Source organism: Mesocricetus auratus, unplaced genomic scaffold (genome assembly GCF_017639785.1).
Source record: "Mesocricetus auratus isolate SY011 unplaced genomic scaffold, BCM_Maur_2.0 Super-Scaffold_100033, whole genome shotgun sequence".
Taxonomy (NCBI): Eukaryota; Metazoa; Chordata; class Mammalia; order Rodentia; family Cricetidae; genus Mesocricetus; species Mesocricetus auratus.
Genome location: NW_024429213.1, coordinates 4518028 through 4590116, shown reverse-complemented (window position 1 = coordinate 4590116; position 72089 = coordinate 4518028). Strand labels below are relative to the sequence as shown.

At 41.4% G+C, this 72089-nt stretch overlaps 1 protein-coding gene across 3 annotated transcripts; it reads left to right on the top strand.

Annotated features, from left to right (window-relative positions):
- Positions 1–39903: 39903 nt before the first annotated feature.
- Positions 39904–67479, top strand: LOC121135245. 3 transcript variants are annotated; one of them, XM_040733762.1, is made up of 3 exons: positions 39904–40086; positions 63402–63442; positions 64433–67479. In XM_040733762.1, exon 3 carries the CDS (start codon positions 65053–65055, stop codon positions 67207–67209), a length of 2157 nt encoding a protein of 718 aa, XP_040589696.1. In that variant the 5' UTR covers positions 39904–40086; positions 63402–63442; positions 64433–65052; the 3' UTR covers positions 67210–67479. The 3 variants fall into 3 exon arrangements, with proteins under 3 accessions (XP_040589696.1, XP_040589697.1, XP_040589698.1); XM_040733763.1 differs by lacking the exon at positions 63402–63442; XM_040733764.1 differs by lacking the exons at positions 39904–40086; positions 63402–63442 and adding an exon at positions 63606–63667.
- The last annotated feature ends 4610 nt before the right edge of the window (positions 67480–72089 follow it).

Genomic DNA, 72089 nt, shown 5'->3' with positions numbered 1-72089 from the left:
CAAAGGATAAGGATGGAAGAGCAGTAGAGGAAGGTTCTTGACATCAGCCTCAGACTTCCAACCTGAAGTTGGTTTGATTTGAATTCACTAGCATGAACTACTATCATAATCTTCATATCTTGTTTTGAGGGCCTTAAGATAGCCCAGCTGAAGAGAATACTATCACCTGTTATTATTTGTTGAAACCAGACTTGCTCCTAAGTTTCTCCATATTGTGAAAAACAGTGGATCTTCAGACTGTGGCTTGCCCTAAAGATTCCATTATACAATCAGTTTTTCTTGGTTTTGTTTTACTTCATTTTGAGGGTGGAGAGCAACAGCTCACCTGGGTCAATACATAAACAACACCATCTATCAATGTGGCCCCACCTATTCAGCACGACTGATTATTTTGAGGATCAAAGAGAGCATCACCCTATAAATGTATTGGGGTGAGTAGAGACTCTTGGGGCACATTGGCATGTCAAAATCCTATCAGGGAAATAAGCCTAGTAACTTATTGGACACACTCAGCTGAGGAAAAAGTGCATCCCAGTTCCTGTGACTTCATGAACAAGTAATCAGTCAGTACTTTGATGGCAATGGTCTCAACTAACCTGTAATCTGACACCTGATTTGTGCAGTGTTAGAGTTCTTATCGCTGTGATAAAATAGCATGGCCAAAAGCAACTTGGAGAGGTCTGGTGGTTCAGATGAGAACGGCTCCCATAGGCTCATTGAAAACTTGGTCCCCATTTAGTGGAACTGTTAGGAAAAGATTAGGTATGGCATTGTTGGAGGACCTGTGTCATTTGGGGCTGGCTTTGAGGTTTCAAAAGACTGGCACCATTCCTAGTGTGTCCTTGCTACCTTCTGTTGTGGTTTGAGATGTGAGCTCTCAATGTTATTGCTGTTATGCCTTCACTCCTCTGTCACGTACTCTAACCCTCTGAAACTATAAGCCCAAATAAACACTTTCTTTCATAAACTGCCATGGTCATGGTGTTTTATTGCAGAAATAGAAAGGATATAAAACAATGGGGAAAGGTTTACTTAAGCTTAGAGCTCCAATCACAGTTGCTCATGCAAAGCAGTCACAGTAGGAACTCAAAGCAGGAACCTAGAGTCAAGAACCAAACCAAAATCCACGAAAAACACTTTTTACTGGCTTCCTCATTTCACCATAGTTTATTTAGTATTCTTTCTTATGCCATCTGGGAAACCCGCCCAGGGGTGGCCCCACACACAGTGATCTGGGTCCTCTCACCATCAATCATTAGTCAAGAAAATGCTCTACAGACTTGCCTACAGTAACCTGGAGGGAGGTTTATTTCTCAATTGAGATTTCTCTTCCCAGATAATTCTATCGTATATCAAACTGACAAAAAAAATTAACCTGGACATGCATCAAGGACTAAGAGGTGGAGAACTCCCTATTATCCCTGGGGCTTCAGCTCAACTTGGCCCTTAGTGTTGATACAGCATATTCAACTGCCCCCATCTGTCTTTCTGTTCACCTTCTGGACCTCCTGTTCCCATACCTGTACCCAATCCTACCCTTTCACCTCTGCAGATGGACTCAACTCTGTAGTTTTTCTCTCACCTCTGCAGATGGACTCAACTCTAGTTTTTCCCTCAGCCTTGTGATCCACTGTGTCCTGACCCTACAACAGCAACTTATCCCCTCTAAACGGTTTGAATTTCTTACCCATATAGACTCTATGTACATTTCTTTTTTCCATTTTGTACATTATATTTCATTTAACATTCCACCACAGTTCTCCCCCCCGCTCCCCCTCTTCCCACCCTATCAGGTTACTTCTGTGACTACTTGAAATTCTGCTGTAGCCTCTTCAAGGATTTATAACCATTCTGTTACTCCTTTCCAAATATTTAGAAGGATGTATTTTGTGTGGTGTATACTACAAAAGTTGATAAGACTGACATCATCAAAGAGGCTTCATCAAGCAACTCATGGAAACAGATGCAGAGACCCACAGCCAAACATTAGATGAAGCTGGGGGAATCCTGCAGAAGAGGGAAAGGACACCACAAGAAAGCCCACAGACTCAACTAACCTGGGCTTATAGGGTGCACAAAGACTGAACTGACAATCATGGAGTCTGCATACAAGAGATAGCACCTCGTCTGTTTTTTAAGTTTAAATTTAGATTAGAAACAAGGTTGCTTCACAAGTCAGTTCCAGGTCCCTCTCCCTTTCCCTCCCCTCCTCCCGTGCCCTCCCCCCCAACCCCCCAATATCCCCTAATTTCCCCAGGGAGGGTGAGGTCCTCCATGGGGGTGTCCATAGTCTGTCATTTCATCCAGGGCAGGGCCTAGACCCTCCCCCCAAGAATTCAGGGTGAGAGTGCATCTCACATTAGCACCTCGTCTTTAACCATCACCTGGTTAAAGAAAAAAGGAATAGAGACAGATGGGGGTTGGCTAGGACCAGGAGGCGAGAGAGAGGAGAAACTGCAGTTTGGATGTAATATGTGAGAGAAAAATAAATTAAAAATTAATTAAGATTGGAATAAAAGATTCAGGTGGCTGTGGCGTACATCTGTAATTCCAGCACTTGGGAGGTAGAAGCAGGTAGATTTCTGTGAGTTAGAGGGCAGACTGGCCTACAGAGCGAGTTGCATGATAGCCAGGGATGTTACACAGAGTAACACTGTCTCAAAAAATAAACAAAAAATGGAATAAAAGAACCCATGCCTACCTCGACCTTGTTACCAAGGAAAGAGGGATTATTTGACAAATTTAAACCACCCAACCTTGTGATTTCATTGTTATTGTGTATTTTCTGACATTGTAAAAAGTACATTCATCTGCATTTCAGTCACAGTGCATTTGTGACTCTATTAGACAGTCTCTTCTGGAACAAACCTTGTCTAACATATGTACACAACTGTGTTGTTATACCTATAATATATAAAAAAGAGATCCATACAGAATTAGTGATACGGCTCTAGATGATGAGTTAGAATCCTTGACATGAATGAAGAAAGCTATAAACATGAAATAAGATGTGTCACAGAAGAGACACTATGAATTTGTTCCCTGTTCTTCCTCTAGCTCCTTTAAAATACATGAGAGTATATGAAATAATCTTGCAGCAGTGAAAAAAATCCTTTGGGGGTTATACTTGGCAAAGTTCTTTTTTTTTCTTTCTTCAGTGGCATTTTCCCTTCTAAAAAGTTATTTGTACCTTTTGAAATGGCCATACCCTTCTCGCCAACAATTCTGAATTCTGGTGGATCTGCACCTAATTGATTAAGATGGTAACTGTTTAATTCTGTAGCCCACTTTTTAATTGGATCTTTTGGTGTTTTGTAGACATGCTTCTTATACTCTTTGTAAATTTAGGACATCAGTATTCTGTCATAGGTGGGGTTAGTGAATATCTTTTCCCATTCTGTGGGCTGCCTTTTGCCTTGTTGATTGTGTTCTTTGCCTCACAGAAGCTTCTCAGTTTCAGGAGGTCTCATTTATTAATTCTCAATCTCAGTGTCTGTGCTACTGGTGTTATGTTCAGGAAGCTATCTCCTGTACCAATTCGTTCAAGGGTACTTCCCACTTTCTCTTCTAAGAGGTTCAGTGTGGCTGGATTTATGTTGAGGTCTTTGATCTAATTGGACTTAAGTTTTGTGCACAGTGATAGACATGGATCTATCTGCAGTCTTCTACATGCCAGCATCCATTTATGCCAGCACCATTTGTTGAAGATGCTTTCTTTTTCCATTGTATACTTTTAGCTTCTTTGTCAAAAAATCAAGGGTCAATAGGTGTGTGGCTTAATATAAGGGTTTTCAATTCAATTCCATTGGTCTACATGTATATTTTTGTGCCAATACCAAGTTGTTTTCAGGACTATAGTTCGATAATAGAGCTTAAAGGCAGGAATGGTGATAGCATCAGAAGTTCCTTTATTGTACAGGGTTATTTTGGTTATCCTGGGTCCTTAGTTTTTCCATATAAAGTTGATTATTGTTCTTTCTAGGTCTGCGAATAATTGTGTCAGTATTTTGGTGGGGATTGCATTGAATCTGTAGATTGCTTTTGGCAAGATTCCCATTTTAACTATGTTGGTCCTACCTATCCAAGAGCATAGGAGATCTTTCAATTTTCTGGTATCTTCTTTACTTTCTTGCTTTAAAGACTCAAAATTCTTGCTATACATGTCCTCCACTTGTTTGTTTAGCATTGCCCCAAGATGTTTTATGCTGTTTGTGGCTATTGTAAATGGTGATGTTTCTCTGATTTCTTTCTTAGCCAATTTATCATCTGTATATAGTAAGGCTACTGATTATTTTTTTGTGTTAATCTTGTATCCTGACACTTTGCTGAAGGTGTTTATCAGCTGTATGAGTTTCCTGGTAGAGTTTTTCAGGTCACTCATGCAAACTATCTTGTCATATGCAAATAGTGAAAGTTTGACTTCTTCCTTTCCAATTTGTATCCCCTTGATCTCCTGTTGTTGTCTTATTGCTCTAGCTAGACTTTCAAGTTCAATATTGAATAGATAGGGAGAGAGTGGACAGCATTGTCTTTTCCTGAATTTAGAGGAAATGAATTGAGTTTCTCTCCTTTTAGTTTGATGTTGTCTGTTGGTTTACTGTATATTGCTTTTATATTTTTTCGGGTATGTTCCTGTTATCCCTGAATTCTCCAGGACCTTTATCATGAAGGGGTATTGGATTTTGTCAAAAAATTTTCAGAATTCTCAATAGAGGAGTCTAAAATGACTGAAAGACACTTAAGAAAGTGCTCAACACCCTTAGCCATCAGGGAAATGCAAATCAAAACAACTCTGAGATACCATCTTACTACTGTAAGAATGGCGAAAATCAAAAGCACCAATGACAGTTTATGCTGGGGAGGATGTGGAGAAAAGGAAACACTCCTCCACAGCTGGTAGGAATGCACTCTTACAACCACTTTGGAAATCAGTATGGCGATTCCTCAGGAAAATGGAAATCAGTCTACTACAAGACCCAGCAATTCCACTCTTAGGCATATATCCAAAAGAGGCACATTCATACAACAAAGACATCAGTTCCACTGTGTTCATAATAGCATTATTTGTAATAGCCAGAACCTGGAAGCAACCTAGATAACCCTCAACTGAAGAGTTGATAGAGATAATGTGGTACATTTACAAAATGGATCAGAAAAAAAACAACATTGGAATCTTGAAATTCGCAGGCAAATGGATAACACTAGAAGAAACAATCCTCAGTGAGGTAACCCAGTCACAAAATGCCAAACATGATATGTACTCACTCATATATAGATTTTAGACATGAAGCAGAGGAGTACCAGCTTACAAACCCACCACCAGAGATTCTGGGAAACAAGTAGAGATATGCATGGTACCCCAGAGAAGGGAAATGGGACAGATTCTCCTGAATGAACTAGGAGAGTGGCAGGAAGGGAGAGGGAGCTGGGGAAAAGTGAGGGGGAGAAGAGAAGGACATAGGGGAGCAGGAAGGTTGAGTCTGGGGAAGAATAGAGGAGAGCAGGATTAGAGATACCATAATAGAGGGAGTCATTATAGGTTTGAGGGGAGATCTGCCACTAGGGAAATGTCCAGCAATCTACAAGGATGACATCAAGTAACAAACTAAGCAATAATGGAGAGGGTACCTTAAAAGCTCTTCCCCAATAATGAGATTGACGACTACCTTATGCCATCCTAGAACCTTCATCCAGTGGCTGATGAAGCAGAGGCAGACACCCTCGGCTAAACACTGAACTGAGCATCTGGAACCCAGTGACAGAGAGGGAGGAGTGATAAACAAAGGGTCAATACTGGGCTGATGAAACCCACAGGAACAGCTGACCTGAACAAGAGGGAGCTCATGGACCCCAGACTGATGACTGAGAGGCCCGTATGGGACTTATACAGACAGTGTCAGTGAGGAGGCCTAAGCAATCTGTGGGGCCTCAGGTAGTAGATCATATTTATCCCTGGCATCCAAGTTGAATTTGGGAGGGATGCTCTTTCAGCCTGGACACATGGGGGAGGGCCTAGGCCCTGCTCCCTGGTGATGATTTGACAGACTTTGGATATCCCCCCATGGAATGCCTCACCCTCCCTGGGGAGCAGAGTGGGGTGTTGGGGTGTTGATTGGTGGCAAGGGAGGAGGGGAGGGAGAGGGAGCTGGGATTGACATGTGAAGCAAGCTTGTTTCTAATTTAAATTAAAAAGTTGATAACTGTTAAATAAACTTTTTATGTATTTACAAAGCATCTGATGATGTTTATATAATACCAGCATGTGTAATGCCACTCCTCATTCATTAATCACCTGTATTTCAAAGCATGGAAATTTTTTTTAGTTTGCATTTGTATCAGTGTAATGCATCCCTAAAAAAGAACTATACAGTATCTCCCAGAAGCTGAGTTCCATTCTATGATCTGAGTAGAGAAGAAAGAAACACCCCATGTGTCAAAGTCATGTTCTCTACCTGTCTTTCTCTTCGTTTCCATCCCCATGACAGCTCTTTGTGCTTGTGTGTCCCAGAATCTACCAAAATGGAGATTAGGGGACAGCTGACTTCTCTACATTTTCCAAGTAGCCTGTACTTGAATACACCTGATTTCTTCTTGTTACCATCTCTGTATTCTTGAATATTGATTTTCCAGCTGCAAACAGCCTAGAATTTAGTCTGATAACAATATTTGTGCCTACTTGGGGATTACAATACATGTTTGTATGTAATATGCATAAAAATAATAATACCAAAATGGGAACGGACAATAAATTTTCTGTAGCTTTCTGGAATTATGTTACTATAAATCTCAAATTAAGTTTGATAAGATACAAATGGTCTCTCTTGGTTACCAGATTACCTACCAGAACTCGATGGTAAGATCCTATTACTGAAGATACCATACACTTAGCTTACAGAGCACAGAGAAATCATGCTAGAACTTAGCTAGAATCTGCCTCTCTTCTGGCTAGCTTTGCTGTATAGGCATCTGGAGGAGAAAAGTCAGCTGTGAATGCTGTAATATCAGCCTGCCAAGTAAGATATGAGCACTGGTGCAATAGTAGCATGATTGTTATGGGAGTGACCAACTGCTTTCAGATTGGTTTTAAGGTCTGGTCTGCATATCTGGTCAAAGTCACATGGTTGGGGAGGTCCTAGGCCCTAAGGATGAACCTACATTTTACTAAATAGACTCACAAGTGTTTACATCCATAGACTAGTGTTTCTCAATGCCTTGATCAGAAAGCCTTATTTTTGTAGTGAACAGTGGTAATACAAAGACTGATAAATAATAAAGAGGTCGATAAAAATGCTAAGAATTAAGTGACTGCTAAATATTCCCTCTAAATTCAATATCCCTATCACTCTCTTCAAGACTCAGGGAAGATCCTGGATGAGAGGGCAGGAAGATAAGAGCTGAATGATGGGGAAAAGGACTGAAATGCTGCTTGTGGACAGAACATGGTCCAATGCACTCACAAACTTGCAGCTTGCACTTATAAACTCACAGAAGCTGCAGCTACATGAGACTTGCATAAGACAGGCCTTGTCAGCATTCAGTCATGGATGGGAGCAGTGGCTCAAGGAGCCCAGCTCAGCCCTAAATAGTTACTACCAGTTGATGGCTATTGGAGAATTTGGATCATTGTCTTCAGTGTAGCCACTGGGGAAATAACCATGGTCCAGTGGATAGTTCCATACCTATGCCCATATAGGTGAACCTGATTGAACTCTGTGGGTAACGAAACAAAACAAAAACAAAAAACATGGCAGTGAGAGGGGAGACTTCTTAGGAGGAGGCAAGGTTGACCCAGGTGGGAGAGGGATATGAGACGGCAGGGTGATGAGTGTGGTAAGGATGGATTATATGCATATATGAAAGTATCAAGGAAGAAATGGAATTTTTCCTAGTGTGCAAATTGGAGTCCTGATATAACTCAGGAAGTTGAGACACTTGCTGCCAAATTTAATCATCTAAGTTCAGTTCCCCAGAACCCATATAATAGAAGGAGAAAACCAATTCTAGCAAGTTGTCCTCAGACCCCCACACCTACAATTTAAAATGCTATAAGAATATATAAAATAGTAAGCCATAAAGTAAATACTAGGGACATAAAAATCATATAGTGAGAAACTATTAAATAAATTAAAATATAACATTAGAAGATAGTCGTTGAAGGCAAGGAAAAAATAGCCAAATTAAAACAAAAAAGACAAGTATGGATAACAAAATTCAAATGGAAGAAAAATCTAGTTACTATCAGTAATAACATTTATGACTAGATGCAATAATCTAAAACTGGAATTTTCAGACTAAAGTTTTATAATTATCAGACCCAAATATCTGCTTCCTGCAGGAAATTTGAGGGTGCGAGTTGAGGTCTATGCTACAGAACTGCTGACCCACAATCTTTCACAGCTGGAGTGCCACCAGTTTTGACTGCCAGCTCGGTGACTACCATGCCTCCCTGATGTGCTGCTTTGTCTCCTTGCATGCATTTGAATCTACCATCTTCAAGGAACAGTTCCAGCAGGAGAGAGGTGGATATACTGCCTGGTTTTGCATTATTGTGACACAGGCAAGAGTCATCAGAGAGGAAGGAGCTTCAGCTGAGGAAATGCCTCTGCGAGATCAGCTGCAAGGCAGTTTCCCAAACAGTGATCAATGGGGAGGGCCCAGGCCATGGTGGGTAATGCCATCCCTGGGCTGAAAGTCCTAAGTTCTATAGGAAAACAGGCTGAGCAGCTCAGAGGAAGCAAGCCAGTAAGCAGCTCCTCTCCATTGCCTCTGCATCAGCTGCTGCCTCCAGGTTCCTGCCCTGTTTGAGTTCCTGCCCTGCTTCCTTTGATGATGAACAGCAATGTGAAAGTGTAAGCCAAATAAACCCTTTCCTCCCCAGCTTGCTTTGTGGTCATGTTGTTTCATGACAGCAATAGAAACTGTAAGACAATAGACTTACAGCTCAATAGAATCTAAGCAAACATTACTTTATCCAACTCATACTTGCTTCTTGCAAGTTCCACAACAATCAAGAGAAAGATAATCGACTTCAAACAATCTGGGAGCAGATATATGAAGCTATTTCCCAAATCTGGCCTAGGTGCAGATGTACAGAGACTCAGAACACATCATTATATTTGGCCTGGCGTCCGTGGCCACAACACCAATAAGGCACACATCCCCATCACCTACAATGGCAACAGCATGTTGCTCACCATGGCTATGTAAATGGTATATAGATTATGACCACTTACAAATTAACTGTGTAGCTAGACAATACCTATGAGGTCAAAGCTCTCAATGCCAAATGATGTCAAGAATGATTGGGAAAGACTTCCTGAGCAACCTTCCAAACAGAAAGCATTCAGAAGCTACCAAGCCGAAAGACTAGGAACACTGGCTAAGACTGTTAATCCCACAGACTTGAGGTTAGGACAAATCATGCACACAGCCTGAGGACTGGGGTGGTAAATTGTATAAAGAGTGGGAATTATCTGTGATTCATAACTCTGAATATAAGAGCAAGTGGAAGCTACAACAGATGGACAATTCTGATTAAAGGACTTGTTTGATATACCTAGAAATGTACAGTCCAAATACTGCCTCAATGCCAATATCTAAAAGCAGGGTATAGTACCATCTCTGACAGATTTATCACCAAAATTTATAAAAGAGTTTGATAACAAGACACAGGACATCACAAAAGCCACTGACAAGATCAGGAGGAAAATGAGCAGAGGACATAGAAGATTAGGAGGATGAAGAGGAGGAGGACAAGGAAGAAAGCACCCTTGATCGAGCTAAGAACCAGCTAGAGAGACCATGCTGGCTACTTCCACAGCTTAGTCTTCAATGCTCCCACTACAAACCAGCTATGACAAGTAATGTCTCTTGTGAGACTCACGAAATTTCAAGGTATTTATCCAGGGGAGTTCAGATTTGGGGTAAATTGTGATTCCCCCCACACCTGCACAGTCTTTCAAACTGGTGTGTCGCCTTTGATTTTCTATTAGTCCTTACTGCTTAGATCCGGCTCTGTCCTACCCTTTCTCAATATTGTCTGAAGCAGATTTTTTTCCAGGAGATTCCATTTTACAAGCAGCTGACTCCGTTTTGTGGGAGGTGGACAAGAAGTCCCTGGGTAGATGCAGAAGCTGTACCATCTTTGAGGTACTACCCATCCAGCATAGACTAATAAATGGCTTATTCCTGGGACTAGAAGAGGATCCACTCAATTTATTGGATAAATTGAAATTGTGTAGCACATGAGCGCATTAACGTCTTATAAGTGAAATGAGGCCCAAGAACTTACCAGATACACCAAGCCAAGAAATGGGTGGAACTTCATTACCTGATCCCATAAAGTGATGACACCCAACACAGTGTTGGCATGGCTCCCAGATCTTAATGATCAAGGTCTCCCTGACTGGCCTTCTCATCTACCTAATCTCGTGTCTGGACCTGGACCTGGACCTGAATCCACTGTTTTTTGCTCTCAGACCTCGATTTAGCCTTTAATCTTGTTGTGCCCAGACTCTGAATCCCCAAAACCACAAAGAGATCATATGCAATGCAAAAGCAAAGAGTCCTTTTAACTTTTGAGTTAACTTGTGTCCTCTGTCCATCTGACACAATAGGAGGAGTAGGACGGACCCCAAACAGCAGTGGGCAGGGCATATATTGGAGTAGAGCAAGGGGAGAATGTCTGGGGCTCCATTAGTTGTATACCAATAGTCTCAGGACTGGTGCACCCCCGGGATGGGATAATCTGTCCTCAGTTGATTGGTCAGCTGCAGCTGCAGAAAGGTTGCTGTACACAGAGGCCCTCCCAGGGCAGTTTTTCTATGCCCTGCATTCCACTATTATCAGTAAAGCACATCCAGAGCCCACCAGCTAACTTGTGGTTGCTTCCTTGCCACATGAACGGTATCTGGAGGTTGCATCCTAGTGATTAGGGCAACATCAGGAACTCAGCACATGTTGCTGAGTCAGGGCCTTACATCTTTCTGGGTCTTTCCTGCAGCCTGTCATGGCTGCCAAAGCAGGGGCCTGGGTGAGGTTCTGGGCCTCCAACCTCACAGATGGAACAGATTTACTTTCAAACCTTGCCTCCAGCAGCCCCAACAGCAGCTCCCTCCAGATAATGACCTGGCCCATTGTCTTTACAGACTCCTGAGCCCACATTGAAACTTCTTGAGCTTTGCTTAGCCTCTTTAACTCATGTCTTCTGTATTCTTATGCATGCAAATACATATAGTGCTATGCGATGTATTAATATTGATGATTAAGACTGGAATAATTAACCTGCATTTGCCTCGGCCTAGCTACAAAGGTAGGTGGATTATGTGATGAATTGTTGTCATTGAAATGTAACTTTAATGAATTTCATCTCATTCAATAAATTCTGACAATGTAGAAAGACACAAACCTGTTTACATACGGATCAGATATTGCAGGTTTACAGAATTCACCTATGGTTCTCTCTCTCTCTCTCTCTCTCTCTCTCTCTCTCTCTCTCTCTCTCTCTCTCTCTCTCTCACACACACACACACACACACACACATTTCTCCTCCCCTCCCCATCATTCAACCTTTTCATCTTTCCATCTACTCCTCCTCCCCCATTCCTTCCCCTCCCCTCTTCCGCTCTCTCCTCTTTCTTCCCGTACCCTCTCCTCCTTCACCTCCTCTTTTCTTCCACCTCCTTCTCCTTCCCCTCTTCCTCTTCTCTTCCCCATCCTCCTCCTTTCCCTCCTCTTCCTCATCCCTCCTCCCACTCCTCTCCTGTCTTCCTCATCTCCCTGCTCATTTCCTTCTTTCTCCTTCATTCCGTTTTCCTCCTCCCCTTCTTTACCTTCTCTTCTCTTTCCTTCTCCCTTGCCTTCTTGTCCTTTCTTCCTCCTCACCCTCCCTCCTTATTGCCCTCCTTCATCTTCCCCTTCTTTTCCCATCCTCTCCATCAGAGCTAGCCTGAAGCTAAGAGGTCGAAGCATGCCTCAAACCCTGGATTTTCTCATCCTGAGAGCAGCAGTTGTTTGCTCCACCCCCTTGTCCATATGCCAGCAGACCACAAGCAGTTAGGCTTCCTGTGATGTGCCCCAATGCGCATGGCAGCTGATAAGCTCATAGTCTCCAAGGTCACAGGGACTGGTTGCTGCTTATCTGAACTCTGAAACAGCCCGTGCTGGACATCCTATGACTGTAAGTTATCTTCCTCTGGACCCTGTTGCCTCTGAGTGTACAAGTGAAGTCCCTCTATGTTCTTGCCCCAACCAAGAACCACCACATGGACCCAACAGCTTGCTCTTCCTTGGGTAGAAATGTCCCTTGGCCCCTCCTAATAAATGAGGTGTCCACTGACACAGCCTCCAGGTGTCCTTTTTCCTGTTGTACTCATGTCCGCTCAGGATCTACCTTTGGCCCTGCCAATGCTCAACCTATTCCCCTCCTAACCATGCCTGGACAAAGTCAGGGCTGGAACCCAGCACTCTCCCTCCTCTCAGTCCTCCTCTTCCTCACTTCTCTCCTCCCTTTCTCCCCTCCTTCTTCTCCCACCCCTTCTTCCAACCCTGCTACTCCTCCTCTTCTTCCATGTCTTCCTTCCCCTGCCTTCCTTTTCTCTGCCCTGCCCCCTTCTCCTCATCCTCTTCCTCCTATTGCTTTCTCCCCTCTCTCTCCCCCATTCCACCCCACTTCTTGTTCTCCTTTTACCCTTCTCCCCTTTCCTTCTCCCCTTCCTTTCTCTATTCGCCTCTTTTCTGTCCTCCTTCCCCTCCTTTTGTTCCTTCTCCTCTCTTCTTCCTATTCCTATCCTCCTCCCTTCCTTCTTGTTCTCCCCATATCTTCCTCTTCTCCCTCTGCTCCTCCACCTTCTCCTCCCCTTCTTCCTTCCAATCTTTCTACTACTACTCCTTTCCTTTTCCTTCTCCTAACTCTTCTCGTTTTCGACCTTCTATCTTTTTCCTCTTCTACCACTCCTCAGTCTCCATTATCCTTCTTCCCCCACTTTTCTTCCTCCTCTTTTCTCCCAATTTCCTCCCCCTCTACCCCTTTCTACATCCTTCTTTATGTTTCTCTCCTTCCATTTCTTCTCTCCTCCTCTCTTTCATCTTCTGTTCCTCCTCCTTTTCTTCTCACCTCCCCTCCTCTCTTCCTTCTCCTCCCTCGCCTTCTCTTCTACCTCTCGCCTCTTCTCCCTACTATTTCTCCTCTTCCCTTTTCCTTCTCCACCTCTCCTTTCCCTATCCTTCAGCATTTCCTCCATTTCTTCCTTCTCTCCTCCCCCTCTTCTTATCTTCCTATGCCTCTTCTCCTTTTTCTCCTCCTCCCCTTCATCTCATCTTGCCCCCTTCCTCCTCTTCCTCCATTCTTCTCTTCCCCTTCCTTTCTCTTCATTCCCCTCCTCTTCCTTCTCCCCTCCTCTACTTTTCCTGTTCCTTCTCCTGCCCTATCTTGTCTTCCTCCTCCCATTCTCCTTCCCCTCCTCTATCTCCTCTCCTTTTCTTCCTACCCTCTTCTTCTCCACATATCTCTCCCTTCCCCCTCTCTAACTCTCCTTCTTCCCTCTTCTCCTTTCCTCTCTAGGCCCCCTTCCCTTTCTCTTTGCACACTTCCTTCCTTTTCCTTCTCTTCAATCCCTCCTCTTCTTCTTCTTTCGTTCATGGTTGAAAGTAAGAAGTGAACCAGGGCCTGCTTAGCGATTATCTTCAATCATTTTTACATGTAAAAAGATTTTACTTTTTGGCTATGTGCATGCATGTGTTTCAGGTATATCCATCATGCTGATCCTTTGGCACTAGGAATGTGGGCATTATATCATGTATATGAACAGCTAGTAGACACTTGTCATGTGGAGGGGATAGAAGCACCAACATTCAAGCAATCTTATCAGATAAGCAACACACAATATTTAGTGAACATTATTTTTATTGAAACGCTGGTTAAAAAGGCATTCAATATTTTTATTTCTGTTCACAACAATATGCACACTGAAATACTAAGCCCTGTTGTACTTGATAGTTTTCAAGAACATAAAATACACAATAAAAACCACAAACATACATAGTAGTCAGCAGATCTTCACAGGGCTTTGAAACAATATAAGGCTGAAGCCCCTTTGTAATTGTTGACACTAAACAGAGAAGTAGAATTCTCTGATAAGTAATTAAGGAAATCATGCATGTACCCAGACGCTAACATTATCATCCTTTCCCTGTGATTTCAAGAAGGTGACACAATTTACGAGAATAAGATCTACATTCTTGTCAGCAGGGAGTGAGGCAACTTCAATTTGACTCCCATTCTCATATTCACTGCCTGCATACGTTGACCGGTGGTGACAGCCCCAGCCACATTCTGGTGAGTGGCCTGGGGTACTTGGCTGGTAGCACTGCCAATGCTGCTTTCTGGAGCATCCTGTGTGCTCTTTGGCTTGGGCACCGCAGGCATGGATCCTGAAGAGGGTGTTTCTACACGAAAGCCTTTCTCCATGAAGTGATGACCTTCCTCCACAGAGCACCCATTCTTGCCTGTGTCACTTTCCTCATGAGTGTAGCTGTCCTGAATCTCAACACTCTCACCAGAACCAAATTTCTCTTCCACGCTCCCTTTCTTGGCAGAGAGCAGTCTGTTTTTCTTAGCAAGGTGGACTCTCTCTAAAGAATGAACTTTCTCTGTGGAGTGAATTCCCTTAGAAGGTAGGTTTTTCTCTGCAGGACGACTCTTTTTGGGAGGGCAACTGCTCTTGGCAGATAGATGTTTCTCTGCACAGAGGCTTTTCCAGTGTGGCGATTTTCCCCTGCATATAGTCCATTAGCTGCTGACTGACCCTCTTCTGCAGGGCTGTTTTTCCTCAGAGGGTGACTTCTCTCTGTGGGGTGATCTTTCCCGGTGGAAGGTCTTTTCTCCACAGTGTCACTTCTTTCCACTGAGTGACCCTGCTCTGCAGGGGAGCTTTTCTTCTGAGGTGGACTTCTCCCTGTGTGATGATCTTTCCCTGTGGAAGGTCTTTTCTCCACAGTGTCAACTCTTTGCACTGAGCGACCCTCCACTGAAGGACACCTTTGGATGCGGCGACCTCTCTGTGTAGGGGTATCTTCACCTACAAAGAGTCTGCTCCCTGCCAAGTTAATGCATTCCACTGAGCAACCCTCCTTTGAAGGGTGACTTTTGATGCAACGACCTCTCCCTGCAGATCCACTCTTGTTTGCTGACCAAACCTTCTCTGCCAGGTGACTTTTGTTGGCAGGCCGACCTCATACTACAGGGTGATCTTCCTCAGTGGAGAGTCCTCTCTTCACACAATGTTTTCCAAATATCCAGCTAAATTTCTTGGCTGAGTGGTCCTTCTCTTCGGGGTGATGGTTTTCCATAGAGGGTCCTCTCCCATCCAAGTAACCTTTCTTAGGAGATGGACTCTTCTTAGTAGAAAAACCTTCCTTTGCAGGTTGACCTCTCTCAGTAGGGTGGCCTCTCTCGTCATAGGGACCTCTCTCAACCAAGCCACCTTCCTCTGTAGAATGATCTTTTTCTGTAAGACGTCTTTTCTTAGCAAGACAACCTCTCAGTGTAGGGAGATCTTTCTCAGTTGAGAGATGCTCCTCGAACGAGCGATGTTTCTCAGAAAAGCGATGCCTCTTCCCAGAGAGCTTCTTGAACTGGTGATTTCTATCACAGTATCCTTTCTCTGTACAATCACAAACATGTAATCATCTAAAAACAGAAAACAAAATACACGAAGCAAAAAGTTACAGAAATACAATAAACCATTCAAAACTACTAATTGGACATTTCAATAAGTACTTTCGGCAATAGAGCACTAGAGAGATGTTAACAACATGATTAAGGAGTTGCAAAACACTAAGAATCAAATAGTCTTAGGAATACATCTACACAACAATCCACCCAAGAGCAGCAGAATAGACATTCTTCTCCAGTGCGTGTAGAAAAGTCTCTGTTAGATCATACACTGGCAAGAAGAAAAAGAAAAGTATAGAATTAAGTATGCTCTTTAACCACAGAGGAATGAAGTTAGAAGTCAGTAACAAGGAAATTTATGAAAATAAATATCAGTGGAAATTAAATGGTGTAACAATGTGTAAGAGAAGAAATGAAAAAGGGAAGTTAGAAAATCCATATAAACCCCAACACATGGTAGAGAAAGCCTACAATCCCAGCCACTTGGACAGCCAAAGCAGGAGAACTGAAATTTCAACTACAGAGAAAAAACATTGGAAATAAAAAACTCAAATAAAAACAAAACATATGAATATCTATAAAACATTACTAAATTAGTCCTTATGGAAAGTTTTAAACTTTGAATGCCTGTTTAAAATATACAAGACAAGGTGGCTGGAGAGATGGCACAACAGTTACAGGTCCTTGTTGTCACAAAGGATCCTAGTTTGGTTCTCCCAAGCCACATCCAGTAGTCACAGCCATCTGCAACTCTAGCTTCAGGGTATATTGTAACATGACAAACAAAAGAGCCAGAGACTGACATCGTGTTCAAGTATATTTATGGTTTAAGGTTTTTTGATACCAAAGGATCTTAATTTAAGAATTATATTTTTTAAGTTCAGACTTAAAAAGCAAAATTATAAAATCCTAATCCTATATTAGAGTTACTAATTTATTATAACATGCTAAAGATAATTAAGGTAACAAATTATTGGTCAGTCTTGCTCAACACAAATGTAATTCACTTACAAACTTGGAGAGAGAGACTAATTTTTGTATCCCATCACTCTGTATTCTGTAGATGTTGTCAATACTAAGCCTAAAGCTAGTAAAACAAAACAAATGTGTTTAATGTAAAATAATATTCAAAATCATATGTATTGGTCATAAAAGACTGAATTGTTGAATAAAATGTGCTAAATTTCAGTACACTTGCATTGAAGGAAACCCCCAACTCAAGCAGTTCCCTTGGAAGGAACACCATCCCACCAGAGTAAGCTGCATGCTAGCTAATTAAAAGATAATGATGCATCATAAGTAAGACCAGCCAGAAGTCTGCTATTTCTGCCTCTGGCTGCATAGGTCTGACCAGCTCTGGCCATGTAGGTCAAACCAGAATAAAAAGAACTCCTTTTTATCTTAAAGTAAATTACTCCTCATGTCTCACATTACAGGGGATAGCTTCTCTTACCCAGTGAAGGATCTGAGAGTCTACACCCACATCCTAAATCTCTCAAATAACAGAAAGGCAGATAGCAGATGTCTCAATGAATCCTGAATGTCTCTTGAACCAACATAAGAGGATCCTGTGAACACGGGAACCTTGTACCCTCATGCTACTTCAGTGGTCCAGCCTGTTGTACAACTGTATTTAAATTATGTTATTCTTGATGTGAGAGTTTTCTCATGTAATGTTCCCGACAAAGCTGTTCAGTTACTACCTCCTCAATTATGTTCTGCATCTTTGCCAACTGTCAAGTTCTATCATGGCCCCTTGGATGGATCCTCTCCAGAGGCACTCCAACTGTTGCTCCCCTTATCGCCCTTCTGTCAGCCTTGAAGCAGTTACCAAGAGATCAATGCCTCTAAACCTTTAAAAGCAGTTGAGCTGTCCATAAAGAGGGACTAATGCACCATGGGCTATCCAACCCATTGCTCTTCTTGACACTGTTTTGGGGACTCAAAACTGAAACATATGGACTGAAGTCTTCTTTGTATCAATTAAGCTCTCTGTCTCACCAGGTCACATCAGCTTAACAGTCTCCAGGATCAGCTTGACTCTGTGACTGCTGCAGTCCTCCAAGATTAAAAATGACTACATCTGACCACTGCAATCAGATTTGTGCCGTCTTCACAAAAGATGCTGCTTCTGTCCACAACAGTTTTGAGATGGAGCCCAGAGACAGAGACCAGACAAAAATTCCTTCTAGCTCTACTACTCTGGTTCCTCCGCCTTAGATCACTCTTTCCTCTTTATTTTCTTCATACCTATGTTGTTTCTATATTTTTAAATGTTTTACTTACTGAACGTCATCCTAAACCAAACAAAATGTTCCACATAAGCTGTCCCAATAGCTCTCAAGCTACAGTAGCTCCATTTGCTCTGCAAAAAAGTGAGGAATTTTTTAATGCTATGGGAAAAGTCTGGCTAAGCGGGACCTTCATCCCTTTCACCTCATACATTTCTTTACATTAGTTCTCTAATTTCCTTTCCATGGATGCTCTGTAGGTCTCTGCTATTTCTGCTGCCTCATGTTGATTCAACAGTCCTGGAAATGGGACCAGTTACTGTCACTCTGAAAATTTTCTGTGTTTTCTTTCACCAGTGCACTCTGTCTCTCCCACCTCTATTCTTTCCTATCCCCAACGTTCCCAGGAAACTGTTTGACTTTGTAACCAAGTCACCTGCAGCCCATTCCCCACAGAGGGATACTCTCTCAGCGTAGATACACACAGTAGAGCCTAGGCCCTGCCCCAACTGATATAACAGACTTTGATGATCCCCTATGGAAGGCCTCACCCTCTCTGGGGAGTGGATGAGGGGTGGTTTGGAGGGTGGGTGGGGGGTCATGTGAGGGAGAGGGAACTGGGATTGATTCTAATTTAAATAAATTTTATATTAAAAAACAACCCTCTAACAGTTATTTTCCAAGTCTCTCCAGGAATACAGGACAGCAATCACCTGGTCCATCACAGGTAATTAGTTAAGACTTTCCCACAGCTACATGAGACACTGCCCCCTCTTCAATGGACCCAGATCTATCCTCTGCAACAAAGACTCTCCTCAGCAGAAAGCAGCTAGAACTCCTCTGCCCTCCATTTTTTATATCCTCTCAGAGTTAGAAATGATAGCTTTCTGCTGAAGGACTACATTTCCCAGCTTCCCTTGTGGACTACAGAAGTCATTTCCATTCTTACAAAGGAGACATCCTACCTTCCCCTGTAGGCATTTTGACCATTTACACACACACACACACACACACACACACACACACACACACACACACACTCACACACACGTGACAAAAAGCTCCCTCATCATGATTAAACACGGTCCTGCCTACTGTCAGAACAATCACTTCTTTCTTTCCACCTTCCCTCCCTCTATAGCTGCCTTTCAGCAATCTAAATAATGGAGGAGGAATGTGGGGGGAACTTTCACATTTAAATGCCAACAGCTAAGCTCAGTCTCACCCTCTTCCTGCCTGCAACTTTCAGATCAGATATGAGTTATCAGCTACTACCCCAGTGCCATGACTTCCTGCCCTCTGACATTCTTCCTGCCATGATGATCATGGACTAACTCTATGAAACTGTAAGCAAGTCCCAGGTAAATGCTTTCTTTTATAAGCTGTCTTGGTTATGTTGTCTTTTCACAGCAACAGCACAGTAGTAACTTAAGTTGGTAACAAGGAGTGAGGTTTTGCTGTGATAGGCCCGACCATGCTATTCTTTTTAACTTTACAAGTTTGAATTAAGAAAGAGGTTGGATGCTGTAAGCAGGGCTTAATAGGCCATCATAGAAGTACCTTGGAAGACAGTATACTACGGAGAACAATGTGGACTGTGGAGGCCCGCCTCAAAGGCATCAGGAGTAACTAAATCTAGAGATAATTCTGGTGATATTTTAGCAAAGAATGTGACTGCTTTCTGTAACGTGAGCTTTCTGGCCTGGCTGCCTGCTCCTGTCGCCCTTCTCAGACCCAAAGAAACACATGGACACTCTATTAATGATGAAACTGTCATCTGGCTGCTAGGGCTTCCTATTGGCTAGCTCGGTCTTAATTATTAACTCATTCCTATTAATCTAAGTATTTCCCCACGGCCTTATCTTACTGGAGAAGGGTCCAGACCTCTAACTCCTATGGCATCTCACATGGACATTGCTAAGTGTCTCCACAGAGTAGAGAGCAATTTCCTGTTTGTCCTGATTCTGGCCAGCCATGTCACTTCCTGTTTGTCTGTAAAGACCTCCAGACCTCTATGGTCAGCTAGTGGCAAGTTTCTGCCCAGGTACATCACTTCCTGTCTGACCAATCAGTCAGTGTTTTATTCATTGACCAATAAGAGAATCACATATACAGAAGAGCATTCCCCATCAGTTTCTGTAACATGCTTTCTTGGACTGAAAGCCCCAAAATGAGGACATGGAGACTTATTATGAATTATGAATGCCCAGCCTTACCTTATTCTTGTCCCACTAGCTCTTATAACCTATTTTAACAAGTTTCTCTTCTATGTTTTGCCTTGGGGCTTTTAACCTGTCTTTCTTTCTGAGTGCCATACTTTTCCTTCTTCCCCCATGTCTCAGTGACTGGTGGCTACCTGGCAGGCTGGGCCCTGGTGTCTCCCCATTTCGGATTAATGATTAATGTGAGACGGTCTTGCCCACTGTAGTTAGTACCTTTGGTTGTAAACTGAGCAAGGTATGGGGAGCAAGCCAGGAAACAGCATCCCGCCAAGCTTCCTGCTTCTGCTTCTGCTTGAAGTCCTGCTCTGACTTCCCTCAATAATAGACTGTGATTGGGATGTGTAAAAGAAATAAACCCTCCCACCACCACTCCAACTTGTTTATCATCAGTGACTTATCAGTGACAGAAAATAACTAGGATAGACCATACCTAGTAAGGGGGTTGATTCTATAATCAAAAGTCTCCCAACAAAGAAAAGCCCATGATCAGATGGCTCCACTGCTGAATTCTACCAGTCATTTTTAGAATAACTAACACCAATATTTCTCAAACTCTTCTGACAAAGCAAAAGATGAAGAATCAATTCCTCAATTATTACTCCAACATCAAAACCAGAAAAAGGCACTACAAGGAAAAAAATAGTGGAAAACCAACTGTTATGAATATCAATGCTGAAAATCTCAACAAAAGACTAACAAACCAATCCAATAACATATGAAAAGAACTGTACACTATAACTGAATAAGAGTAATCCCAAAAATGTAAGGTTTATTTGGTATATAAAAAACAGGAGAGAATGCTGCCATAACATTCCTATGCCTCCTAAACCCACCTGGATAGATGAGTGTGGGCTCTGCTCAAGTCCATCTTCCCCATGCCCTCCTTGGAGTTTCCTGGGTCAATAAATTAGAAACAAAGAAAGCAATACAAAGAATCAATGAAACAAAAAGATGCTTCTTAGAGAAAATAAGCAAGATAAGAAAATGCTTATTCAAACTAACCAAAAGGCAGAGAGAGAATATGGAAATTAACAAAAATCAAATGAAAATGGGGACATAACAACAGACTCTGAGGATATCCGGGGAATCATCGGATCATACTTTGAAAACCTGTACTCCACAAAATTGGAAAGTTTAAAGGAAATCAACAATTTTCAGGATAAATATCACCTACCAAAATTAAGTCAAGAACAGATAAGCAATTTAAACAGACCTATAAAACAAAAATCACATCATCTCACTGGATGTTGAAAAAGTCTTTGACAAAATCCAACACCCCTTCATGATAAAGGTCTTGGAGAGATCCAGGATAACAGGAACATACCTAAACATAATAAAAGCTATATACAGCACACTAACAGCCAACATCAAACTAAATGGAAAGAAATTCAACGTGACTCCTCTAAAATCATTTACAAGACAAGGCTGTCCACTCTCCATACTTCTTCAATATTGTACTTTGTCGCACCTGCTGTGCGGCCTGCATCCGAGAATGTAGCGAGGTGGTCGGGATAGATGACACAGAGACCGGTCGGTTGCTTTAAGAAAACTTTATGCTTCCCAAGTCAGCTTAGGAGGAGACCCCAGTCCGCTTAGGAGAGAGCTCTCAGGAGAAGTCTCCCCAAGAAAAAAGAGCTTCCCTTTTTAAGGACTTCTGCCATCCATCTACATACAATTCTTTCCAGACTTCTCACCCTCCTGGCTGGTGGTTTAATCTCCGGCCCCAGAATCGGGGAGACACCGCAGGGGGGACAGGAAGAGGCATCTAGCCATAGGGGGTGTGAAAGTCATGGTATTTCAGTGAGCTAGCCCTTATCTGAGCCCTATCAAGAGCTTTAAAGCACTGAATTGTTTTCAGTAAACATTACACAGCTGCCTGCTCCCAGGCCGAAGGGGAAGTGGGTTTCTGCTCAAGGTCTGGTGTCCCCACAGTACTTGAAGTTCTAGCTACAGCAATAAGACAACAAAAGGAAATCAAAGGGATATAAATTGGAAAGGAAGAGGTCAAACTTTCACTATTTGCAGATGATATTACAGTTTATAATGTGACCCAAAAAACTCTACCAGGGAACTCCTACAGCTGATAAATATCTTCAGCAAAGTGGCAGGATACAAGGTAAACTCAAGAAAATCAGTAGCCCTAATATATACAGATGATAAAATGGCTGAGAAAGAAATCAGAGAAACACCACCCTTTACAATAGCCACAAACAACATAAAATATATTGGGGAAATGCTAACCAAACAAGTGAAAGGCCTGTATAGCAAGAACTTTGAGTCTTTAAAGAAAGAAACCAAAGAAGATACCAGAAAATGGAAATATCTCCCATTCTCTTGGATAGGTAAGATCAACATAGTAAACAGGGCCATCTTACCAAAAGAAATCTACAGATTCAATGTGACACCTATCAAAATCTCAGCACAATTCTTCACAAGCCTTGAAAGAACAATACTCAACCTTATACGGAAAAACAAAAGACTCAGGATAGCCAAAACAAACCTGTACAATAAAGGAATTTCTGGAGGCATCACCATCCCTGACTTCAAGCTACTATAGAGTAACAGTAATGAAAACACCTTGGTGTTGGCACAAAAACAGACAGATAGACCAATGGAATCAAATTGAAAATGCTGATATCAATCCCCACAGCTATGAACACCTGATTTTTCACAAAAAAAGTTAAACTTATACAATGGAAAAAATACAGCATCTTCAGCAAATGGTGCTAGAATAACAGGATGATGGCATGTAGAAGACTACAAATAGAACCATGTCTATCATCATGCACAAAACTTAAGTCCAAATGAATCAAAGACCTCAACATAAATCCAGCCACACTGAAACTCTTAGAAGAGAAAGTGGGAAGTGCCCATGAATGAAATGATACAGGACATCAATTCATGAAGTTAATACTACTAGCAAAGACACTGAGATTGAGAATTAATAAATGGGACCTCTTGAAACTGAGAAGCTTCTGCAAGGCAAAGGACACAGTCATCAAGACAAAAAGGCAGCCCACAGAATGGGAAAAAATATTCATCAAACCCACATCTGACAGAGGGCTGATTTCTAATATATACAAAGAACTGAAGAAGCAAGTCTTCAAAACACTAAAGGATCCAAAAGTGGGATACAGAATTAAATACAGAATTCTCTATAGAGGAATCTAAAATGGCTGAAAGACACTTAAGAATTTGCTCGACATCTTTAGACATCAGGGAAATGCAAATCAAAACATCTCTGAGATGTGATCTTACACAGGCCAGAGTGGCTAAAATAAAAAACACCAATGACAGTTTATGGTGGAGTGGATGTGGAGAAAGGGGAACACTCCTCCGTTGCTGGTAGGAGTGCAAACTTGTGCTGTCATTTTGAAAATGAGTATGGTGGTTTCTCAGAAAAATGGGAATCAGTCTACCTCAAGATCCAGCAATTGCCCACTTGGGCATATAGCAAAAAGATGACCATTCACACAACAAGGACATCTGTTCAACTATGTTCATAGCAGCATTGCTTGTAGTAGCCAGAACCTGGAAGCAACCTAGATGCCCCTCAACTGAAGAATGGTTGGAGAAAATGTGGTACATTTATACAATGGAGTGCTACTCGGTGAAAAAAAAACAATGATGTCTTGAAATTTGCAGGCAAATGGATGGAACTGGAAGAACCCATCCTGAGTGAGGCAACCCAATCACAAAAAGACAAACATGGTATGTTCTCACTCACATATGGATATTAGACATAGAGCAAAGGATTTTCAGCCTACAATCTACACCTCCAGAGAAGCTAGGAAGCAAGGAGGACCCTATGAGGGACATACATGGTCACCCGGAAAAGAGGAAAGGGACAAGAGCTCCTGAGCAAAATGGGAGAAGGGGTCAGGGGGGAGGTAGGAAACAGAGAAGGGGAGAAGAGGAGGTGGGAGGAAAGCATGAAGGGTGAAGAGGACTGAGTTGGTGGAAGAATATAGGAGAGTAAGAAAAGAGAGATACCTTAATCGAGGGAGCCACTATAGGTTTAAAGAGAAATCTGGCACTAGGGAAACATCCAGAGATCCACAAGGATGTCCCCAGCTAAGTATCTAAGCAATAGTGGAGAGGCCACCTTAAATGTTTTTCCCATGATGACTACCTTTTCCCCTGATGACTGATTACTACCTTAAATGCCATCTTAGAGCCTTCATCCAGTAGCTGATGGAAGTAGAAGCAGATACCCACAGCTAAGCACTGAGAAGTACTCCTGGAATTCTGGTGTAGAGAGGGAGGAGGGAGAAACAAAGGGGTCAAGCCAGTGCTGGAGAAACCCAAAGAAATAGCTGACCTGACCAAGTGAGAGCACACGAACCCCCCATCGTAAAGCTGGGGAAACCTACATTGGAACAAAGTTTTCTGAATGCGGCTGCCAAAAAGGAGTCCTAGACAGTCTATGGGACCTCGAGCAGTGGAACCAGTATTTATCCCTAGTGCACAAATGGACTTTGGGAGCCCATTCCCCATACAGGGATACTCTCTTAACTCAGATACATGGAGGAGGGCCTAGGCCCTCCCCCAAATGATGGGACAGACTTTGATGATCCCCCATGGAAGGCCTCACCCTCCCTGGGGAGTAGATGTGGGTGGGATGGGGGTTCAGTGCGGAGCCTGTAAGGATGAGACGGAGAGAAAACTGGGATTGAATGTAAAATAAGGTTGTTTCTAAAATAAATAATTTTTTACAATAGACTCTTTTTTATTTTTAAATTTAAATTAGAAACAAGGTTGCTTCACATGTCAATCCCAGTCACTCTCCTTTTCCCTCCCCTTCTCCCACACCCTCCCACCAACCTCCCAACACCCCCTCATTTCACCAGGGAGGGTGAGGCCCTCCATGGGGGTGTTCATAATCTGTCATTTCATCCAGGACAGGGCCTAGACCCTCCCCCAAGAGTCCAGGCTGAGAGTGCATCTCTCATTGTTGGATGGGCACCCAAAGTTCATTTGCATGGCAGGGATAAATACTGATCTACTACCCAAGGCCCAATAGATTGCCTAGGCCTCCTAATTGACACCCACATTCAGGTGGTCTGGATCAGTTCCAGCCATCATCAGCCTGGGATTCAAGAGCTAACCCTTGTCAGGTCAGCTGTTTCTGGGGGTTAAACCAGCCCAGTCATAACCACTTTGCTCATCAGTCCTCCCTCACTGTAACTGGGTTCCTCGAGTTCAGCTCAGTGTTGAGCTGTGGGAGTCTGCCTCTGCTTCCATCAGCCATTGGATGAAGGTTCTGTTCCCCAAACTCTCTGGCCATGGGATTGTAGGCTGGCACTCCCCAGAGCTATGTCTAAAATCCATATATGAGAGAATACATACCATGGAGAAGTCAGGTGTAATTCTGATAGGTTTGCCTTTGTATGTTACTTGACCTTTTTCCTTAGCTGCTCTTAATATTCTTTCTTTATTCTGTATATTTGGAGTCTTGATTATTATGTGGCGAGGGGACTTTTTTTGTGATCCACTCTATTTGGTGTTCTGTAAGCTTCTTGTACCTTCATTGGCATGTCTTTCTTTAGGTTGGGAAAGTTTTCTTCTATGATGTTGTTGAATATATTTTCTGCCCCTTTGAGGTGGTTTTCTTCACCTTCTTCTATACCTATTATTCTTAGGTTTGATCTTTTCATGGTGTTCCATATTTCCTAAATGTTTTGAGTAAAGGATTTGTTGGACTTAAGATTTTCTTTGGTCGCCGGGTGGTGGTGGCACACGCCTTTAATCCCAGCACTCGGGAGGCAGAGGCAGGTGGATCTCTGTGAGTTCGAGGTTGGGCTGGACCGACAGCCTCCAAAACAATACAGAGAAACCCTGTCTCGTAAAAACAAAAACAAAGACAAAAAAAAAAGATTTTCTTTGGTCGATGAATCAATTTCTCCTAGTGTTCTTTAACACTTGAGATTCTCTCTTCCATCTCTTGCATTCTGTTGGTTATGCTTGCATCTGTAGTACCTGACTGTTTTCCCATCTTTTCTATTTCCAGCTTTCCTTCAGATTGTGGTTTTTTATCTCTATTTCAGTTTTCAACCCTTGAACTGTTTGAATTGTTTCTTGCAATTTTTGCTTTGTCTTTTCGTCCATTTGTTGCATTTTTTAATTGTTTGGTTTGTTTTTTCTTCCATTTCTTGCATATTTGTTTTTCTGTTTCTTCCATTTCTTTGAGGAATTTTCCTATATTGTCTTTTAGGGCCTCTATCATTTTCATGAAGTTGTTTTTAAGGTTATTCTCTTCTGCATTAGAATACTGGAGTCTTGCTGGTGTCTAGTCTCTAGAATCTGGCCATGTTATATTTGTTTTTCTGTTGCTGATTGTGTTTTTGCATTGTCTCTTTCGCATCCCTCCTTCTAATGGGTGCAGAAAGAGCCCCTTATTGGTCTGGTGATTAGGGAACCTGAGTTCCCTTTTGGTGGGTACAAGCAAGTCCAATACTCTGGTGGTTCTCCTCTTCCTGGTCCTAGTCCTGGCCCCTTGGGTGGAGAAGAAGCCCGAGAGCCTGGGGTGTGTAGTCTCACTGGCAGTCTGTAGGCACTGGTCCAGTGGGTGTAGAAGAAGATCGGAACCTGGAGTTCATAAGCTCCTGCCATGAGGGGAGGCTCACTGGCAGTCTTCAGGCAGACGCCAGGCATTGGAAGGCAAGCCTGGATACAGGGCCTGGTATGCCTTGTCCCCTGGTCCCATTGCTGGTCCCCCTGTCCTGTTGCTGGAAGAGAAGACCAGGAATCTGGGGTGCATGGATCCTGCCAGGAGGGGAGGCTCTGTAGCAGTCCCCAGACACTGGAAGGCAGCCCAGTTTACCTGGTCCCCTGGTCCTATTGCTGGTCCCGTTTGTGGAAAAGAAAACCAGGAATGTGGGGTGCTTGTCTCCCACCTGGAAGGGAGGCTCTGTGCCAGTCCCCAGGCAGTCCTTAGGCCCGGACACAGGCCTTGATTTACCTGGTCCCAATTAAATAAATTTTTTAAAACAGTTATAAATTTAAAAACAGAAAAAAAAGAAATTCAGACAATAAATATCTTATTAATTTCAAAAATGCATTATCATCTCAATAAACCCAGAAAAGCGCATTTGGCAAAAAATGCAACACCCTTTCATAAATACAAAACACTCAGAAGACTACAAAAAGAGAGGACCTTCTAAAATCTGATAAAATGTGCCAATGAAAGCCTGTGATTAACATTCTGTTTGATGGGAAAAAGAAACACAACCAAACAAGAAACAAGATGAAGATGTCTTCCTTAGCTAAGCAACATCATACTAAAGGTTCTAGCCAGGGGTGGTAGACAAAAAAGAAAAAACAATAGCACTTACCTTGAAAGAGAAAAAGATAAAATTACCACTTTTCACAGACAACATCTTTGATGTAAAAATCTCAGGAAATTCACTAAGGAACTGCATAGTTAATAAATGAGTCCAGCTAGCTTGTAGGATGCAAGATCAATATAAAAAAAATCAATTGCATTTGTCTACACTTGAAATGAACAGACTGAAGTGAAATTAAGAAAATAATTTCACTCAAAATACCAACAAAAGAAAAATGCTTATGGAAAAATGTAGCAAACATGTAAAACTCATATTGTACAAATATAAAACATTGTGGAAAGAAATAAAAGAGAATCTAAATAAATAGGAAAGTATCTTATGTCATGGATAAATAGAATCAATACTATTATGCTAGCCAAGGTATGCAAACTGATCTCTATGTTCAACACAATTCCTGTAAGAGTCTAGCTTGTTACTTTTAGAAATTAACAAACTAATTCTAGGAAGTTGTCACGTGTTGTGTGCTGGGGATCCCGCTCCCAGAAGCTGTGCCGAGAGTGCAGGCAAGCCAGGCAGTTTCACCTTAGTGAGTCAGTGGCTGCTGTCCCCAGGCTGGGAGGAGGAGCCGGACATGGTAACAATTGCAAAGATCATAATATTGAAGAACATTGCCAAACTTCTCGAAGACATGGAAGGAACAAAAGAAATCATATTGGAGAGAATCCCTCTGAATATACTCAATGTGCTAACATCTTTGCGTATCCCAGACATCTTCAAAGACGTAAAGGAGTTAGTATTAGAAAGAAAACCTGTGAATGTAATCAATGTAGTAAAGCTTTTCACTGCCAAAGTAGTCTTCAAATACATAAAAGAACACATACTGGAGAGAAACCCTATGAATGCAATAAATGTGGTAAAGCCTTTGCATGTTATAGTCATCTTCAAATACATGAAAGAACTCATACTGGTGAGAAACCTCACAAACGTAATCAATGTGGTAGAGTCTTTTCAGAGCAAAATAATCTCTGAATACATGAAATAAGACATACTGGAGTGAGAGCCTATGAATGTAATGTATGTGGTAAAACTTTTGCACACCAGAGTTATATTCGAATACATAAAAGAACACACACTAGAGAGAAACCCTATAAATGTGATCAATGTGATAAAACATATGCACGTCACAATCATCTTCAAGCACATAAAAGAACACATACTGGAGAGAAACCATATAAATGTAATCATTATGGTAAAGCCTTTTCACGAAAATGTCATCTCCAAATACACATCAGAACACATACAGGAGAGAAGCCCTGTGAAGGTACTGAATGTGGTAATGCTTTTTCAAGTAATGGACAGCTTAAAGTACATAAACGAACACATACTCGAGAGAAACCTTATGCGTGTAATGAATGCGGGAAAGACTTTACATATCTCTGTAGTCTCCAAACACATAAAAAACACATAATGGAGAAAAACCTTACAAATGTAATCAGTGTGTTGAAGCCTTAGCACAGCACAGTCATCTTCGAATACATAGAAGAACACATTGGAGAGAATCCCCGCAAATGTAATCAATGCAATACGGCATATACCAGCAGTTTTCAAAATTATAAGAAAAAAATCATACTGCAGGAAAACCCTGTAATTGCAGTGATTATGGTAAAGTTTTGCACTTTGTCTTTATACCAGGCAAAATCTTTTATTGTGTCATTGATATGTTAATGCATTTTCCTATCAGAGTAGCATTTGAGGGTCTCAAAAAACTCATACTGAAGGCAACCTGAGCATCAAGGATGTGGTAAGATCTTTAGTCTACATACTTACATCCAGTTGGACAAGATTACTTATTCTGGAGAAAAAAAATCTGACAAGTGTCCACAATATGTTCAAGCATTACAATGTCCCTCTTATTATTTGTACCTCCAAACTCATATGGATAAAAGCCATATGAATTTAAAAGATAAGGTAACCCTTGTTGATTTCACACTTTTCTTAGGTTACATGAAATCACTCTTAGGGGATTAAAACTTTCTTAATTTGTATTAGTGCCTTATCCCTTGCTGTGATAAAAGATGTCTAATTCACCTCATGAAAGAGTTTAGTTTGGCTCATGGTTCTAGAGCAATACAAGGTCACCATGTAAGTGGCATGGCAACAGGTTTCGGACATGGCCCCTAAAGCAGGAAACTAAGAACTCACATCCTCAGCCTTCAGCATGAAGCAGAGTGACAACTGGAAATGGTGTGTGATGCAAACTCTCAGACCACTCCCAGTGACATATTTGTTCCAGCAAAGCAGCATCCTTTAAGTCTTCCCAATTGATACCACCAATTGAGAAGGACTGATTTCTCTTCCTTGAAGCCCACGTACTTGTGTTTTGTACATAAACCCATTCAAGATGAAGAATACCTCTGTAAGCAAGCTTTTAAATACCTCAACATCTGGGTTACAGGTGTACATGCTTACACAAGAAAAAAACATTTGTGAGTGAAGATTTGTTTAATGATATGATTTAAACTCAGTTATGTGATGTCAGTGTGTCTGCGTGGGTACGTGCATGGGCATGCTAGTATCCAAGGAGGTTAGACCTTTGGCTCTTCTTGTGGCAGGAATTGTAGAAAGTTGTCAAAAAACTGACCCTAGTCCTGGGAATAAACTTGTTATAACTAATTGCTCTGCCATATCTCTAGCCCTGTAAATATTATAAAGCTTTTTAGTAATGTCTTGATATCAGGAGATATAGAAAATCCCTATTCATGTAAATGATTTTGTAAAGACTTTAGACGTCATGGTTGTCATCCCTTTCAAGAAAAGAATCTTGTTTCTTGTCTTTCCTTGTAGCCTTGTAGTAAGTAAATATTTACCATGTTCACTCAAGACTGACAGTTGAGATCACAGCATTATGGTTTCTCTTTTACAATATTTGGGGTCGATGTTAAAGTGTGTCATGAGCTTGGCCAATTAAGTTAGTGTAATTTACTTTCTAGTCCTAATTTTCTTCTATGTTTCTGTTCATCTTCTACTGTGCATTCACTTAGTGGTTGGTATGTTTCTTTTTCAATGAATAGAATGTGGTGCTCAGCATCTATATGGTCCATTGTTCATTTAAATACCATGCAGAGTGTGAGCATACTTTTCAAGTCAGGGTGTCTGTGAAAGGGTGTGGCTGTTGTTCCTGGGTTTGCTTTGCCTATTTTCACAAATTTACTTGAGACGTTGTTGTTTCTTATCCAGCCTGGCCTGAGTGTCAGTAATTAGTCAGGGATACAATTAAACTCATGATCCTCATAAGTCCATGTCCAAGGGTAAATGATGCACCCTATTGTTTGCTCTTTTGTCAACAACGTTAATGTTAAAATGCTTAATGGATGAGAATGTAAAAAAATGTAAAAAGAAATCGTATGTATCCAAAGCAGCATTTTCATCTATCGGGTAAAGATGGAATAAAGTAGGATAATCAGCAATCAAATGCATATTTCTCAACATAGCTTGATGTGCTATGGATATGTAAATAGATTTTGAAATTCCCTGTGTCTTATGTCACCATTAGTTATCTATTTGGCGTGTCATGTTGAAGTACTGCCTTTTAAGGGAATTATCTAGAGTTGCAAGCTGTAACAGCAATGAGATTTATTTATTTGGTTTTTGTTTGTTTGTTTGTTCTTGTTTTTTTAAAACAGGGTTTCTCTGTGCAACAGCTGTTGTTGTCCTGGAACTCACTCAGTCTGGCCTCAAATGCACAGAGATCTTCCTACCTCGGCCTCTCAAGTGCTGGGATTAAAGTTTTGTGCTACTACCACCTGAGATGTACTTTTTATAAAATCATTCCTGTTGTGTATGTGTGTGTGTAATTTGATTATGGGGTTTTAGGTCATGATAGATATGTGGAGACCGGAATACACCTTTATGGGATCTACTTTTGTCCATTTTCATATGGTGATCAAGATGAGGTTACCAGCCTTGCACACTGCAGATGTTTCCTAGTGGGCCACCTTAGAGATGCTCAAAGAAGATTAGGTGAAGCTTTACATCTGTAAATGTTATCTTCTTTTCGAATTGCAAATGTAATTTCATCCAAGGAGAGAGTAAAACAGGACAATTTGAATAATAAATCCTATTTGTAAATGAAAAAACAAAGTAATTCTAAAATTTGAGTTGTATTGCAATAGTCAAAATAGTCTTAAAAAAGAAAAAATTTGAAGGACTCATATTTCCATACTTCAAAATTAATTATAGAGCAATAGTAATATTTAAAAGTATATTGCTGCTATTAAAAATAAATATATAGGTCAATGGAAAAGATTAATGATCCAGAAATAAACCTATGCAGTGCCTATGGCAAACTGCTTTTTGGATTGGAATTCCAAGGTGATTTAGTTATGACAGAATAGTCTGTCTAAAGAATTGTACTAGGACAACTGAATATCAACATGACAAAAAATTAGAAGTTGGGTGCATAGCTTACATCCACCAACTCAAAATGAACCAAAGATTAAAACAGTGAGGTTAAACCTATAAACTCTTTGAAGCAGCTGTGTGCAGTGTGTACCTATAAACCTTAGTTCTCTGGAAGGAGAGGCAGGGGAATTGCTGCAACTAAAAAACCAAACTTGTCTACATAGCAAATTTCTGGTCAGTCAGGAAATTTCCTGTCTCAAAAAATTATAAAATAGTAATAATAAATCTTTGAAGAGAATACAGTAGAAGGATTATCATGGTCATGGTGTCTCTTCACAGCAACAGAAACCTTAACTAAGGCAGAGTTGGTACCAGGGACTAGGGTATTGCTGTGTTAGACCTTACTATGTCTTTGGATAAATGTGGACTTAGGGACTATGAATTAGAAAAGCAGTTGAACACTTTAAGTGGTGTTTAATATGCCATCCTAGTAGGGACACGTAAGACAATGGTGCTGAGAGTGATTTGAGCAGTGGGGGCATATGTCAAGAAGTCTCAGAAGAGAAGAATGCTATATGTGGCCTAAAACCTCTTCTAGTGATATTTTTGCAAAGAATATGGCTACTTTTTGACCTATGCCAAAAAGTCTGCCTGGGGTTAAAGAGAAGAGTTTTGGATTAATTCCATTGGTAGAGGAGATCGCAAAACAGCCTAGTATGGACTCTGCTGTGTGGTTATTAGAGTCAACTCTAATGAAGATTTATAAGGAAAAGGAGCAAGATGAGAAAGGAAACATACAAAATATACAATTTGAGGAGGAAAGGAGCACCAGAAAGTGGAACAAAGCAAAATCCTACATTCAAGGATTTAGCAGTGACCTCAAGGCAAGATCCCTCCCAGCTAAGCTTCCAACTTGTGAAAAGAAATTAAAGAACAGCTCAGAGCTATGTGTGGTGGTGCATGCATTTAATCTCAGCACACCAAGGCAGAGGCAGATGCATCTCTATGGTTGAGGCCAGCCTGGTCTACAGATCAAGTTTCAGGACAACCAAGCTTAGGCAGTGAAGGTTACCACTGCAAACAGAAAGCTGGTGAAGATGTAATCAAATGAGGAGGCCATGTTCTAGACCCAGCAAGCAGCAGAACTTGGCAGCTTTGGCCACATGATTCTGGCTTTAGAGTCAAGATTAAAAGAAAGGAGTTTTGGAATCTCTTTCCATGACTAAGGGAAACTGCTGAGGCCAAGCATGTGTCAGGGATGTCCCTGAGTAGAGGTCTAGTGAAGGTGTCAAGGTGAAACCTGGATTTCCTTGGAGATCCCAAGATGTTGGAGATGCCAGAGCTATGGGATACTTGCTGAGGAGAACAGCTAAAAGGAAGTGGAACCAGCCCAAAAGAACAGAGTGTGTTGCAGTCAACAGAGCTGAAAGGAGTTGGAGATCTGAAGAGCATTTTGACATCAGACACGGAAATGCAGAGTTTGGAGTTTGTACAGCTGGTTTTCAGTCTTCTTTGGTTCAGTATTTTCTCACTATCCTCCTTTTCTTCCATTTTGGAACAGTAATGTATACCCTGTGCAATTATATGTTAGAATAATGTGATCACCTTTTTATTTTGATTTTATAGGGGATTACAGTTAAGATATTTCGTGAGTCTCAGAAGAGTCTTTGAAATTTGGACTTTTAAATATTGTTGACACTGTGATAGACTGTGGGTACTTTTGAACTTGGACTAAATACATTTTGCATTATGTTATGGTTACGAGCTTATGGAGACCATGGAATGGAATGTGGGGCTTTGAGTAGGTATGCCCTCCACTAGAGACTCATGTATTTGAATGATTGCCCCATAGGGTGTAGCACCATTAGGAGGTGCGGCTTTGTGTTGGAGTAGATGTAACCTTGTTGGAGGAAGTGTAGCACTGTGAGGGTGGGTTTGAGGTCTCCTATGCTCAAGCTATATCCAGTGTCACAAACTACTTCCTGTTCCCTGCAAGATGTATGACTCTCAACTACTTCTCCAACACCATGTCTGCCTGCATACTGCCATGTCCCACTACGACGATAATGGACTAAACCAATATAAGCTAGCCCCAATTAAATGTCTTACTTTATAAGAGTTGCTGTCATGGTGTCTCTACACAGCAGTAGAAATCCTATCTAATACATCCATATAGTGGGATATTATTAAGACATGGAAAGGAATGGGGTTCTCATATATGATGTAACACGTATCTACTAGAAAAGTTTGTTAAGATAAAGGTAGCAGCTGTAACAGGTGACATATGGGTTTGGGGGTCCTCTCTGCCACGCCCCTTAGACAGGTGGTTCTTCCCAGCCCTCACCACATGCCCGTGTGATCCTGTCTGATCCACAGACGTGTGCCTCAGCTCTGCCTTATGCACAGGCATCTGGCCAACATCACTAATCCTTTTGCTTACCAGTCTTGACCACAGTGTTGTGTTTCTATGCTCCCTTTTCAAGTCCATGTGGACAACGACACAGTCCTGGAACTCAACGATTATCTTAGCATCTGTGGAACCCTCCATTCTGTGCAGCAGTACCTAAATACCAAACTGACTGACATCAGAAACATTGTCACATGTTATCAGCAAAGAGCTGTTTCATTCCTGGCTCAGGGGTCTGCTCCCTGCAGAATCTGGTAGACAAGGTGGACACAGGGTGGTTACAGGATGCAAGAAGCAAGAAAGGAAGCCCTGCACATCCCCACTTTCCCAATGATAACATGTAACTTTGTGGACTGGCTAAGGATGCCCCTGCCCAATATATAAGGTGTGTTTTGTTACTGATGATGCCTTGTTTTCATTTTTAATTGAATGGATAAGAGGAATAACAGAAGCAGTTGTTCTCTGTTTTTTCAAAAAGATTGTTAAGAAATCTGGGGTTCTGCAAATCTTTCTCAGTCCCCAAAACCTGCTGATCCCACTCCTTCCCTGGGGATGTTGGGAGTTTCCTGAGTCTTCCCATGGTAGTAAATAATGTATTTTGGGGATGGAGAGAGCAGTGATTTCTGTTCTGAGTGGGCTTCAATATGAGACAGGGTCTCTCGAGATAGCCCTGGCTATCCTGAAATTCATTCTGTAGAGAAGGCTGGCCTCAAACTTAGAGGAATCCACCTGCCTCTGCCTCTCTAGTGCTGGGATTAAAGACATGAGTGGGCAGTAATGGTTCTTAAAACAGGACTTAGAAAGGTAAGCAACAAGTAAAGGGTATACTCTTACCACCTTCCTATGTTACTTTGTCCCTAGAAAATATGTCATTTGCTCAGTCACCAAACTTTTGTAGAATTTTAATTTTCTATAAAAATTAGACAAACGGGACTCTGGAAATTCCCTGTCTAGCAGGTAGATGGGCACATAAGTAACCTTCACAAGAGACAAGGACTAGATCTCAGATTTTATAAATAAGGTCAGATGAAAGTCATCCTCTGAATAAAAAATTCAACATAAAAAGATGAAGTTAGCTAAGTGGAGAAGATACCGAACAGATGGTTTCTAACCTTGCTGTCCATTGAGATAGTTACAAGCCGTTAGAGTCCCATGAGACAAGGCCAACCTGCAGATGGAGTGACAGTGTTCCTGAAGCAGGCTGTGTTCTCTGCAAATGGTTAACATCATCTGGAGAGCTTCTCTATGAGAATTAGTCTGAATGAGCTTTCTTTCTACGACCCTGGCTTTGGCTCCTGGTCTACCAGGGACTTCTTGTCTTCTGACGTATCATGTACTTTATTTTGGCTCTGCATCTCTTTGGCTTCTGGAAGTAGGCTTTCCATCTCACCCACATTTTCACAGCCTCCCACTCCCTAAATGAACGTGTGCCTGCCACTCACAGCCTGTCCAGGTCTTTCTCTGTCCTCTAGTGTATGTGGTGAAATGAGATGGCCTGGTTAGGGAAGTATTCCTTAAATCAGAGTCACCTGCCCAATTATGTGATCTAAAATGAATGATATCTCTACAGAAAGATTGTCTACATGGAGTGCAGAAAATAATCACCACTGCAGCTTCACAGGAAGGGCTGTGACCCATGTGCCCTTGAAATTTGGGTAAACACAGGAATGGTCCTGTCAGGCAACACTAGCTATTTTGACCATATGACAAATTGTGGTCTGATTCTTGTGTTCACCAAGCAATTATTCTAGTCACTTAGCGTCCCAGGTAACCTCTTCTCTAAAGAAAAGCAGTGTTGTTATTGGTGTTGTAAGTCAGCACTCTACCTCTGAGCGACACCTCCAGTCTACTGTATGTGAGCCTTTAAACGGTTTTTGTTTATTTTGAAAATCCTTTTTCTAGTTATGAAATTCACACAGATTTAGTGTTGGAAACTTTGGGGAAACATACAAATGTGTAAATAGTAGGAAATAATGGAAATCAAAAAGCTGAAGAAACCAGGGAGTATATTGACAAGATATTCCTTTCCGAAATCCTATAACTAGGTTTTTGGACATTGGCTGTACACAGTCACTCACACCCAGACATGAAATTCATTGATCAAAGTGGGCTCACTTGGCATTCAGGCAAAAATATAAGGTTTTATGAGATTCACTTGTAGATTGACCACTTTAACCTCAGTTTTTCTCAAGTTTTAGTCCATACATATATATGCCTGTATCAGAACCACCTCAAGCAACTCTGAACATGAAAATTTCTGGGGCACCCTGAAGACCTATTAAACAAAAATCTCTGGGTGTAGGATAAACAGTGTACATCTGAATATATACTCCTTGGGTGATCCTCATGCACACTGAAGTTTGAGAACCGCTGGAAGAAAGCTACTAGGCATGGTGGAAATAGATGGTATGAATGTGGTCATTTTAAAGCCTGTCTGAAGAAACCTGGATGCTTATGGGTGGGTAGCAGAAATGAACACTGGTACAACCACTCTAGAAAATGGCAGGACCTGGTTATTGAGTTGGCTCACCTGATAAAGGCAACTGCCACCAAGCCTGACAGCCTGAATCTGATCCTTGGGACCTGTATGATAAAAGAGAGAACCAACTCTCTGAGGTTGGTCTCTGACCTCTATGTGTGTGCTATAGCAGGCAGACAGATGCATGCACGTGCATGCATGCGCACACACACTCATGCGCATAGGCACACACACACACACACACACTCATACATTCTCACATGGGGTGGAGCCCACACAGAGACAAATACTCTTCAGCTCAGGGGCATCTAGGTTGCTTCCATGTTTTGGCTATTACAAATAATGAAGCTATGAACTTAGTAGAACAGACATCCTTCTTGTATGAATGTGCATTTTTTGGTTATATGCCTAAGAGTGGAATTGCTGGGTCTTGTGATAGACTGATTCCCATTTTCCCGAGGAATCTCCAAAGTGGCTGTAAGAGTGAACACTCCCACCAGCAGAGAAGGAGTGTATCCCTTTCTCCACATCCACTCCAGCATAAACTGTCATTGGTGTTTTTGATTTTAGCCATTCTGACAGGAGTGAGACGGTATCTCAGAATTGTTTTGATTTGCATTTCCTAGATGTCTAAGGATGTTGAGTACTTTCTCAAGTGTCTCTCAGCCATTTTAGACTACTCTAATGATAATTTTCAATTTAGTCCTGTATCCCACTTTTTCATTGCATCCTTTAGTGTTTTAGAGACTCACTTCTTGAGTTCTTTGTAAATTTTTGAGATCAGTCCTCTGTCAGATGTGGGGTTAGTGAATATCTTTTCCCAATCTGTGGAATGCCTTTTTGTCTTCCTGAATGTGTCCTTTGCCTTACAGAAGCTTCTCAGTTTCAGAAGGTTCCATTTATTAACTGTTGATCTTAGTGTCTGGGCTACTGGTATTTTCTTCAGGAAGCATTCTCCTGTACCAATTCATTCAAGGGTACCTCCTAATTTCTCTTCTAACAGGTTCAGTGTTGCTGGATTTATGTTGAGGTTTTTGATCCATTTGGACTTAAATTTTGTGCATGGTGAGAGACATGGATCTATTGGAAGTCTTCTACATGCCAGCTGCCAGTTATGCCAGAACCATTTATAGAAGATGCTTTCTTTTTCCATTGTATAATTTTAGCTTCTTTGTCAAAGATCAGGTGTTCATACATGTATGGGTTAATGTTGGAGTGTTCATTTTGATTCCATTAGTCTATCTGTATATTTTTGTGCAAATGCCAAGCTGTTTTCAAGACTATAGCTCTATAATACAACTTGAAGTCAGGTATGGTGGTCTCTCTGGACTTTGACTTGTTGAACAGGGTTGTTTTGGCTATACCTGTCTTTTGTTTTTCCATATAAAGTTGATTATTGTTCTTTCAAGGTCTGTGAAGAATTGTGCTGCGATTTTAATGGGATTATGTTAAATCTGTATATTTCCTTCAGTAAGATTGCCACTTTTACTATGTTGATTGAACCTATCCACGAGCATGGGAGATTTTTCCATATCTGATGTCTTCTTTAATTCTTTTCTTTAGAGACTCAAAGTTCTTGTGATACAGGTCTTTCACTTGTTTGATTAGTATTACCCCAAGGAATTTTATGTTGTTTGTGGCTATTGTAAAGGGTAATGTTTCTCTGATTTCTTTCTCAGCCCTTTCATCATCTGTATATAGTAGGGCTATTGATTTTCTAGAGTTGATCTTGTATCCTGCCACTTTGCTGAAAGTATTTCTCAGCTGTAGGAGTTCCCTGGTAGAGGTTTTTGGGTCACTTACATAAACTATCATATAATCTGCAAATAGTGAAAGTTTGATTTCTTCCTTTCCAATTTATATCCCTTTGATTTCCTTTTGTTGTCTTATTGCTGTAGCTAGAACTTCAAGGACAATATTGAAAAGGTATGGGGAGAGTGGACAGTCTTGTCTTGTTCTTGATTTTAGAGGAATCACTTTGAATTTCTCTCCATTTAGTTTCATGTTGGCTGTTGGTTTGCTGTATATAGCTTTTATTATGGTTAGGTATGTTCCGGTTATTTGGATCTCTCCAAGACCTATATCATGGAAGGGTGTTGAATTTTGTCAAAGACTTTTTCTGCATCTAGTGAGATGATCATGTGGTTTCTTCTGTGCAGTTTGTTTATATGGTGGATTACATTGAGAGATTTTTGTATGTTTAATCATCCCTGCATCCCTGGGATGAAGCCTACTTGATCATGGTGGATGATTTTTCTGACGTGTTCTTGGATCCGATTTGCTAGTATTTTATTGAGTATTTTTGCTTCGATGTTCATAAGGGAAATTGGTCTATAGTTCTTTTTCTTAGTTGTGTCTTTGTGTGGCTTGGGTACCAAGGTAATTGTAGCCTCGTAAAAAGAGTTTGGCAGTGAGCCTCCCGCTTCTATTGTGTGGAACACTTTGAGAAGTATTGGAATTAGCTCTTCTCTAAATTTCTGGTAGAATTCTGCAGTGAAGCCATCTGGGCCTGGGATTTTTTTGGTAGGGAGACTTTTTATGACTGCTTCTATTTCAATGGGTGTTATATGTCAGTTTAGATTGCTTATCTCTTCTTGATTTAGTTTTGGCAAGTGATATATATCCAGGAAATTGTCCATTTCCTTTAAATTTTCGAATTTTGTGGAGTACAGATTTTCAAAGTATGCCCTGATGATTCTCTGGATTTCCCCAGAGTTCATTGTTATGTCCCCTTTTTCATTTCTGATTTTGTTAATTAGCATGCTCTCTGTCTTTTGGTTAGTTTGGATGAGGTTTGTCTATTTTGTTGATTTTCTCAAAGAACCAACTCTTTGTTTCATTGATTCTTTTCAATGCTTTCCTGGTGAAAGATCCCTGCCCAGGGCCCCCTAGGAAAAGAAAAACAAGGCCAGGCTGTTGCCTAATGAAAAAACCCAGACCAGGTGCCTCGCCTAGCTGGCAGGATGTCAAACAGGATCTGTGGTCACTAGAGCAGTCATGGGGCCCGGATAATAATTTCTGAAGCGTGCCAGGGTCTTTCATGAGGTAATACCAGGAAACTTAGTCCGTGGGAACTACCCCTGCCCCCAAGATGAGCCAATGAAATGCCTGTTGCTATGCTGACACTTATGTAACCATTAAAACTCTATAAATATTGTACTCCCTGCAAGCCCGGTATGCTCTGCACCCGAGTTGCAGTAGCATCCGCAGGCGCCTGTGTACTCAAAAAATTACCTCCTGAATTTGCAGCCAGTGGTCTGGCCCCGGTTCTTGGGCAGAGGATTTGGTTCAGTGCCCGACGCTTTCATGCCGAGGTCTTTCATTGGTTTCTACTTGATTGATTTCAGCCCTCAATTTGATTATTTCCTGGAGTCTGCTCCTCCTGGGTGAGTTTGCTTCTTTTTATTCTAGAACATTCAGCTGTGATATTAATTCTCTAGTATGACTGTTCTCCAGTTTCTTCATGTGGGCACTTAGTGCTATCAACTTTCCTCTCAGCACTGCTTTCAAAGTGCCCCATAAGTTTGTGTATGTTGTGTCTTCATTCTCATTGAATTCCAGGAAGTTTTTAATTTCTTTCTTTATTTCTTCCTTTACCCAGGGATGGTGCAATCATGCACTGTTCAATTTCCATGAGTTTGTAGGGTTTCTGTGATTTGTGTTATTGTTGAATTCTAATTTTAATGCATGGTGGTCTGCTAAGATATAGGGGGTTATTCCAATTTTTTTTGTATCTGTGGAGATTTGCTATGTTTCCTATTATGTGGTCAATTTTAGAGAAGGTTCTATGTGGTGACAAGAAGAAGGTATATCCCTTTGTGTTTGTGTGGAATGTTCTGTAGATGTCTGTTAAACCCAGTTGGGTCATAACTTCTATTAGTTCTTTTGTTTCTTTGTTAAGTTTCTGTCTGCAGGTCCTGTCTAGCAGTGAGAGCAGAGTGTTAAAGTCTCCTACTATTATTGTGTGAGATTTTATGTGCATTTTGAGCTTTAGTAATGTTTCTTTCACAAATGTAGGTGCCTTTGTATTTGGGGCATAGATGTTTAAAATTGAGACTTCATCTTGATGGACTTTTCCTTTGATGAATATGTAGTGTCCTTCTTCACCTCTTATGATTGATTTTAATTTGAAGTCTAGTTTGTTAGATATTAGGATTGCTACACCTGCTTGTTTCTTGGGTCTGTTTGATTGGAAAATCTTTTCCCAACCCTTTACTCTGAGATAACGTCTGTCTTTGATGTTGAGATGCGTTTCTTGTATGCAGCAGAAGGAAGCGTTCTGTCTTCGTATCCATTCTGCTAGTCTGTGTCTTTTTATAGGCAAGTTGAGGCCATTGACATTGAGGGATATTAATGACCATAAATTGATGATTCTTGTTTGTGCTTGATTTATTGGTAGTAAAGTTATTTTGTGTAGTTTCTTCTCCCTTTTTCTTTTGGTGTTTTGTAAAGTGGGATTATATATTGCCTGTGTCTTTGTGAGTATTGTTATCTTGCTTGGATCTAGGTTTTCCTTCTAGCACTTTCTGTAGAGTTGGATTCATGGATAAGTATTGTTTAAATCCGGCTTTGTCATGGAATATTTTGTTTTCTCCATCTATGGTAATTGAAAGCTTTGCTGGATATAGTTGTCTGGGATGGCATCCTTGTTCCCTTAGCGTTTGTAGGACATCTGTCCAGGATCTTCTGGATTTCACCGTTTCCATTGAGAAGTCAGGTGTAATTTGGATAGGTCTGCCTTTATATGTTACTTGGCCTTTTTCTTTAGCTGCTCTTAATATTTTCTCCTTATTCTGTAGGTTTGATGTTTTGATTATTATATGGCGAGGTGACTTCTTTTTCTGGTCCAGCCTATTTGGTGTTCTGTAAGATTCTTATATTTTCATAGGCATATCCTTCCTTAGGTTAGGGAAGTTTTCTTCTATGATTTTGTGGACTATGTGTTCTGTACCTTTGAGCTGTATTTCTTCACCTTCTTCTATACCTATTATTCTCAGGTTTGGCTTCTTCAGAGTGTCCCATATTTCCTGGATATTTTGTGTTAGGCATTTGTTGGTTTTGAGATTGTCTTTGGTTGACGACTGTATATCCTCTAATGAGTCTTCAACACCTGAGATTCTCTCTTCTATCTCTTGTAGTCTATTGGTGATACTTGTATCTGTAGTTCCTGATCATTTACCCAGCTTTTCTATTTGCAGCATCCCCTCATTCTGTGTTTTCTTGATTGTTTCTATTTCAGCTTTCAATCCTTCAACTGTTTGAATTGTTTCCTTCATTTCTTTGGTTGTTTTTTCTTGGTACTCTTTAGATTCTTCAAGAGATTTGTTTATTTTTTGAATTTTGGTTTGCCTTTTCCTTCATTTCATGTATTTTTTGTTTGATTTTTCTTCCATTTCTTTAAGGGATTTCCTTATTTCCTCTTTGAGGGTCTCTGTCATCTTCATAAAATAATTTTAAGGTCTGTCCCTTCTGCTTCATCTATGTTGTGCTTTTCAGGTCTTGCTGGCATTGGGTCTCTAGATTCTAGTGGAGTCGTGTTGGTCTTTGTATTGCTGAGTGAGCTCTTATTTTGTCTTCTTCCCATCTCTTCTTCCAGTTGGTGCAGGTGGGCTCTTTCTGTCTCCAATGGTCTCCTTCTTTCTTGAAGCTGAAGCTGGGGATGCCTGAGGGTGGGGTCTGGAAAGACTGAGGCCTTTCCTGTGTGGCGGATCCTCTGGATGCCAGGAGGGCCCCCCTGAAAGATTGAGGTCACTAGTGATGTGCAGGGTAGTGTTCCCAGGGGTACCCAAGCTCACATGAAGCTGGGGACGCTGGAAGGTATGGTCTGGAAAAGCTGAAGCCTTTTCTTTTTGGGCGGATCCTCTGGATGCCAGGGCCAGGCCCCCAGAATATTGAGGGAGTGGGTGATGGGTGGGGGAGTGGTCCCAGGGGGAGCCAAGTCACTAATCTGAATAAAGGGAAGGCCCATTCATGCACCCTCTCCACTACTGCTAGGAGTCTTAAGTGGAGTCATCCTTGTGGATTCCTGGAGATTGCCCAAGCACCATGTTTCTCCATAACCTCATAATGAATGGCTCCCTCTATCAAGATATCTATTTGGTTGCTCTCCCTCTCTGATCCTCCCTCAACTCAGCCTTCTTCATCCCTCATGTTCCCATCCCCCATATCCTCCCTACCACTATCCCCTCCCCCAGTTTACCCAGGAGATCTTAATCATTTTCCCTTCATGGGGCTCTCCATGTATATTCCTCCTAGGGTCACCTTTTTTACCTAACTTCTCTGGGGTTGTAATTTCTTGTCCGGTTATACTTTGCTTTACATCTAATATCCACTTATGAGTGAATATATACCTTGTTTGTCTTTCTGGGTCTGTGTTACCTAACTCAGGATGGTTTTTTCTAGTTCCATCCATTTGCCTTCAAATTACAAAGTGTCATTGTTTTTTACACTTTCTTTATCAATTCTTCTGTTCGGGGGTATCTAGGTTGTTTCCAGGTTCTGGCTATTACAACTAGTGTTGCTATGAATATAGTTGAGCAAATGTCCTTGTGGTATGATTGTACGTTCTTTGGGTATATGCACAAGAATAGTATTACTGAATCTTGAGTTAGATTGATTCCTGATTTTCTGAGAAACCACTATACTGATTTCCAAAGTGGCTGTACAATTTTGCACTCCAACCAGCAATGGAAGAGTGTTCCCCTTACTCCACATCCTTTCCAGCATAAGCTCTCATCCGTGTTTTTGATATTAGCTATTCTGATAGATGTAAGATGGTATTTCAGAGTTGTTTTGGCTTGTATTTCCCTGATGGCTAAGATGTTGAACAATTCCTTAAATGTTTTTTGGCCATTTAGGTTTCTTTTGTTGAGAATTCTCTGTTAGATCTGTACCAAAATTTTTAATTGGAATATTTGGTGTTTTGGTGTGTAGTTTATTGAGTTCTTTATATATTTTGGAGATCAGCGCATCTGTCGGAAATGCGGTTGGTGAAGATCTTTTCCCATTCTGTAGGTTGCTATTTTGTCATATTGGCCATATACTTTGCCTTACAGAAGCTTCTTGGTTTCAGGGGGTTCCATTTATTGATTGCTACTCTCAGAGTCTGCGCTACTGTGTCCCAACCCATGGGACATTCAACATAGGCCTTGGGGGCACCTAGCAGAAAGATGAAGGACAAGAGATACGAGAAAGGATGACAAGACAGGATTCTGATAAAGTCGACAAACCTTTATTTTTTCCAAGGGGTTTTTAAAGACTGTAGGAGGAAGTGAGGAGGGGAGGGAATGAGGGTGATGACTGTGGCTGCAAGGAAACTGTCAGGGCAATAGGTTAGTGGGAGAGGTAGAGCCACCTGTGTTGTCTGGTAACCTAACAGCAGGGTCTGGTCCTATCTTTTACAATTTATTGTCTTTGTTTAGGCCTACCCTCTGATGGACTAGGGAGTCTCCATTAAGCTAATATTTAACTGACAGATAAACCGTAGGCCTGTTTCCTGGAATTTGCTCTATGTCAAAAGAGGTGGCAGGGTGGTCTGGAGTCACGTCTTCTTTATGAGGATGGAGTCACATCTTCTCTATGAGGACGTGATGCTGTGGGATCTGGCTTATGGCAAAGGCCTCTGACACTACTGGTGTTATATTTAGGAAGTTGTCCCTGTGCCCATGCATGCAAGGCTACTTCCCATTTTCTCTTCTGTGAGGTTCAGTGTGGCTAGATTTATGTTTAGTTCTTCGATACATTTGGACTTGAGTTTTATGCATGGGGATAGACATGGATCTATCTGTAGTCTTCTACATGCAGTTATGCAAGCATCATTTGTTGGAGATGCTTTCTTTTCTCCATTGTATAGTTTTAGCTTCTTTGTCAAAGATCAGGCATTCAAAGGTGTGTGGGTTTATATCAGTGTCTTCAATTTGATTCCATTGGTCTACCTGTCTATTTTTGTGCCAATACCAAGCTGTTTTCAGAACTATAGCTCTATAATAGAGCTTGAAGTCAGAGATGATGATGTCTCTGGAAGTTCCTTTCTTGTACAGGATTGATTGTATTGGCCATCCTGTTTTTTGTTTGTTTTGTTTTTCCATATGAAGTTGAATATTGTTCTTTTGAAGTCTGTGAAGAATTGTGTTCAGATTTTGATGGGGATTGCAGTGACTCTGTAGATTGATTTTGGCAAGATTGCCATTTTTACTATGTTGAATTTACCTATCCAAGAGCAAGGGAGATCTTTCCATTTTCTGTTATCTTCTTCAATCTCTTTCTTCAAAGAGTTAAAGTTATTGTCACACAGGTCTTTCACTTGTTTGATTAGAGTTGTCCCAAGATATTTTATGTTATTTGTAGCCGTTGTAAAGTGTGATGTTTCTCTGATTTCATTATCAGCCCATTTATCATTTGTATATAGGAGTAAATTTTTTAATCTTGTACCCTGCCACATCACTGAAGGTGTTTATCAGTTATAGGAGTTCCCTGGTAGAATTTTTAGGGTCATTTATATATACTACCATATCATCTACAAATAGTGAAAGTTTGACTTCTTCCCTTCCAATTTGAATTCCCTGATCTCCACTGCTTTCATAGTGTCCCATAAGTTTGGGTACATTGTGTTTTCATTTTTGTTGACCTTTAGGAAGTCTTTAATTTCTTTCTTTATTTCTTCCTTGATCGAGTGATGATTCAGTTGACCATTGTTCAATTTCGATGATTTTTTTCACGGCTTTCTGCAATTAGTGTTGTTGTTGAATTCTATGTTTAAACCATGATGAGCTGATAAGATACAGGGAGTTATTCCAATTTTTTGTATCTTTTGAGGTTTGTTTTGTTACCTAGTATGTGGCTGATTTTAAAGAATGTTCCATGAGATGCTGAGAAGGAATATTTTTTTGTGTGTTTGGATGGAATGTTCTATAGATGTCTGTTAAACCCAATTGGGTCATAACATCTCTTAGTTCCCTTATTTCTCTGTTAAGATTCTGTGTGGCAAACCAGTCCATTGGTGAGAGTGGGGTGTTGAAATCTACTATTTGTATGTAGGGTCTGATGTGTTACTTAAGCTTTAGTAATATTACTTTTACAAATGTGGGTGCCCTTGTATTTGGTGTATAAATATTCAGGATTGAGACTTCATCTTGATGGATTGTTCCTGTGATGAATATAAAATGCCCTTCTGCATCTCTTTTGATTAATTTTAGTTTGACATCTATTTTGTTAGATATTAGGATAGCTACACTGACTTATTTCATAGGTCCATTTGACTTGAAAATCTTTTCCTAACCTTTACTCTGAGGTAATGTCTGCCTTTGAGGTTGAGGTGTGTTTCTTGTATGTAGCAGAAAGGATGGATCCTGTTTCCATATCCATCCTGTTATCCTATATTTTTATAGGTAAATTGAGTCCATTGATATTAAGAGATGTTAATTATCAGTGATTGTTAATTCCTGTTATATTTGGTTTTATTGTTGCTGGTGGTAATGTTTGTGTGTTTCCCTTCTTTGGGATTTGCTGGTGTGAGGCTATCTATTGTGTGTGTTTGTGCAGGTGCAGCCAACTTCCCTGGATTAGAATTTTCCTTGTAGTGTTTTCTGTAGGAATGGATTTGTAGGTTGGTATTGCTTAAATCTGGTTTTGTCTTGGAGAACCTTGTTTTCTCCATCTATGGTGATTGAACATTTTTCTGGGTAGGGTATTTTGGGCTGGCATCAATGGTCTCTTAGTGTCTTTCATGCATCTGTCCAGGACCTTCTGGCTTTCAGAATTTCCATTGGGAAGTTGGGTGTAATTCTGATAGGTCTGCCTTTACATGTTACTTGGCCTTTTTCCTTTGCAGCTCTTAGTATTCTTTCTTTATTCTGTATTTTTAGCGTTTTGATTATTATATGGTAAGGGAACATTTTTTGGTCCAATCTATTTGGTGTCCTGTAAACTTCTTGTACCATCATAGGCATACCCTTCTTTAGGTTTGGAAACTTTTCTTCTATGACTATGTTAAATATATTTTCTCAGCCTTTGAACTGCAATTTTTCTCCTTCTTCACTCCCTCTTGTTCATAGGTTTGATCTTTTCATGGTGTACCAGATTTCTTTGAAGATGTATGTTAAGAATTTGTTGGATTTTGAGGGCATGGTGGGAGTGGAGAGGGAATTAAGAGAAAGAGAAGGGGAGAAGAGGAGGGGAGAAGAGGACATAAGAGAGCAGGAAGACTGAGTAGGGGGAAATAAAAGAGCAATAAAAGTGATACCTTAATAGAGGGAGCCATTATATGTCTAAAGAGAAATCTGGCACTAGGGAAATGTCCAGAGATCTACAAGAATGACCCCAACTAAGAATCTAAGCAATAGTGGAGAGACTACCTTAAATACCCTTCCCCTATAATGAGATTGATGACTACCTAATTTGCCATCCTAGAGCCTTCATCCAGTAGCTGATGGAGGCAGAAGCAGACACCCACAGGTAAACACTGAACTGAACTCCTGGAATGCAGTTACAGAGAGGGAGGAGTGATGAGCAAAGGGTTCAAGACCAGGCTGGAGATACTGACAAAAACAGCTGACCTGAACAAGGGGGAACTCATGGATCCCAGAGCTGGGAAACCAGTATAGGACTGTTCCACACCTCCTGAACATGGTGTCAGTGAGGAGGCTTCGGCAATCTATGGGGCCTCTGGTAGTGGATCAGTATTTATTCCTAGTGTACAAATGGACTTTGTGAGCCCACTCCACATAGAGGGATGCTCTCTCAGCCTAGACACATGCAGGGGAGGGAGAGGGGCTAGGCCCTGCTCCAAATGATGTGACAGACTTTGAAGATTCCCCCATAGAAGGCCTCATCCTACCTGGGGAACAGGAAGGGCATGGGATGGAGGTGGGTGGGGATAGAGGAGGTCGGGAGGGAGAGGGAACTGGGATTGATATGTTAAAAAAGTTGATATGGTATCCTCATTGATATATAATGCATAAATAGAATGAATGAATTTAATAAAGTTATATATAAAAAGGAATTTGTTGGATTTGATATTTTCTTTGACCAATGATTCTATTTCCTCTTTTGCATCATCCATGCCTTAGATACTTTCTTCTGTCTATTGAATTCTCTTGATTATGCCTTGCATCTATAGTTCCTTCTCATTTACTCAGATGTTCCATTTCCAGAATTCCCTTCACTGTGTTTTCTTAATTGCCTCTATTTCAGATTTCAAATCTTGGAGTTTTTCCTTCACTTGTTTGCTTGGGTTTTTTCTTGTTTTTCTTTGTCTTTTCCTCCATTTCTTTAAAGGAGTTTTTAATTTCTTCTTTAAGAGTCTCTGTGGTGATATCTTGCTTGTACAAATAAAGCCTGTCTGAGAGATCAGAGAGAAGAAGGAGCAAGCCACAGTCACATCTTGCCTCCTCAGCCACAATTCCCTATAACGTGTAGTCTTCCCACCAGCCACTTGGGCCCTGCTGAGCTGGTCTTCACTTACCAGAGGAAGGTTCCACATGTTGCTTCTCCCATGTCCTACGTTGTGACTATTTGTGCTTCTGTTTCCCAGAATCCTCCTCGACTCCTAGTCCCACCTGTCTTGCTTCCCTATTGGCCAAAAGTGCTTTATTAACAACCAATAAGAGAGACATATTTACAGAATGACATCACCTATCAGTTCTCTATCATTTTTAGAATGTTATTTTTAAGGTCATTTTCTTCTGCTTCATCTGCATTGGGACCTTTAGGTCCTGCTGTTGTAGAGCAACAACATATTATTCTTTATGTTGTTGAATGTATTCTTACACTACTGTCTACCTATCTTTTCATCTAAATGGTGCAGGAAGACTCTGTGGTTCCAGGTGTCACTCTTAGTTCAATTAGTGCAAGTGGGGATCTTTGACTCTGGTGGTCACTCTTCCTCCAAGTGCAGGTGGGGCCTGTGACTCTAGTGGTTGCTCTTCTTCCAAGTGTAGGTTGGGTACATGACTCCCTATATTGCTGATATTGTGGGGGCATGGTTGGGTGGGGTGAGAGGATGTTGCTTTCTGGTTGCTGGGGCTGTGATAGACAGGTGGGGCACAGGATGTACCCCAGGTGGAGGGTAAGGCCTAAAGAGCAGAGTTGTCCTGTCAGTTCAGGTCTGGAGCTGAGGAACTCACACTTCCTTCAGGTATAGATGGGGAGTGTCCAACTCTGTCTTTGGGGTGAGGCCTTATGTAGTTCAGGGTTGCTCAAAACTCACTATGTAGTTGAGGATATACTTGAATTCCCAATCTTCCTGCTTCCACTTTTCAAGTACTGCAATTATCAAATATAAAAAATGTAATATTGATATAATGCTGGGATCTAGTGCATAGACCAAAGCCAACATTTTGCCAACTGTGCTGGGATCTAATCACAGATTACTTAACAGTAATCTCCTCTTTAGACTTTTAAAACATGGGAAATTTTCTGCAATTTTCTTTGTCTTTCATGTCAGCTGTGTAGTAGACGATCTGTGAGTTTGGATACATACAGTTTTCCAGTCTTAGATTCATGGTTTGTATTTTTGGTAGAAACACCAAAGAAGCAACACTATGTTCTTAGCTTGTGATGCCAGGGGACAGTTTGTCCAATCATTTATAATGTTTCTTTAGATTACTTAGTTAAGGAAATGATCTCAATGTTTTCTATGTTGTGGTGTTTTGAATAAGAATGGCCTGCATAAGATCATAAATGTGAAAGCCTGGCTGCCAGGGAAATTTGAAAAATTAGGGGCCTGGAGAGATGGCTCAGTGGTTAAGAGCACTGGTTACTCTTCTAGAGGACCTGGGTTCAATTCCCAGCACCCACATGTATAACTCCAGTTCCAGGAGACCTGGCACCCTCACACAGACATACATGCAATGCAGGCAAAATATCAATGCACATAAAAACATATTAAATCTCCTCGACTTCTGCTTGCATTCTTTGGGATCTCCTGGCCTGGAGACTGTGGACAGGTCAACTCACCCCCGGTGGACCAAGCAATACAGAACCTGATGACATTGATGTGCTAGTCCTTCCCCCACCCACTGGGAGAGGAAGTGTCTCAGAACCACCTATACCCATCGTGAGACCCATGGGAGTATTGGACCTGCTTTCAACCACCAGAAGAGAAACTGGGACCCATACCCACCAGGAGAGGAAGAGACCCCCACCTGCACCCACTGGAAGAAGGGATGGGAAGACAGACAACAATATAAGAACACATTCAACAACAGAAAAACCAATATGACACCACCAGAGTCTAGGGACTCTACACCAGCAAGACCTCAGAAACAGAATAGAATGACCTTTAAAAAAACTTCATGAAGATGATAGAGACCCTAAAAGAGGAAATGAAAAAGTCCTTTAAAGAAATGGAAGAAAAAAACAAAAAAAATCAAGAAGTGGAGGAAAGGACAAACCAAAAATTGGAAGAAACAATTCAAACAGTGCAAGGGTTGAAAGCTGAAATAGAGACAATAAAAAACACATTCTGAGGGAATTGTGGAATTAGAAATGGTGGGTAAATGATCAGGAACTATAGATGCAAGCATAACCACCAGTTGAAGATACACTAAGAGAAATAGAATCATCGACCAAAAAAAAATCTTAAGTCCAACAAATCCTTAACACAAAATATCCAGGAAATATGGGACACCATGAAAAGGCCAAACCTAAGAATAATAGGTATAGAAGAAGCTGAATAAACCCACCTCAAAGGTGCAGAAAACATATTCAACAAAATCACAGAAGAAAAATTTCCCAACCTAAGGAAAGACATGGCAATGAAAGTAAAAGAGGCTTACAGAACACCAAATAGAGTGGACCACAAAAAAGTCCCCTCACCACATAATAGTCAAAACACAAAACATACAAAACAAAGAAAGGATATTAAGAGCAGCAAAGGAAAAAGGCCAAGTAACATATAAATGCAACCCTATCAGAATTATACCTGATTTCTCCATGGAAACTCTGAAAGCTAGAAGTCCCTGGATAGATATTCTACAAACACTAAGAGACCACAGATGCCAGTCCAGACAACTATACCCAGCAAAGCTTTCAATCACTATAGATGGAGAAAACAAGATATTCCACATCAAAACCAGATTTAAACAATACATATCCACTAATCCAGCCCTACAGAAAGTACTGGAAGGAAAACTCAACCTAAGGAAGGTAACTACACTCACAAAAACATAGGCAATAGATAATCCCACTTTACCAAAAACCAAAAGAAAAAGTGGGGCAAATCCACACACAATACCACCACCAAAAACAAAGTAGGCAGTGTGGTATTTTGGAGGAAGTGTTTCACTTTGTGTGGGCTTTGTAGTTTCAAATGCTCATTCCTAGTCCAAAGGCTGTCTTTTCCTTCTTCCTGTGGATTAGGATGTAGAACTTTCAGCTCCTTCTCCAGTACCATGTCTGCCTGTGTGTAGCCATGCTCTCCACCATGATGACAATAAACTAAATCTATGAAAGTGCATGCCAGCCCCAGTTAGATGCTTTCCTTTCTAAGAGTTACATGGTCATGGCATGTCATCACAGCAATAGAACACTAAGACACATGGTGAAAGTACAATTTTCCCCCCTCATGCAAAAGAACTTTGAAGCTGCTATTTACAAATAGTTCAATACTAGAGGCAATAGTAGGAATCCAAAGTAGTGCAGATGGGCCTGTAATTCTTGCATTTGGGAAATAAAAGTAGAAAAATCATGAATTCAGAGTCCTCCTCCACTATGTAGGGAATTCAAGACCAGCCTTACGACACTTGAGACTCATTTAAAAAAAATCAAAAAGGAGGAGGAAGAAAAGGAGGAGATACAAAGAAAAATGAGTACCAAAATTATAAAGACAATTTACTGTTTCAAACAAATTCAAAATCTGATTATACATTTGGCTATTGCTTATATATTCATTTTTTGCTTTTGTTTTGGTTTGTGTTTTGAGATAAGGTTTCCATGTGTAGTAGTTCTGACTGTACTGCAACTCACTCTGTAGACCAGGCTGGCCTCAGACTCAAAGATCTGCCTGCCTCTGCCTCTTGAGTGCTGGGACTAAAGGTGTGTGCCACTAGGCCTGGCTTTATATATATTCTTTAAATTTTTCAAAAAATTATTTCATGGGAAGCATTATAATTACAGTGCAAAACCAATAAAGTTAATGCTACTATTTTAAATAAACTTACAAATCTAATTATTCATTTGGTCCTCTTCCTTCTCTCTCTTTTTCTTTCTCAAGAATATATATTCTGGCTAGTAAGATGGCCCAAGAAGTAAATCTTCTTGCTTGTCAAACAACCTCCATCCCCATAGAGTTAATTAAAAAAAATTTTAATTGTGTGTGTGTGTGTGTGAATTCATATGCCAATGCATGCACATGTAGTAGTAAGTGGAGAGTTTGTTTGAGTCAGATATCTGTCTGTATGATTATTTATTTGGCACATATATTTTAAAAAGTTTAAGGGATTGGTGAGATGTTTCAACTGGTAAAAGCATTTGTCACCAAGCCTGAAAGCTTGAAAGGAGAGAACTGATACAGGAAATACCTTAAAAGTCAGACATAAAATATGCCTTTATGTGTCAGTGTTCAAAACATTTTTTTATTCCCCAAATGATCTTGCATCCATTAGGCAAACATCTAATAGGATAAGCAATTATTACTACTAATAAAGAAGCATCTCAGTGGGTTTGGGCCACCCACAGACATCACTACACATCATTAGGGAGCCCATGATGTATTTCTTTGTGGCTTCTTTTCTCTGACCACATCAAAACCTGAAACAGAATATGGTGATTTAAAAAGATAGAAATAGTCAATGTATTGACTCCTAAAATTGGCTGCCTGTGGGACTGGGTCTGTTTCTGGGAACCTTCTAACAGTTCTGTTTCTCTATTTCTGTTCAACTGAAATGCATTTAAATAGGCTGTGACTTCGTTGGAATGGGGAACAAGAAAACAGCCAGGTTGGATAATGAGATTGGAATCTTAAGTAGAGTACTGTTTCAGAATAGCCTATCTTTTTAAAGTAGCTATGCATATTCTCACCATTTCACATGTAAATATGACAACATATAGCATGTCTTAGAGTCTGTTTGTAATGACTATAAGGCTACTTATACCCCCATTTTTTCAATTATTTCTACTATTAGATCTAAAAATGTACTCAGTCCTATAAAGAAGTGATCCAAAGCCAAGTAACCAATTTAAATAGTGTTGCACTTTATTTGAGCTGGTTTGTAGCAATGCAATACCTTCTTTTGGAGATTTAGGAGTTAATTACAATGATATCATGATTTACATAGCAAAATTTCTGGGTAACAGACAGTTCTAGTTTCAACCTAATATTTAAGCTTACAAATGAACCTAACCTTACTTCTACAAGATAGATTTCTTTCTTTCTTTTTTTTTTTTTGATTGTTTCTGAAACAAGATCTCATGTAGCCCAGACTGGATTCCAACTCACTATGGAGCAGAGGATGACCTCCCAAATGCTAGAATTATAGGAAGTACCACCATGCCAGACTTCCAAGGCAGATTTTGATGATAGGTCACATATTTCTGTGACTGTCATTAAAATACCACAGATTTGCTCTGTAGACCAGGTTGGCCTTGTACTCGCAGAAACAGCTGATCTGAGCAAGTGATGGCTCAAGTTCTCAAGACCAACAGCTGGGGAACCTGCATCAGACCAAACTAAGCCCGCTGATTGTGGGTGTCAGTTGGAAGGCTTGGGCAGTCACAGATTTAGTGACTCAACCCTCATTTCTTGGTTTTAAGCCTTGTAGGTAAAAAATTTGGATACAGATAACATGGCTTTAAGAAGTAGGTACTTGCGTTCAGCTATCAAAATACCCAAAACTCAAGATTTGGCTGGAAGGTTGTGGAGAGTCTTAGAAAGAATCCGTGTGGAGCCTCATTGAGATCATTAGCCAAATTTATATTCTTATGATTGTAGGACGATGATGGTTATTTCCTTTCTTGCTGTCAGCTGGGATCTGGGTTTTATTCCCAGTGAGTGGCTGCATTCCCTCTTGAATGCTGCCTGTAACATCTCTAGCAACGACAGATCAAGCCCCTCCCATGCTTCAGATGTCCCTGAAGTCTGCCACTGCACCTGAGTTCTACTTCTAGCTGGGAGACGTAAAATGTACTGTCTTTTCTTGCAAAGGGTTAAATGAGACAAAACATTCCATCTTTAAAGAAATTTGTAAAGACACCCTGTGGCAAAAAAATCCTTTCCACATTTAGCAATTTTCTAAGAGAAAAGTACATGTTCACTGCTCCACTCTGTTTAGGGTTGCATTCTCTTCTCAAAAGTGGCACTTTATTTATCAGCCAAGTTCACTTTAAGATAGCCAACCATGGTGTGAGATTGTAAGGATAAGCTCTGACCACTTAGAGTGAGTAATAAAACCCTGGGATCCTTCATGGGTGTGCTTGCCTGGCTGATTTGGCCTGACTTTACATATCCTACACAAGTCAACTTTTCTGTCTTGCCAAAATACTTTGGATTGTATGATCATTTTCCTGAGATTCCAGGCCCTTAACTAACACAGTACAGCAAGCTCTCTACTTTAAGTTTTCGGTGATTAGGATGTGGAATTTTCAGATCATCTTAAGGTTCTTGACTTTAATGACATTTGCAAAGTTCCTTAGGCATAGCATATAGCATGTATAACATATCTAAGGGCTTAATGTAGGATATCTTTGGAAAGTTATTTTCATACTCAAGGCTAATCATGAACTTGGCAATTTATAAGCATAGAAAATAATACTTTTTTGAATTAGTGTTTAACATCTACTGTAAAACATGGTACTTGACAGAGTTTTTCTCATTTGTGAATAAATACAGAGATTAGGGGCTTTGGAGATGAAGAGACAAGTGCATATATTATTCTAACATGGGTCATTTAATCAGGGACTCTAAAGTGAAGACAAGAATGAACTTGTGAGTTCCAGTCCCAGAAACTGACCTAGACTCCAGCAGAGTGACAAACCATCTGGGAATGATATGCATGCTTCCCTTGGCCTCATGTTGACCTTGTGAAGAGTAACAATTATTTAAGAGCACAAATAGATAAAAGAAGAGGTTTCTCTGTTTCTCTCCTCTTCCTTCCTCCTCCTTCTCCTACTCCTCCCTTCTTCTAGCTATTCTAGGCTAGTAGTCTACCAATGAGCTTCAAGTACAATCTGTAAAGGAGAGCTTAAATGAGGTCAAATAATCTCTGGATAATACAAACGTTGCTTTCCCTAATCATTCATTGCATAAAATGTTGAAAGATTCAATAACTGTTAGCCACAAAAATTTATACCCATTTTAATGTTTTCATTGTTATTTTTACTGAATTTTCCAGAAAACGATGAATAAGGGAAAGATACATTAAAATGAGTCTAATTTGAATATTTTAACTTAAAAATTATGTATATATTTATTATTCATGTGCATCATCCCTGTGTATGTGCCTCTGGGTGTGCTCTGTGTGTGTGTGTGTGTGTGTGCATGTGTATACATGAATGTGTGTGTAGATGTCTAAGGAGGTAAGAAGAGGGTATTAGGTCCTTTGGAGCTAGAGTTAGGCAATTCTGAGAAACTCAACATGGGTGCTGGGAATTAAATACTGTCCTCTTGGAAAGCAGCAAGTGCTCTAAATTGCTGAGCCATTTCTCTGTCCCCTAAAGAAGAAAAAATTCTAATTTGTTACAGACTGGAGAAATGTTGTAATCCTTTTTGAGGCAAAATCTTCCTGGCTACTGTAAAACTGATAAGGTTTTGTTACCTCCTTGAGCCCTTTCTCCAAGAAATCAGATGGCAGATCTTTTGTTCCCAGATATGGCAACTTCAGAAGTGCCTGGTGATGGGGGATGTTCTTCTGTCTATGTGTTTCTCTTATTGGTTGGTGGCTAAAATGCTGATTGGTCAGTAGTCAGGCAGGAAGTACAGGCCGGTCTACCAGATGAGGAGAATTCGGAGGGAAGAAGGCTGAGAGAAGCTGCCAAAGAGACACAATGTAGCTGCCAGGAAGACAGGATGATCTGGGCATTCTATGGTAATATAAGATCATGTAGAAATACCTAGAATTTTTGAAACACTTTTTAAATTATAAATTTAAATTAGAAACAAGCTTGCTTCCCATGTCAGTCCCAGCTCCCTCTCCCTCCCCTCCATGGCCGCTTCTCCCCACCCGCCCCTCCAGCCCCCCACCCAACCCCAATCCGTTCCCTGGGGAGAGTAAGGCCCTTCATGGGGGATCTCTAGAGTCTGTCATTTCATTCCAGGGAGGGCCTAGGCCCTCCCCCAAGTGTCCTCATTGTGGGATGGGCGCCCAAAGTCCAAAGCCTCATAGATTGCCTAGGTCTCCTCATTGACACCCACGTTCAGGGGGTCTGGATCAGTCCCATGCTGACCCCTCAGCCATCAGTTTGGGGTCCAAGATCTCCCCATTAATCTGGTCGGCTGTTTCTCTGGATTCCACCAACCCAGTCTTGACCCCTTTGCTCATCACTCCTCCCTCTCTGTCAGGAGTTCAGTTCAGTGTTTAGCTGAGTGTGTCTACCTCTGCTTATGCCTGTCACTGGATGGAGGCTCTAGGATGGTATTTAAGATAGTTGTCAAAATCATTATCAGGGAAGGACATTTAAAATAGTCTCTCCACTTTTGCTTAGTTTGTCAGGTGGTGTAATCCTTGTAGATCTCTTCAAATCTCACTAGTGCCAGATCTCCCCTCAAACCTAGAATGACTCCCTCTATTATGGTATCTCTCATCCTGCTTTCCTCTATTCTTCCCCCGACTCAACCTTCCTGCTTCCTCATGTCCTCCTCTCCCCTCCTTTTCTCCCCCTCTCTTTTTCCTGGATCCCACTCCCCTCCCCCCATGCTCACAATCTGCTCAGGAGATCTTGCCTCATTCCACCTTCTCAGGGGTACCATGCATAACTCTCTTAGGGTCCTTCCTGTTTTCCCAGACTCTCAGGCAGTGGGATTGCAAGCTGGAACTCCCCTGATCCCTGTCTAAAATCCATATATTTGTGACTACATACTATGTTTGTCTTTTTGTGACTGGGTTACCTTATTAGGGATGGTTTCTTCTAGTACCATCCATTTGCCTACAAATTTCAAGATTCCATTGTTTTTTTGGTTTTTTTTTTTTTTGCTGAGTAGTACTCCATTGTGTAAATGTACCACATTTTCTCTACTCACTCTTCATTTGAGGGGCATCTAGGTTGCTTCCAAGTTTTGGCTATTACAAACAGTGCTGCTATAAACATAGTGGAACAGAAATCCTTCTTGTATGAATGTGCATCTTTTGGGTATATTCCTAAGAGTGGAATTGCTGGGTCTTGTGGTAAACTGATTCGTATTTTCCTGAGGAATCTCCATACTGATTTCCAAAGTGGCTATAGGAGTTGGAACTCCCACCAGCCATAGAAGAGTGTCCCCTTTCTCCATATCCTGTCCATCATAAGCTGTCATTGGTGTTTTTGATTTTAGCCATTCTAACAGGAGCAAGATGGTATCTCAGAATTCTTTTGATTTGCTTTTCCCTGATTGCTAGGGATGTTGAGCACTTTCTGAAGTGTCTCTCAGCCATTTTAGACTCCTCTATTTAGAATTCTTTATTTAGTTCTGTAGACCACTTTCTAATTGGATCCTTTGGTGCTTTGGAGACTAGTTTCCTGAGTTCGTTGTAGATTTTGGAGATTTGTCCTCTGTCAGATGTGGGGTTAATGCAGATATTTTCCCATTCTGTGGGCTGCCTTTTTGCCTTGTTGAATGTATCCTTTGTGTTGCAGAAGCCTCTCAGTTTCAGGAGGTCCCATTTATTAATTGTTGATCTCAGTGTCTGAGTTACTGGTGTTACGTTCAGAAAGTAGTCTCCTGTACCAATTTGTTCAAGGGTGCCCCCCACTTTTTCTTCTAAGAGGTGCAGTGTGACTGGATTTAGGTTGAGGTTTTAATGCATTTGGACTTAGGTTTTGTGCATGGTGATAGACATGGATCTATCTGCAGTCTTCTATATGCCAGCATCCAGTTATGCCAGCACCAGTTGTTGAAGGTGCCTTCTTTTTTTCCAATGTATAATTTTAGCTTCTTTGTCATACATGTGTGGGCTAATATAAGGGTTTTTTATTCGATTCCATTAGTCTACATGTCTACTTTTGTGCCTATACAAAGGTGTTTTTAGAACTATAACTCTATAATAGAGTCAGTGAGGGTGATGCCTCCGGAAATTGCCTTGTTGAACAGGGTTGTTTTGCCTATCCTGGGTCTTTTGTTTTTCCATACAAAATTTACTATTGTTCTTTCAAGGTCTGAGAAGAATTGTGCTGGAATTTAAATGTGGATGGCATTGAATATGTAAATTGCTTTTGGCAAGATTGCCATTTTTACTATGTTGATTCTACCTATCCAGAAGCATGGGAGATCTTTCCATTTTCTGGTGTCTTCTTTAATTTCTTTCTTTAAGGACTCAAAGTTCTTGTGATAAAGGTCTTTCACTTGTTTGGTTAGGGCTACCCCAAGGTATTTTATGTTGTTTGTGGCAATTGTAAAGGATGATGTTTATTTCTTTCTCAGCCCTTTTATTACCCGTATATTGTAGGGCTATTGATATTCTTGAGTTGCTCATGTATCCTGCCACTTTGCTGAAGGTATTTATCAGCTGTAGGAGTTTCCTGGTAGAGTTTTTTGGGTTACTTATGTAAAGTATCATATCATCTGCAAATAGTGCAAGTTTGACCTCTTCCTTTCCAATTGTATCCCCTTGATCTCCTTTTGTTGTCTTATTGCTCTAGCTAGAACTTCAAGTACAATATTGAAGAGGTATGGAGAGACTGGACAGCCGTGGCTTGTTCCTGATTTTAGAGGAATAACATTGAGTTTCTCTCCATTTAGTTCGATGTTGAATGTTGGTTTGCATTATATAGCTTTTATTATGTTTAGGTATGTATGTGTTATCCCTGATCTCTCCAAGACCTTTATCATGAAGGGGTGTAGGATTTTGTCAAAGGCATTTTCAGCATTTAGTGAGATAATCACCTGATTTTTGTTTCTCAATTGGATAATATGATGGATTACATTGATGGATTTTCATATGTTAAACCATCCCTGCATCCCTGGGATGAAACCTACTAGATCATGGTGAATGATTGTTTTGATGTGTTCTTGGATCCGATTTGTGAGTATTTTATAGAGTATTTTTGCATCAATGTTCATGAGGGATATTGGTCTGAAGTTTCTTTCTTAGTTGTGTCTTTGTGTGGCTTGGGTATCAAGGTTATTGAAGCCTTGTAGAAAGAGTTTGGCAGCAAACCTCCGGCTTCTATTGTGTACAACATTTTAAGGAGTATTGAAATTAGCTCTTCTTTGAAGTTCTGGTAGAATTTTGTACTGAAGTCATCTGGGCATGGGATTTTTCTTGGTTGGGAGATTTTGATGACTACTTCTATTTCATTGGGGGTTATAGGTCTGTTTATATTCCTTATTTGTTCTTGATATAGTTTTGGCAAGTGATATCTATCCAGGAAATTGTCCATTTCCTTTAAATTTTCAAATTTTGTGGAGTACAGGTTTTCAAAGCATGCCCTGATGATTCTTTGGATTTACTCAGTGTCCGTTGTTATATCCCTCTTTTCATTTCTGATTTTGTTAATTAGTGTGCCCTCTCTCTGCCTTTTGGTTAGTTTGGACAAAGGTTTGTCTATCTCGTTGATTTTTCTCAAAGAACCAACTCTTTGTTTCATTGATTCTTTGCAATGTTTTTCTGGTTTCTACTTGATTGATTTCAGTCCTCAATTTGATTATTTTCTGGTATCTACTCCTCCTTGGTGAATTTGCTTCTTTGTGTTCTAGAGCTTTCAGTTGTGCTATTAATTCTCTAGTATGACTGTTCTCCAGTTTCTTCATGTGGGCACTTAGTGCTATCAACTTTCCTCTCAGCACTGCTTTCAAAGTGTCCCATAAGTTTGTGTATGTTGTGTCTTCATTCTCATTGAATTCCAGGAAGTCTTTAATTTCTTTTTTTATTTCTTCCTTTACCCAGGGATGGTGCAATTGTGCATTCTTCAATTTCCATGAGTTTGTAGTGGTTTCTGCAATTTGTGTTGTTGTTGAATTCTAACTTTAAATCATAGTGGTCTTATAAGATATATGGAATTATTCCAATTTTTGTATCTGTGGAGGTTTGCTATGTTTCCTATTGTGTGGTTGATTTTAGAGAAGATTCCATGTGGCTCTGAGAAGAAGGTACATTCTTTTGTGTTTGGGTGGAATGTTCCATAGATGCCTATTAAAACCAATTGGGTCATAACTTCTTTTAGTTCTTTTGTTTCTTTGTTAAGTTTCTGTGTGAAGGTCCTGTCTAGTATTGAGAGCAGAGTGTTGAAGTCTCCTACTACTAGTGTGTGAGATTGTATGTGCAATTTGAGCTTTAGTAATGTTTCTTTCATGAATGTGGGTGCCTTTGAATTTGGGGCATAGATGTTCATATTTGGACTTCATCTTGATAGACTTTTCCTGTGATGAATATGAAATGTCCTTCTTCATCTCTTTTGATTGATTTTAATTTGAAGTCTAATTTATTAGATCCTTGGATTGCTATACCATCTTGTTTTTTGGGTCTGTTTGATTGGAAAATCTTTTTCCAACCCTTTACTCTTAGGTAACGTCTGTCTTTCATGTTGAGATATGTTTGTTGTATGCAGAAGAAAGATGGATTCTGTCTGAGGTAATGTCTGCCTTTCATGTTGAGATGTGTTTGTTGTATGCGGCAGAAAGATGGGTTCGGTCTTCATATCCATTGTGTTAGTCTGTGTCTTTTTATAGGCAAGTTTAGACCATTGGCATTGAGTAATGACCATTGATTCTTGATTCTTGTTTGTTTTTTATTTATTGGTGGTAGTGTTAATATGTGTAGGTTTTCCTCCCTTTCTCTCTTGGTGTTTGGTAAAGACGGATTATCTATTGCCTATGTCTTTGTGAGTGTAGTTAATCTTCGTTGGGCCAAAGTTTTCCTTCTAGCACTTTCTGTAAGGCTGGATTCGTGCATATGCATTGTTTAAATCTGGCTTTGTCGTGGAATATCAAGGTAAAAATCTGATTGTTCAGAGAAGTGGTGGAGAAGCAATCAGTGATCTCCTATCTCTTTCATTCTGCCATCCAAAAGGGACACGGTCCTCTCTAAGCCCTACCCTACTACTTCCTGTGTCTATCGGTCCTCAGTCCTCCAAAAATTCTGTGGTTAATTTTGGCAAGCTAGTAGCTATCTCTGCCCTCTGATTCAAAAAAAACTTTATTATCAGTCTTGGAAGATTCAGGATGTAATCAAAATATCAACAACATGAAATAGCAGTAAAGAAGAGGTGGGCAGACAGGGCTATAGTCCTAAAAATAGGGCCTGAAAGGCAGAAACTGATGGGTGATAGGGGCTGAGCAATGGGTAAATGTGTTATTCTCTCCTACCACTTGCTTGGCCTCTTTTCTGAGATGAACTAGACAACCACTTCCTGCTTCCTGCTAACAGGCAGGAGCTGCCTCTGCACATAGGCTAGGAAAGGCTTTTAGGTAAATGGTAAATCTAACTCAAAACTTGTTCCTTTTCTACTACAGCTCATTGCACATGGGACACACAAGCTCTAAAATGTACTTCAAAGTTGCCACTCAATGACCTTCTCAGACACTAGACAAAAGTAGATCCTCAGATATGCAGACAAAAGGTCCTGACCTATTGCTGCCAGGGCGCATGGCTGAATTTTCCCCAGGGATGTTTCCCTTGCAGGAGGTGCTGGGAAAATTTGGACCCACCTATGTTCACAGAACCTTCTTGTTAGTTAAGCCTAAGGAAAAGCAGAATGCTCAAGTAAAACAAAGACCAAATTTCTCAATCATTCTCATCTGATGGCTATTTGTCAGTGAGAAAGTGAACTTCCTATATTACCATACTATTTGTTCTTTTTGCAGGAGGGAAGGTACTAAGTTTTTCAGGTAGTTGGCTTCCACTTGCAGGTACACTCAAACTGATTGTTGGTACAGGCTTTCAGACCGGTGGTCCCCCCAAAACTAGTCAAGGAGGACCTCAAGTAAGAGGCTTATAAAGGCATACAGATACCACTGCAGATTGATTATAAATACAGACAGCCATACACCTATGACCTTATAAATTATAAAGCTATCGGAGGGTGATGTTTCAGAATCAAGTGTTCTGTCTTTTATAGTATTCTTTTAAATATTTTTACATTCCAATCACAGTTACCCTTCCCTCCTATCCTTCTCCTCCTCCTCCCATGCCTCCCCATCTCCCATTTGCTCCTTGGAGAGGGTAAGGCCTCCCATAGGAAGTCTGCTGTCTGTCCCATCATCTAATTGAAGCAGGACCAAGGCACTTCTCTACCCCCATACACCGGTGTCTAGGCTGGGCAAGATATCTCTCCATATAGAATGGGCTAAACTAAGTCAGTTTGTGCATTGGTGTTAGATCTTAGACCAACTGCCAGTGACCTCATGTATGGTCCCAGTCTCACCATTGTCACCTATATTAAGGGACTCTAGTTTTGTCTAATGTAGCTTCCCCGTTTGTCAAATCTGAGTCAGTGATCTCTCACTGGCTTGGTTCAGCTGATTCTGTGGGTTTCCTCACCATGGTCTTGAGTCCGTTGTTCATATTATCGCTCCTTTGGTTGTACTCTAGGAGCTTGGCCCATTGGTTAGTTGTGGATTTCTGCATCTGCTTCCATCTGTTTCTGGACTTTTATAGTATTGTAACAGGGAAAAATGCTTCCTGTATCTGGTCAGTCTCTATTAGAGTCAGCGAATTCAACTCATCTGATGGCCAGGATCATCTTTCAGTCTGAGGAAGAGTAAGAGATAGTGACCAGCTGGTTTGCTTTTCTGATGGTCAGCTTGAAGCTTGAACCCCAATGTCAGTCTCTGGGTCTTTTGATTGTCATGTTACAATATCCCTTGAAGATAGATTTGTGGATGGCTGTGACTCTACTGGATGTGTCTTGGGGAAACCAAACTGGGATCCTTTGTGAGAACATCAATGACTTGTATCTGTTAACCCATCTCTCCAGTCGCTTTTTCTTGGATTATTTTTTAAACAGGCACTCAAAGTTTAAAATTTTCCATAAGGACTAATTTAGTAATATCTTACAGATATTCATATTATTTTTACTTTCATTAGAGTTTTTATCTCCAAAGTTTTTTCTCTGTAGCTGAAATTTCAATTCTCCTGCTTTGGGTGTCCAAGTAGCTGGGATTGTAGGCCTTCTCTACCATGTGTGGTGTTTACATTGGATTGTCTAACTTCCCTTATCCATTTCTTCTCTTACACATTGTTACACTCGTTAACTTCCACAGATTCATTTTCATGAATTTCCTTGTGATTGACTTCTAACTTCATGCCTTTGTGGTCATAGAGCATAGTAAATTCTATTCTTTCCTTTTTCTTCTTGCCAGTATATGATCAACCGAGAATGTTTTCCATGAACTGGAGAAGAATGTCTATTCTGCTGCTCTTGGGTGAATTGTTGTGCACATGTGTTCCTAAGACTATTTGGTTCTTAGTGTTGTTCAAGTCTTTTATCACATTGTTATCACCTCTCTAGTTTTCTAACTGTGAAATGTCCAATTAGTAATTTTGAATGGTCTATTGTATTTCTGTGACTTTTTGCTTCATGTATTTTGTTTTCTTTTCTTACATGATTACATGTACATGATTGTGATATCTTCCAGATGTTTCAACCTCTTCATCATTAGAAAATATTCTTTATCCTGTAAGTATTTGTTTTAAAGTGTATTTTGTCTGATATTTATATTGCCAATCTTCTTTCTTAGGGTTACAATTTATATCTTTCCTATTTTTAAAAAATTTCAGTCTATCTGCATATTTTAAGACACACAGTTTAGTAGATTAATGTATCATTCTTATATTCTCAGGGAGAATGGAAATGAACTCATTACCACACTCAGAAGTGGCCCAATCCTAAAGGCAAAGGCAGGTTAGAAAGAGACCTCTTAAGTTTTATTTATTTTACATGCATCCCCTTCCTCCTCTCCTCCCGTACTCTTCCCTAACTCCTTCAGAAAGGGTAAGGTCTCCCAAGAAGAGTTAACAAAGCCTGGCATATCAAGTTGAGGTAGGACCAATCTGCTCCCTCCAGCTTCAATGCTGAGCAAAGCGTTCACCATAGGGAATTGGTTTCAAATAGTTAGCTCATGCACCAGGGACAGATCTTGGTCCCACTTCTAGGGGTCCCACAAACAGACCAAGTTATCCAACTGTCACCCACACACAGAGGGCCTAGTTTGGTCCCATTTAGGCTTCTCAGCTGTTGGTCTAGATTTCATGAGCTGACAAGCTTGGGCCAGCAATCTCTGTGGGTTTCCCTGTCATGATCTTGAACCCCCTTGGTCCTATGATCCCTTCTCCCTCTCTTCAACTGGACCCCAGGACCCACAAGAGCTGTGGATATTTGCATCCTCTTCGATCTGTCAATGGGTGAAGGCTCTGTGATAATAATTAGGGTAGTCATCCATCTGATTACAGGGGAAGTCCCGTTCAGGCACCATGTGAACTATTGCTTGGAGTCTCAGCTGGGGCCATCCTTATGGATTCCTGGGAGTTTCCCTGGCACCAGGTTTCTCCCTAATCTTATAAAGATTCCTCTATAAAGATATCTCTTTCATTGCTAAGAGTTCCGTTCTTCCTCAGTGATGAGAGGCTAGAGATGATGTGCCTTTCTTTTTCTCCCTCTGGGCTGCAGGAACCTCAAGCCTAGAGCTCTCCATACCCATGCACTCAGGACTGAAGAATAGAAACCAAGTGACTGAGGCAGAGAAAGGGTCCCAGGAAGGAAGTTGAATTAATCAAGAAAGATGAGCAAGGCATGCATGACTTTAATGCCAGCACTGGGGCGGCAGAATCTTGGGGATGGATCTTGGTGAGTTTGAGTACAATCTGGTCTTTAAAAGAAAAAAAAAGTAAAGAAAAGGAAGTCGCCTCCCCCTGCCCAGGTGCCATCACTATGACATCAGAATGGTGGTCCAATCATTTGGCTATGGAACCTCGTACAATTTACATAAGGCTGCCGATTGGTTGAAGCGCCTAAGCCCGCCCCCAAGATGACGTTTGTGTACAGATAGGTGCCAGAGAAACAAGACTTTGAGCTGGTGGCTGGACGCGCAGCACTTGAGCTCCTCACTGCTAAACCTCTGCTGTCCTTACAATGGGCTAAATTTAATGGACAACCAGGAGATTGGATCCTGGTTGTAGAACTAATTCAGACAGCAGACTTATGGGCTGTGTTACCAGTCCGTTTTTCCAGATAATCGCAAGAAACCTGGGAATTCATTTGTTCTTTCAAGATAAAGGCAGATTGCTCAAATGAGTGCCAGAAAGCAAGGGTCTCAGGTGCGTGACCAGCATTTTGCTGAAGGTGATGACTTGGTGAAGCTGACACCAAGCCGCAGGCGGGTCACAAAGGTGACAGATGGCTCCTCAGGAAAGAAATCACCCGAGCCGAGAACTCCTCAGACAGCTCTTCCAAGAAGGCCACAGGACCATCCAGCCAAAAAACCTGGCGCGGTGGAGAGAGGTCGCGCGGATGAGAAAACCTGCACAGCAGAGAACAAGCCGTCCACCGAGAAGCATCACACTGCAGAAAAAAGAAACACTGCTAGGATGAATTACGTTACGCTGGACACCGAATTGCCTGAGACGATTTTGATAGACAATGACTATTGCAATGATGAAGAATGTCCTGCTACAGAGAAAGGACCCAGTGACAGAAAGCACCAGTTCAAGAAGCAACTCTCTGGGAGAAGGCACTGCTTTTCAGAGAAAAGTTGCTCATTGGAGAGGCATCTCTCGGCTGAGAAAGATCTCGCTACACAGAGAGATTTCCTTAACAAGAAAAGATGTCTTACAGAAAAAGTTCGTTCTACAGAGGAAGTTGGTTTGGGGGAGAGAGTTCCCTATGAAGAGAGAGGCCACCCTACTGAGGGAGGTCATCCTGCAAAGAAAGGTCTTTCTACTAAGAAGTGTCCATCTCCTAAGAAAGATTACTTGGACGAGAGAGGACCTGCTATGGAAAACCATCACCCTGAAGAGAAAGACCGCTCAGCCAAGAAACTTACCTATACACAGAGAGATCTCCAGATAGACGGAGAGCATTCTGTAGGGAGAGGTCGGCCTTCCATCAAAAGTCACCCTGCAGAGAAGGGCTGGTCAGCAAACAAGAGTGGATCTGCAGGGAGAGGTCACCGCATCAAAAGCCACCCTGCAAAGGAGGGTTGCTCAGCCGAAAGGGTTAACATGGCACAGAGTAGACTCTTTGCAGGTGAAGATACCAATACACGGAGAGGTCGCCCCATCCAAAGGTGTCGTGCAGAGCAGGGTCGCTCAGTGGAAAGAGCTACCACTGTGAAGAAAAGACCTTCCACAGCGAAAGATCACCCCACAGGGAGAAGTCGACCTCAGAAGAAAAGCAATCCTGCAGAGGAGGGTCAGTCAACAGACAGGGGTGCATTTGCAGGAGAAAATGTCCCCACAGGAAGAGGTAGGCTCTCAAAGAAAAGCCCCTGTGCAAAGAAACATCTATCTACCGAGAGCCATCCTGAAGGGAAAGAACTGTCTTCAAAAATAATCTCCTCCACAGAGAAAGTTCACTCTGAGGAGAGACGGTACATTGTTAAGAAAACGAGACAGCTGTCTGCCAAGAAAGGGAGCATGGGAAAGAAATTTGTTTCTGGTGAAAGTGTTGATATTCAAGACAGCTATACTCATGACAAAAGTAGCACAGGACAGAATGGGTGCTCTGTGGAGCAAGGTCATCCCTCCATGGAGAAAGGCTTTCCTGTAGAGACACCCTCTTCAGGATCTGTGCCTGTAGTACCAGTGCCAAAGAGCACACAGGATGCTCCAGAAACCAGCACTGACAGTGCTACCAGCCAATTACCCCAGGTCACTCACCAGAATGTGGCTGGGGCTGTCACCAACGGTCAGCATACACAGGCAGTGAATATGAGAATGGGAGTCAAACTGAAGTTGCCTCAAGAACTAAAAGCATGCCTTGTTGATGACTGGAACTTGATAAACACATACAACCTGTTATTCCAACTCCCTGCTGACATTAATGTAGATTGTATTCTAGCAAACTATGTTGCCTTCGTGAAATCACAGGGAAAGTCTGATAGTAGAGAATATTATGTTGATGAACTTGTGTATGGAATAAGAGAGTATTTCAACATAATGCTGGGCAACCAGCTGCTCTACCATTTTGAAAAAGCCCAGTATGTCTCAGTCCTAATGACTTTCCCAGATATTCCAATGTCTCAGATTTATGGGGCTCCACACCTCCTCAGATTATTTGTAAAAATTGGGAGTGCATTGACCAATTTTTGCCTAAATAGGTGCAGTCTAATATTAGTGTCTGGATATATGCATGATTTCCTTAATTTCCTAGCAGAGAATTCCACTTCTCTGTTTAGTGTCAACGATTACAACATGCCTTCTGCCTTATATAGTCTCAAAGAGCTGTGAGGGTCTGTTGACTGCTCTTTTATGACCTAGACCTGAAAACATTTCTATATTTGGTGTTTTCATTGCTTATTTGATTTTCTTGAAAACTATCAAGGTAAAAAGGGCTTAGTATTTCAGGTTGGGTATTGTGAACAGAAATAAAAAATATTAAGTGCTTGTTTACTACCATTTCAACAACAAATATATGTTCACTAAGCAATTTGTGTTGCTTATTTGACAAGATTGCTTGAATGTTGGTGCTTCTATCCCCTCCAGTGTCTACTAGCCGTTCATATACGTGATATAACACCCACATTCCTAGTGCCAAAGGATCAGGATTGTGGGTATACTCCAAACACAAACATGCACATAGTTAAAAATATAAAATCTTTTTACATGTAAAAATGATTGAAGTTGATCTCTAAGCAGGCCTTGGTTCACTCCTTGGTTTCAACCAGGAAAGGTGGAGGAGGAAGAGGAGGAATTGAAGAGAAGGAAAAGGAAGAAAGTGTACAAAGAGAAAGGGAAGAGGGGGGGCTAGAGGGAATGAGAAGAGGGAGGAGGGAGATTTTGAGAGGGGGAGGGGAGGGAAATGTGGAGAAGAAGAGGGAGGGAGAAAAGGAGAGGAGATGGAGGAGGGGAAGGCGAATGGGGAAGGAGGAATAAAGGATAGAGCAGGAGACAGGTGAGCTTGGGTCTCTGGGGACACACTCCCCATCCCCTGCCCAACACCCATCCTCTGGATCTTCCAGGGCCACTCCTGGCATCCAGAAGATCCGCCCACACGGGAAAGACATCAGCCCTTCCAGGCCCCAAACTCCAGCGATCCCAGCTTCAGGTGAGTTTGGGTCTCCAGGGGGGAAACTCCCCATCCTCTGGCCAACACACATCCCCTCGATTTTCCGCTCCTGGCATCCAGAAGACCCGCCCACATAGGAAAGACATCAGCCCTTCCAGGCCCCAAACTCCTGAGATCCCAGTGAAGGGGAGGAAGAAGAGAGGGAGGAGAAGGGGAGAGGAATATGAAATTAGGGAAGAGAAGATGGAGAAGGAAAAGGAGGAGGAGTTAAGGGAGGAGAAGGGGAGAGAAAGATGAGATGGTGAGGGGTAAGGAGAGGAGAGGAGGTGAGAAGAAAAGAAGGAGGAAAAAAGATGAAAGAGAGGAGGAGAGAAGGAAGGCAAGAATAGAAAATAAAAGAGGAATAGAGAAAGGGGAAGAAGAAATGAGGAGGAAGAAAAGTGGGGGAAGGAGGAGGGGAAGGAGGATAAAGGAGAGAGGGAGGAGTTATAAGTTGGGCCCCAGCCCCCAGGGGTCTCTGTGAGTTGCTTGTCAGCCAATAACCACTGATGCATCCTGTTCTCTAGTCCTGGGCTTACAGCCCCACACTTGCCCCACTGGAATCAACCTCTAATTATGAAAACATGAACTCTTACTCCTGGGGCTTCTCCACTGTGCTGTAAGTCTGTATATAAGGCTGCTCAAACAGTCCCATGTCTTGTCTTTCATTTAAGCCTCTAGGCTTTCACCCTTATGTTAGACTTGCTCATGGCACAGTGATAAAAGTGGAAAAGACTAGAAGGTGGATGACAAGAAGTGGCAAGGTAGGAAGAGTAGGAAAGGAGTATCAGTAGAAAGATGGGAAGGAGGAAGGGGAGGAGAAGTTGGAGGAGCATAGAGAGAAAAGGAAGATATGGGGAGAACAAGAAGGAGAGGAGGAGGAAGAGGAGAGGAGAAGGAACAAGAGGAGGGGAAGGAGAAGAGAAAAGAGGCAAATGGAGAAAAGAAGGGGAAGAAGGGGAGAAGGGTAAAAGGAGAACAAGAAGTAGGGTGGAATGGGGGAGAGAGAGGGGAGAAAGCAATAGGAGGAAGAGGATGAGAAGGGGGCAGGGCAGAGAAAAGGAAGGCAGGAAAAGGAAGACATGGAAGAAGAGGAGGAGTAGCAGGGTTGGAAGAAGGGGTGGGAGAAGAAGGAGAGGAGAAAGGGAGGAGAGAAGTGAGGAAGAGGAGGACTGAGAGGAGGGAGAGTGCTGGGTTCCAGCCCTGGCTTTGTCCAGGCATGGTTAGGAGGGGAATAGGCTGAGCATTGGCAGGGCCAAAGGTGGATCCTGAGTGGACATGAGTACAACAGGGAAAAGGACACCCTGGAGGCTGTGGCAGTGGACACCCCATTTATTAGGAGGGGGCCAAGGGACATTTGTATCCTAGGAAGAATGGCCTTTTGGGTCCATGTGGTGGTATGCTGTTGGTTGAGGTAAGAACATCGAGGATACTTCACTTGTACACTCAGAGGCAACAGGGGCCAGAGGAAGATAACTTAAAGTCATAGGAAGTCCAGCTCGGTCTGTTTCAGAGTTCAGATAAGCAGCAACCAGTCCCTGTGACCTTGGAGACCATGAGCTTATCAGCTGCCATGCGCATTGGGGCACATCACAGGAATCCTAACTGCTTGGGGACTGCTGGCATCTGGACAAGGGGGTGGAGCAAACAAACTCCTGCTGCTCTAAGGATGAGAAAATCCAGGGTTTCAGCATGCTTCGACCTCTTAGCTTCAGGCTAGCTCTGATGGAGAGGATGGGAAAAGAAGGGGAAGATAAAGGAGGGAAAAAGGAGGGAGGGTGGGGAGGAAGAAAGGACAAGAAGGTAAGGGAGAAGGAAAGAGAAGAGAAGACCAAGAAGAGGAGGAAAATAGAATGAAGGGGAAAGAAGGAAATGAGTATGGAGAGGAGGAGTGGGAGGAGGGAAGAGGAAGAAGAGGGAAAGGAGGAGGATGGGGAAGAGAAGAGGAAGAGGGAAAGGAGAAGCAGGTGGAAGAAATGAGGAGGAGGAGAGGGTAGGGGAAGAAAGAGGAGAGGGAGAGGAAGGGGAAAGAAGGGGAGAGAAGGAGGAGATGGAAAGATGAAAAGGGGAATGATAGGAAGGGCAGGAGAAAGTGTGTGTGTGTGTGTGTGTGTGTGTGTGAGAGAGAGAGAGAGAGAGAGAGAGAGAGAGAGAGAGAGAGAACTATAGATGAATTCTGTGAGCCTGCAATACCCGATCCATATGTAAACAGGTTTGTGTTTTTCTACACTGACAGAAGTTATTGAATGAGACGAAATTCACCAATGTTACATTTCAATGACAAATATTTGTGACATAATCCTCCTCCCCTAGTAGCTTGGCTGAAGCAAATGCAGATTCATTATTCCAGTCTTAATCACCAATATTAACCCATCACACTATGTATGTATGTGTGTATATATATATGTATATATATATACCTGCATGCATAAGAGTACAGAATAGATATGAGTTAAAGAGGCTGAACAAAGTTCAAGAGGTTTCAATGTGTGCTCAGAAGGAGTCTATAAAGACAAGGGACCAGATCAGTATTTGGAGGAAGCTGTTTCTGGGGCTGCTGGAGTCAGGGTTTGAAAATAAAGCTGTTCCCACTGAGTGGTTGAGGACCCAGACCCTCACCTAGACCCCTGCTTTGGCAGCCATAACACACTGCAAAAAAAAAAAACCAGCAAGTCACAGGTCCCTGAGTCAATAAAATGTGCTGAGCCCCTTCCCTTCTCTCAACCACTACACAAGTTAGCTGGTGGTCTCTGGATGTGCTTTACTGATAATAGTGGAATGCAGGGTGTAGAAAAACTGTCCTGGGAGAGCCTCTGTGTACAGCAACCTTTCTGCTCCTGCAGCTGACCAATCAACTGAGGACAGATTATTCCATCCCGGGGGTGCACCAGTCCTGAGACTATTGGTATACAACTAATGGAGCCCCAGACATTCTCCCCTTGCTCTACTCCAATATATACACTGACCCACTGCTTTTGGGGTTCGTCCTACTCCTCCTACTGTGTCCAATGGATGGAGGACCTGAGTCAACTCAAGTTAACTCGTTAATTAAAAAGACTCTTTCCTTTTACTTGGCATCTGGTCTCTTAGTGGTTTGGGGGTTTCAGAGTCTGGGCAAAACAAAGTAAGATGCCTGTAAAGACCAATAGATACTTCTGTAGCTTGATCGTGAATGCAGACAGCCATATACCTATGACCTCACGAAGTTTAAAGCTATGCAAGTGTGACCTTTCAAAATCAAGTGTTTTGTCTTTTATAGTATTCTAAAAGGGAAAAACACTTCCTATTTCTGGTTAGTCTCTGTCAGAGTCAGTGAATATGATTCATTTGATAAGTCTATACAGGTTAAAAGGAGGACCAGGCTTCTTTGTGTCCAGTCTCTTATGAGTAGACTCAATGGCAAACTTCCTGTCCAACATATTAGAGAACAATTGCCTTTTGTTTCTATGTTATATTGGCAAATTTTCTTGTACCATTTAAGCTCACTGAGAACCTGGCTTGGAAAGGGACCTCCCCTTCATACAGGCATGTTTGTCTCAAAATGGACTCTCTGACCCTCTTTCCTGAGTCAGGCTTGCTCTTGGGCTCTGTGAGGAGAGGCATGGTTTACTTAAAAACAGCTAATGGGTGTGTGTGCACTGAAACCACTGAACAAGATCAGTGGGAACAAATTGCTGAGCTGTCTCATAGGAATAGAGTATAGTGGTTCAGTAGGGAGGCAGTCAGATTTTTACATAATAGTCATCAGGGTACAGTTTTTTGTAAAAGCCAGAGTAGATCTTAAGCCCTGTTCTATTGCCGTGAAGAGACCCCCATGACAAAGGCAGCTGTTACAAAAGAAAACATTTAATTGGGGCTTGCTTACAGTTTCAGAGGCTCATTCCATTATCATTGTGGTGGGAACCTGACAACATGCATGACACTGGAGCAGTAGCTGAGAGCTACATCCTAGTGTGCAGGGAGAGAGAGAGAGACAGAGAGACAAAGACAGACAGAGACAGAGAGACAGATAGACACACACAGAGAGACAGAGAGTGCTGCGCCTGCTGCGCAGCCTGTGTCC

What these genes read in the sequence shown, in the direction of transcription:
- LOC121135245 (XM_040733763.1), top strand. Translation starts at nt 65,053, where the DNA reads ATGAGTGCCAGAAAGCAAGGGTCTCAGGTGCGTGACCAGCATTTTGCT.